This window comes from Stegodyphus dumicola, chromosome 1 (genome assembly GCF_044657685.1).
Source record: "Stegodyphus dumicola isolate Sdum_Otavi_A_Nest chromosome 1, ASM4465768v1".
Lineage (NCBI taxonomy): Eukaryota > Metazoa > Arthropoda > Arachnida > Araneae > Eresidae > Stegodyphus > Stegodyphus dumicola.
The window spans coordinates 36,031,386-36,082,608 of record NC_140768.1 but is presented as its reverse complement, the minus strand read 5'-3'; the positions used below and the strand labels follow the sequence as shown (position 1 = coordinate 36,082,608).

The 51,223-nt window shown below is 33.3% G+C and overlaps 1 protein-coding gene across 3 annotated transcripts; it reads left to right on the top strand.

The window, feature by feature from the left end:
* Positions 1-1,381: 1,381 nt before the first annotated feature.
* LOC118195320 (ammonium transporter Rh type B-like) lies at positions 1,382-50,750 on the top strand. 3 transcript variants are annotated; one of them, XM_085813939.1, is made up of 9 exons: positions 1,382-1,629; positions 7,553-7,736; positions 14,691-14,841; positions 32,212-32,359; positions 37,586-37,749; positions 41,889-42,026; positions 42,152-42,282; positions 42,493-42,779; positions 44,619-44,794. In XM_085813939.1, the coding sequence occupies exons 1-9, from the start codon at positions 1,455-1,457 to the stop codon at positions 44,654-44,656; spliced, it is 1,416 nt and encodes a 471-aa protein (XP_085670065.1). In that variant the 5' UTR covers positions 1,382-1,454; the 3' UTR covers positions 44,657-44,794. The 3 variants fall into 3 exon arrangements, with proteins under 3 accessions (XP_085670065.1, XP_085670072.1, XP_035222509.2); XM_085813946.1 differs by having other exon boundaries at positions 42,493-42,789; positions 44,619-44,757; XM_035366618.2 differs by lacking the exon at positions 42,493-42,779 and adding an exon at positions 50,425-50,750 and having other exon boundaries at positions 1,386-1,629; positions 44,619-44,800.
* Positions 50,751-51,223: the final 473 nt, after the last annotated feature.

Genomic DNA, 51,223 nt, shown 5'->3' with positions numbered 1-51,223 from the left:
CACTCTCTTTAGATGGTATTGATATTCTAGGTTCGCCTTTGCTGTGTGCAGCCGATTTAGCAGTTTAGGATAACGATGGAGCCAGTCATGTACTCAAGATTACTTTACTTTGATTGCCTACATCTTATTGTTGAGCTATTTGGCCACAATAGGTGACGCATTATGAGCAACGAGCGAGTGCATTTTCTGTTAAGTTCAAATAAAGCGGTTATTTAAACCTTCTTCTGCAGTGAACTGTTTCTTCCAGGACTTAGCGAGAATTCTCTAGTCTTTTCAGCTAGGGTCTACAGTATATGATTCCAAAACATACTAAAAGACTCTACAATCTAATTAATCAACTGCTTCTGTTATTAAAAACTCTTCCACCTGTAATTATTAGAAAGTTTATACAACTTTTTTTTTTAATTCGTTCATTCTTTTCTGAATCTCTAATTATTTGGAGAAGACACATTTTTGTAATTTGGAAAAAAGTTAAGATGCAAAGTAATTTTAATATATTTCCCGATAAATTAAACAGTTAATAAATTAGTAGACTTTATGGTTATTGAAAATCAATACGTTTTTAAGATTAGTTTTACGGCGGTGATTGGTATCGTTTGGAGACTTTATTAATAAATGACTTTTTAGAAGGTCAATTGGCCAATTGGTGCATTTTTACCCTTTAAATTTCATTCATTTGAAGCAGCAGAATTAGTTTCTTAATGATTATAAAACCATGCTCGTTAAGAACGAAGAGTGAAAAAAAAAAAGGATTTTTATATATATCAGCTAAACAATACATTGTCGTCATCATAGTCTTTTTCATTTTTGAATAAAAATTCTATGCAGGGCCCGAAAAAAAATTAAACAATTCACATTTTGTATATTCTTCATGCCTGACTTTTGTACCTACTCTAATGTATAATATTTCACAATTTTCATAATCAAAACGTTCTTCACATGCTGCACGTAAGTTTATTAATATCAATGTGTAAGAATATACTACTTTTAAAATAAACATGTCAGTTGTTTCAGAAAAAATTAAATAACATGAAAACTGCGATATTTATTATGCTTTTTCCTAATTTCAAGAGACTATATAAAAAAGGAGGAGTAATAATATCCTTTATTAATTAGAAGATAATTACGTTATTCTTTACAATCAAAACAAACATTCTATTACTTGAAAACGTATCCATTGTTCATTTTTGTAACTGTGGTAAACTTTTGCCTTGTCATACAGCATGATTAAGAAGATCTTAGAAAAGATTGTAAATTACAAAAAAATAAACAAATGAAAGAATACCCAAAGCTGCAACTGACTCTGATGAGTATTTATGAAGAGTAATTACCCCATTATCTTTTGGATCCATATATAAATGCCACATTTGTTCATTTTCTTTTTTCTTTCTCAAGTAGCAGGATCTTGATGACTTAACTCCTTCCTATTCTGTCATTACGGATTTTCGAAGAAGATGAGAGGAAAATTTGGAATTGCTGTCACACTAATCCAAGTTATTTTCATACTTATCTATGCTTTCATCGTTGAATATGGTGACGATCTGGATGCTGGTAACCCCATCCATAACAAAGACCCCCAAAAAGGGGGTCAAGATCCAAAAGAAAACAGCCTTCCGAGGTATTATCCAAGTAAGTTATTTAAGTTCTTAACTTGATTATAGTCCATGACATTGCGAATTCCACAGTTTTGATCAGATTCTAGCTAAATGTTATGCTTTGTTTGAATTCTTGCATTCTTACGAAGTATTGTGTTTAGACTGAAATCTTGCTCAATAAACCTCGCAGTATTATTTTGGCTGAGGAATCATTCAGTAAACTTAGCAGATAATCTGTACTATAGAGTTAATTTGATATTATTGGCGTTAGCTGAAAGTATTTAGAAATTGCGTTTGATTTGAGTGTTAAATGATAATACAGGGTGTTTATAAAGTCCCAGACCCATTTTGATGTTTAATAACTCATAAAATAATGAAGATATAAACGAATTTATGTCATTTATTGATAGAATAACTTATATATTTTCCTTTTCAGGTTTGAATATCTTTACTTTTGTAAATATCGTCTGCGCGTGTGGTTAATTTCGGATAATTTCATTTTCCAGTCTAAATATCTGTACTTTTCTAAATATCGTCTGCTTATTAATTGTATTTTTCTCTCTTTTGTTTTTGGCAACTATTGAAATGTTTATGTTTACTTTTGATGTGTTTGTTCTAGTACTTTTGTATGTGATGTTTTATTTGACCGGATATAAAGGAGATTGCATACACCACAACACATGCTTGCCGGTACCTGGCGTGAAATTGAATATCGACTTGATATTATCCGTGCGACGAAGGGGACACACGTGGAAGTTCATTGACAAGGGTCATGAAACATTTTGAGTCTATCTAACCATTTAACCATTTATGTTATTAATTTTAATCTATGTTTATTATTTTATGAGTTATTAAACATCAAAATGGGTCCGGGACTTTATAAACACCCTGTACTTTAATTAAAATATTACTTTTTAATCCACGATTATTTTGTGATCTTTGAAATATGTTACGAATTATACCTGGACTTGAAATATGAAGTTTTTTTATACCAAATTTATATACTTTATGATGTAATATTTAAGTTTCAAACCATTTTAATTAAAGTTGCCTTTTTGACTCCTTGAATGGAGTTAACAAATTTAAAGTTTTTTTTCCTTCTCGGACAAGTAATAGATTAAGGACATTTAAGCTGTCTCTTAGTCAACTAATATTTACAATGAATAATTGTACAATTTGATATAATCAGATAGAGACTTTTTGGTTCGTTGGAATGCTCATTATCATTGCTTTGGATCTATGAAGTAGCATCTTAATTAGTTTGGATTATTTTGCTAAGCACACGAAGTCTAACTTCTTAAGTTCTATTAAAATTTTGGCCAAGAGATTTGAGGGAAATGGAATCCGACAGTTTAAGAGCTCTCTTCATTTACAATCAGAAGACTGAAATGTACCAGGAACGCTAATTTTCATCACACTAACTTGAAGTGAAATCCAAGCATTTTCCAAGCAATGTTTATTTTTAAACTTAACATTGCTCATACCATTCTTTTACCGAATACACTCGGAGATTACTTTCCAAAAGTTTGTAAACATGCTAATAACTTTAAAAATAATATTGAAATATTAAACATGCTTTTAACTCAAAGTATAATTAGTAGCTCTTTGAAAACAATTGCTATATTATTGCACTAATTTCTAACATGAAATTCTTAATCTGTAAAGGCCACAATTCCTTTAATCCTTTCCAGCATGCTAACTTTTAAAGTCAGAGTTTTGATCATAAAAATAAAGGTAGGCAGTCTAATTAGACCTAGAGGAGTACACAAGTAAAATTTTGTGAAGATAGCACTTATCGTTTTAATTCTGTGGGTGTGCCCAAAGTGGCACACTGATTGAATAGAGCTTCGAAAAGAATGCTGAAACGAGCATTGTTGTCAATGAACTCACCAATGAGATGCGGAGAAACAAAGAATACAGATTCTCAGTTGTTCTAGGTTATCGGTGAACCCGGTCTGGGTACACCTATTGTTCGCCGTTTGATTTTAGGCAAAATTTCAAGGTAAAAATTTAAAACTAATATAGAATAAGGAGATTAGTATACAGTCAAAAAAAACATAGAAATTTCTTTTCAAACAATTTCTTTTATACCCTAAAAAACATCTAGAAGATTTCTTTGAAAAATGAGGGTCTTAAAAACCTAAACATGGCTAAAATATATGGACTGGTTTGTCTTGAGGGCCATCTTCTATAAATAAAGAAGGTTCAGAGTAACCTATAAATCCTTTTTCATTCCATTTTTCGGTGCGTACAGAAGGAAATTTTTAGGTGTGTCCAGTACTTCGTCCACGTACGTCTCACTTGATTTAGGACGATAATGTTCAGTTTAATTTGATCAAAGGTTACCATCATAAATATATTACAATTATATACTATGGTCATACATATCATATCTATATTACATAGGTTATTAGTAGAAGACAAGATTTATATTTTTTTCATAACTATAATAACTATACAGTAGAATTCAGCATTAAATACTTAATGACGTCTATGATTATAATCTTAGTCGTTAATAATCCTACTTTTATTTATAATTTAAAATTACATAATTTTATTAAAAAATATTCTACTTGTTATTTAATGACAATGATAGGTTTATTTTTTTCCAATGGCAGGCAGGCACTTGCCTATTACAGCAAGTCAACAATAGGTTTGTAGAAATTTCTTTCTTGCTATGTGAAGCCCACTTCCATTTTTGTTGTTTAATCCTTGAGAGTATTTTATAAGGTTGAATCAGTAAGTTTGCTTCGGCATCCCTGTTCGGTAATCTGTAAAACAGACAATGTTGTTTCAATTAATGGATATACTGCAAAACATAAGAGCATTTTCCTTACCTGTGAAAGTCAGTTTTACAAATCAGATTCATATTTTATCATTACTAGAGGCTGGTCGAGCATTTTTAGACGCTTTTCATTGTAATTACAGAAATATTTTACCTAAAGTTTTAGTCCAAAGGGATTTGAGTCCCGAAGGACTATTACGTTCGTTTTGGCATTTTGCGTCGGACTCCTATAAATGTCGGTTCACTTTTCAAACTGTTGCCACAAAATGTTAGAGCCCTGCATTATATTTGAAAAAATTAAATACTGAAAAATCTGCGTAAATGTATGTTTATTTCTCGCATTGTCATAAAACAACGGTATCTAGAACCATAATAATTTTGAATGACGTATAATCCTACTGCGAATATGGGCATCTGAAATCCCAAATTTGAAATTTGGAACTTGTTTTATTATCGATTTCATTTTCATATTTTGTAAAACTTGAACGAATTTTTGAGTAAAACTCAACAATTTCAAAGCGAGCAATGGCAACACTCTACGGGGGAAAGAACCTTCTTATCTCCAGCGCGTCGAACTGTGGATCGGAAATTCTAAAGATATGCTCATTTTAAAATTATTTTGCGACATTGCTATTGAACTAAATTTTATGGTTTAAGTGCAAAGAACATGATATTTAATAAATAAAGGTAAAACTCAAAACGTTAAAAAAAGGCCCCTTTAGATGTAATTTAAAATCTGAAACATTTCAGATTTTCTTTCTTTTTTTTCTTTTTTTTTTTTTTTTATCTTTTAAATGTATTTGATAACCCTTTTCCTTCAATATCTTTATACACACTAAATTCCAAGACAATAAAGCCTTTTGTAGTATCAGAAGAGGTATTTTATCCCATTGCTCTCGAAATGCTTTCCAAAGTCTTAGAAAAAGTTTCTTTAGATTCCTTGAACCACATTTTAATACTTTTTACTCATCTTTGATGATAAAAAATGGATATTGCGGTCATTTAAGTATACTCAAGATTCATCTGTTGTGATAACAGTTTTCCATTTTTGTCCTGATATTCTGCAGCGCGTTCTGCATTCGGCTATATATCGTAGAGAAAGACGATACACATTATGTTTTTTTCGCATTTTTAAGATTCAAATCAGCATTAATCACTTTGTTTTCAGTTGACACTGAGCATTTAAATGATTATTTCAACTGTCCTTTGAATTGGCGGATTTTCTTTTTAACATTAAAGATCTTACTTTTCCAACATTCGAAACGTTCCGTTTTTTCCTTAGGTAACGGCGTATTTGGAAGAATTTTTCCATTTGAAGCTAAATTTTGACGTTCGAAAAAAATGGTTTTCACAACGTTTTATGATAACTAGATACGAATAATTATCTTCTGAAAGAACACAAACATAGCCTTTCGTCCATTGCTTCTTTAAAAGCGAAATTTTGCATGAAAACAAAACTGGCAATTAGCGCACGATAATTTATACTTTCAAACATATAGTTGCAGTTAAACAAAAATTCCACACAGAACATTGTTTTTTTACAGCAAAGCAAAATCGTATAAAAAATGTGCGAAGAGCCTCTTGTAAACAGGCTGTTGTAGACATGTTCAGATACGGTAGCAAAATTATTGTTTTCCAGCAATTCGGATAATAAAATGAAAGGGAGGGGGACGGAAACAAGAGCTGTTACTGGACCAAGGTATTATTACAGAATTTACAGAATTATGGTTTCAATTTCCTTCGGTTCTCCCGCTTCGTAATCTGTGATTAGATTTGTTTATTGTATTATTGAATTATATCTAGTCTGATGTTTATCTTTTATAACTTTTTATTTCATTCGCTGATTAACTTTTAAACTAAATTAGAGTTTTGATTGAAAATAGTTAATATTTGAAGCAGTAACTGCAAAATAATACTCATTTGTCAGCTAACTTGTATGATTATTATCCCTCCTTACTGCGTGCCTTCGTGATGTAATTAGAAAGCACGTCCGAATAACATCAGGAGTTATCCGAACATTGTTTGGATTAGATTGTGAATTTGAATACGGGAGAAGGCATAATGAATTTCTTCGGTTTCTTCGAAAAATTCTAAATGATTGTATAGTACCGCCGGAACTAAAAATATAGTTGGCAATTAATTGTCACCACCGGGATTTAACGACCCTGTCCCCTCCTTCAAAGTCACTCTTTAAAGTGGGAGAGAATATACAATCGGTATCACATTTACAACCTACACTCAGCAGCGCTTCGAAAGAAACATGTCCCAGAAATTTGGCCTTTGGATTATTTGTTTGGCTGACTTACGCGAAAAACCAGTTCTTTGAGGCAGCGGTGGCAGAACTTGCAGTGTTGGCTGGAGTCACAATTTCATCACGGCTCGAGGAACGTTGCCGGAATGTTGTTGGTTGTCTAGTTAGTGTGTGGGGCTAATACCTACTTACCTAGGGTAAATATTATGTGGCCCTTTCACTTCAACATAACATATACAAGAGGCATATTTAAGGAAGACATCTTCATATTCCGGCGAGACATATTTCGGCTAGGAACTCTCCAACGGTAGTAGAAGGAGAAGCTCGTTTCTCGAAAAAGTTTCTTTTAGCCTCACAAGTTGTTAGATATGATAACCCCATGGTTTTCTCTCTCATTACTGAGTGTTTTCGTAATGTAATTGGGAAGCACGTCCGGCTAGCAACGGAAGGTCCCGAGTTCGAGGTCTCGGTGAGTGTATTGCACATTTTTAACGTCTTTTGCTTCCAGATGAAATGCATATTGACTCCGAAAGCTGATCAGAAATGAAAGAATTAAGTAAAGTTAGAGCTAACTTTATATATATTTTTTTACTGATTACTTGCTGCGCCCTGAGGCAGTGCACAGAAAGGAAAGAATGCCCCGTGGAGGTCTTTTTAAGGGAAACTGGCTCGTATCAACGATATACATAGGGGAAAATACGAAAACGCCCATGCAACCAGCCCGTTCACCGAAACTCGAACTCCGGACCGAACTACCAGTATTCAGCGGCTTTTACCGCTCGGCCTCTTGTAGGCCTAAATTTATAATTAAAATTAAAATAAAATTAATGCAAAGCAAGGGACTAACATATTGTAATACCTTAATTATCATAGATATTACCACAACATTATGATGATTACTGGATGAAATTTTAATTTCAGTGTTCCAAGATATCAATGCAATGATCTTCATCGGCGTTGGACTGCTGTATGCATTTTTGAGAAAATATGGCTACATGGGAATGGGTATGAACTTACTCATAGCAGCTATTTCTATGGAATGGTCGATTATAACCAAAAACATATGGAATATGAATGATGGAAAAATAAAAATAGATATTTACAGGTTAGTTTTTATATTGTTATTTGTATCATTATTATTATTATGAATGATATCAATAATATCGAATATATCTTTGAAAATAAAATACCAATTTTGTGATAGTAAGTATTATCATTTTTGATGGAGTTGTTCAAAGAAGTTTTCCTAGGTTCCTGTTCTAGCACTATAAGTAACAATTATTTATAACCATTACTATTGCTATGACTTTTAAAAAGATTTCTTAGATCAGTTATCAGTGTTATATTACTAAGCTTCATATTCTGAAATCTAAATGTTCTGAGGTTAGAAATCTAAGGCTGTGTAATTATTATTAAAATAAAATTAATTGGGAGTATGTATAAGAAGCAATGAGTAATAATTATGGTTTAAGATTTGAATCATTAACACATCTGTTTCCAAACTAAAACAAGACTGAATTTTCTGAGGCATTAAATTTTCCTGGATGAACACCAAGGTTAGTTTGATTTTGTAATAGTTTATCTAATTTTAATTATTAAATTGCAGAGTACTTTAAAGGGGGGGGAGGAACTATTCTGTCCTGAGGTATGTAATATATAGCATTAGACACATTTTTATTAACTCTAATAATGCTCTTATTAACTACTATAGTAACTATGATAATTAATAAAGATAATTAATTTGTCATATTATAAAATTATATCATATAAGTACATTATAAATTATATCAATTAGCTATAATATTTAAAAAGTAAAATAAAAATTTTAATTTGTAAGAAGTGTATTTATAGCACTTTAAACACTCAGCCTCTCAAGATCTGAAAGACTAATATATATGTCGAATGTCAGAAACTGGCTCTTTGTTAAAGCACGCAGAAGATAACCTGAAAATTTGAATGCAAAGGCAGCACTTGCCTTTGTATAAGCCTCGTCTCGTTTGCACTTGCCTCGCTTTGATGATAAATGCCTTGAAGGCGCAACGTAAAATGACATAGCTTAACTTAAGGTAAATGTAATATAATGTGACAAAGAACTTGAAAAGACTATGCTACAAACATTAACATGTTAAAATGCCTTGTTAAATCGTCTCAGGTAATTTTATATACATACCGTAGTATTTCTTTAATTTTCCTTATGGATGATCAGATATTTTAATTTCAGCCAAACTCAAACATCTGTCGATCTGATCTGTTGCTGATATACAACAGATCAGAGGAGTGCCATGTCTTTTAAAACATTTCTAAATGGAAAAAGAGAACTGATGCCACTTTAGAGAGTAAAATAGTAAAATAGGTTTTAACCAGTTTATATGATGCATATTTCACATGTTTTTTGCTCCTTTTTACTTCCTTGTACGCAGAATTGTACTCGCAAAAAATTTCAGGTATCATATTTCAACGAAAACATCCATTTCGACCGTTCTCTAATCCATTTAGACGATGTTTTTGTTGACAATAGTACGCACTGACATACTAAAGGACTCTTTTCTCCAAAACGGTTTGTAAAATGGATTTAAAAGGGTTTTTTTTTACGTCTGTATACACGTACGTACGTATGTATGTATCTATTATAAAGCAAAAACGGTTAGCTGTTGAACATTCCAATTTTCTATATGGGACTGTTATAACATCTAACAGTTCCCTTTTTTTATTGCAATACATACATGTATACTCAGCCTTTCACTCGGCTCGGTGAGCTGTTAGTAAATTGTCCATTTTTTGCTTTAGAAGTGGTTGAATTATGTTGTTCTTATGTTCCAGTTAAAGATTTTGTGAATTTAGTTAATCTGCATGCAATAGTTGTAGAATTATCAACAATTTAAAAGCGTAAGTTGTGCTAAGCCTATTGTGGCAGCTATTTGTTTACATTTGAAATTCTTAGTAGTATAGTGAATTAAGTCAGTTGGTGCACGAACTTCAATATCTTTTTGCCTAGTTGGACTAAAAGTGTACTTTAAATTTTTGCGCACTGAATATTAGCTTTACGCCCGTTGGATGCATTGCTTGTTTTGGCGTAGAAACTGAAATTTACGGCAAAACATTTTTGGAGGTTTTTCTGAATTTGACTATTTTTAATGATTTTTTGAGTTTTTATGTATTTTTGCCATGACGCGGAGTCAGAATTGAATTGATTGAATGATTTGAGGAAAACAATGTGTAAAATTTAATATGCCGTACAAGGAAGTCTGGTGTCCTCATGAGATTTTTTACGGGAATGATCGCTACTGCGAAAGTATTGTTCTCCAGTCATCACTGTAGCAGCATACAAGCATTATATAGCTCGAAACATGTGCAATAAAAATATTTTCTGATATTAATATTTTGCTTTAAATGCCAAACAAAAAATAATTACAACGGAATCCCGTTTACCGGAACTAATAGGAATGAAGTCATTTCGGGTAACACATTATTTTGGATAACTTATGATAACTACTCTCGGCAATTAAAGATGTGAATAAATAGATAATAAAACAAATTTAATTTTTTTTCCAGATGCCCATATTCGAGTGGAGAACTACTTTATTCAAAATTCTCTAGGTACCTTTTTTTTTTTTTTTTTTTTCACAATGCGAAAACAGTTTGAAAAGTGAAACGTCCCAAATGCCGTTTTGAGACTAATAGCCCTTTGGATCTAACGCCCTTTGAACACAGATTTTGATTTTATCTGAATACACATTTACAGTTTCAGAAATTATTTTTTTAAGTACCGTCAGTTTTAGTGATTGACCTCCAAACGCTCACTTGGGATGTTCACAAAATGTTGAATAGTTTGTTCGAATCTTTGATATTTCCATTTTTTGTAGTCAGCAACTTCCAGGCAATTCTTTTTTTATAACTTGAATGATAGAAGGTACAATTCATCAATGAAGTTATTGCTTGAACAGCGATATTTTCAGGATATTACGTCAAGATATTAGTTGTACGAAGATCAGGCTACGTGGTACGCATCAGGATAAATGGAATGAAAATAAATGTGAGATCAGCATATTTACATGCAAAATCGCTCATTATTTTTCAAATAATAAATATCCTGTGATCTCTTGTTTTCATTGTAAAACATGTATTTCCTGTTAAAAAAGTAAACGAACGAGGAAATTTGATTTTAAAATGCTAGAGATGACTGTTCATTCGCGGACGCAACGTTATTTTTCTTCACTTGCTTCTTTCAGTCGGATTTCAGCTACGCTACGCTAGGTTAAACGTATTTTACTGCAGTGACACAACTTACGAAAATGTTTGAATATTTAGCGTTATTTATATCCTGACAAATATATTTTTTCCCTTCAGATAAGGCATTCTGTCAAATATCCTTTGCCCATGAGATTAACTTTATTTATAACTTTGTTTATTTGCAAAACATTGCACTCAGTTCTTTCATTGACTGTGATGGTTGGCGGTAATGAATCAGAATAATATAGTGGTGTCGAGGCAAATAAAACGTACAATTATAACTAATATGACATAGACCTATCCCCGCATGTGTTGAAAAGGAAGTCATTGCGAATGACTCAATAAAAAAAAAAAAAAAAAAAAAAAATGGAGGGAAGAAATAAGTGTCGTAATTTGCTCTGGGTGTATTGCTGTCCGGATGTCTTGTGGAAGGATTAATGACCGGAAATTATACTTAATTTCTAGCTACGAAGAGTTCGACGAATGCAGCAACGATAACGCCATTTAGAAATTTTTATGTAATTCTAAGTAGTGTTAATCAGACGAGCAGAAACAGCAGAGTCGTAGCTAGGGTTTTCAGCGCCCAAGGACAACTGAAGATTTCGCGCCCCCTACTGCTTGCCAAGGATGGAAAACATTTAATTCTAAAATGTCGTAACATCAGTTTGGTGCCCCTTGGATTCTGCGCCCGGGGACAGATGCCCCCCTTGCCCCCCTCTAGCTACGCCCCTGAGAAACAGAATTTGAATCAACATAATAATGATCCTGGCTGAACGAAAGTTCTTTGCTGAGAATGTATGAAATATGAGTAAAAATTCAAAATTAGAACTTCACGAAATAATATACAGGAGTTCTGATAACTTAAGTATTTTTGACTTAACAAGAAAAATAAAGCAAGTAATTCTAATGCAATTACAAATGAAGTTAGTGTAACTAGAAAATCAGAAAAAAAAAAGACTGAAGCAACTCTTTGCACGTAATTCCCTACATGAGGGCAAAGATGCAACGGATTAGTTGGATAAAAAATCAACTGAAGAATAGAAATAGATTAATTCATTATCTTCTTTGAAAATTCATTATAATATTCTAAATAAAGATTTTTGTAACTTTCCCCTCTCTTCTTCTTTGAATTTATTTCATCTATTACATTCTGAAAAGCATTTTAAATTCCCTTTCTCGGCTACGATTTCTCTTCGGTTGAGGACTTAGTCAGGAAGGACATTGAGCAATACAGTTGAGTCGAGTCAGGAAGTTCCTCAACTTCCCGGACAATTAGTCTTAGGACTCGTCATTTGAGGACTTAGTAAGTTGAGGAAGTCAGGAATTAAGGTTAAATATAGATTGTACTGCTTTAGACTGTTATTCTACAGTTTGCAAACGACTAAGATCAGGCACGTTTTGATTCCGCAACCATCAGTTTGTGGACCTGAGTAGTAAACGAAGGTCTTCAGTAAGCGGAAGTGACGTCACAGAAAGGGGGCGTGGCCGTCTTCATTTTGGATCACGTGGTTTTAAGATGATGATGTCACGTGATCAAAGATGGCTGCGCCCTTTTCTGTGAGGTCACTTCCGCCTCCGCTTACTACTAAAGTGCTATCAAAGCAGTTCAGTTGTAAGTAACAAAAAGTAAAATTACTGGGAAAGTTCTATAAAGACACATCTGTAAAGGTATTAAAGGAGTACTACAGACCTGGATCGTTAACTATGTATGCACGCCTTAAGATACAAGTGAAGAACATTTCAAAGTTTTGGCACAGAAATTCAAAATCAGATTAGTATAAAATTATGGGAAAATTCTTAAAGCAGCTTGTAGACTGTGCATTTGTGTTTTAAGTTCCGATATATAGTGAAGTGTGAATATTTTTAAAGAATATTGTAGAGCATGCCGAGTTTTCATATAGAACTAAATCTGGACTATCGTTTTAAATAGCTTGTGTTTTCAAGTATGGTAAAACAAGATTAGTAATGCTATAGTGGAATTTTGTTTTTTCCTTTAAGATCAGAGACATATTTATTTCGAAAACCTACAGATCTGCTGTACACTTATTGGCATCCAAAGCATCCACTGAGGGCTCGATTTCTGCTTTCCATAATTTTTCATGGTTTGACCAGGGTTAGTTCTCAAAAACACGGATTTAAGTTAACAAACTGGGATTATCGCTTAAAATTACTAATTGAACAAAATAACAATGCACTTAGTATTCATTTTAATAGACGGAGGGAGACCTGCATGCACTGGCTTTATAAATGCACATCATTACCCAAGTATGATTTAACGTAAGTAAATTATCACAAAATGAAAACATTTTACTGAAATCAATTATACTGACAGCCAGTGATTAAGAAAAAAACAAGTTTGCGAGAATTAATTGGTGATTGTTTTAAAAATGTATGAATTAAACAGTTTACATTTTGAAGTAAAACTCGTCACAACACGTTACAAACTCATTTGATCGACGAATTCATACGGACAAGCGCAGCGAATTGCACTGCATCTTTTACTTAATTCCACTATGATGGTCAAATTACGTGATTAAGTACAAGTCATCTTGAAGCTGCTGGCTACATAAAGCCCATAACCGTGAGGCAGGCGGTTCTGTCTTCGATCCCTAGAGGGTGCTCAGTAATCGTATAGTATGCCATATATAATAAATGATGATATGCATCATCCCTCGGTATTCGATGTTATCGTAGGTAATACCTAATATCCTCTCTTAGTTAAATTTAATCAAGTATAAGTAACTGAGTTCATGAAGCTGAACTGTCTCTCTGTGATTAATATAAATTTCAATCAACACTAGGCAATAAAATGTATTAATTATATAGCTGCTGTTTTTGAATTAAGAAATATATAACTATAATTAAAATTATCAGCATTACTTTTTATAATTAACTTCAAGACTACGTATGGTAATTATTACCCGTTAAAGCAGTGGTGCCCAAGCTTTGGCCTCTCGCGAGCACATTTCCAAAACATCAACATTTTTGTTAAACATATTTCCAATCTTATGTGATACATCTTAAATATTAATTTCGGCAAATGGGTTTGAGATGAGTAATGACATTGGTTGAACTTTATGGAAATCAGAGAAGCGGAGTTCAAAATAATTTTTGGGTGCATTTAGGTTTTCCGAGTATTTCTCTGTTTCAATTGCCTTGTGGTTATTAATATGGCTCGATAAATTCTGAAAATGGGTGAAATTTGTTTCTTTCATCTTATTTACCCACAAATTTAACTTTGTCTGAAAAGCAGTTAGAGTCCCAGTCAATTGAAAAATGGTTTTTTTTCTTTTCCCTGGAGTACTTCGTTCAGTTTGTTCGGTTTAGCTGTTATATCCGTAGGAAAATACCGATCGGATAAACATTTATTATCGTCCAATTCTTTATAACTTTCGTTTCTGGATTCCTAAAACTGCTTTATTGGCGAAAGAAGTTCCACAAATCGTTCCCTGCTGAGCCATCTAACATCGGAATGAAGCAATAAGATTCCATGTTCGCTAATCAAGCTCATCAGTCAGCAATCACTTATTTTATAACGTCTTGCAAGATATCTCTTATAACTATAAATGCTTACCATATTTTAACAATTATGAAATATAAATGACTGGTTGTTTTTAAAATATTTTTTGTTCATAGTACCTAATCGGGCTAGCGAGCAGAAGGTTGGGCACCGCTACATTAAAGCATAACTATTTACTAAGTTATTATTGAAATTATTCATTATATTATTAATGATTATTCAAAAGCAGATACATTCTGAGATATATAATTTTTTTTCATTCCATAGCTTTTAAATTAAAAAAATACATTTTTTTTTTGCTCTTATTAGTCTCATAAAAGGAGAATTCGCTGCAGCTAGCGCTGTCATAGCACTTGGAGCAATTTTTGGAAAAGTAAGCCCTCTACAGATAGTTATTTTCACACTGACAGAGGTGTTCTTCTACACAACAAGTGAATATTGTACGTCTACGTTCCTTGAGGTAAGAAGCGTTAAATATGTTTATGATTTAAATTATATTGGGATAAAATTTATAAATAACATGAATTTAAAGTAACAGCATTGAATTTTCTGTGTAAAACACAAACCAAATAAAATATATAAATTCTGGTGCTTATTAGTGATGTATGCATGAACATGGATCATTCGAACATCAATTAGCCTATAATTATCTCTTAGAAGGACTCATTAAAACATGTTGAATAGATGTCGGCGAAGTTATTAGGAGAAGACTTAGGGACTGAATACAGATGTAGGAATTCGCAAAATTCTTCCAGGTCCTTCAATGATTTTTCTCATTTTAATTGGAGATTTCAATTCCTGGATCTTTTAAGACTTCCTGTAATTACTATTCCCGAATTCGTCTACTTTATCATACCTACATTTAAATTAGAACACTCCATGCTTTGTGATTGAACGAAATAATTCGGTAGTATAAGAATAATATTCCTAACTGAGGTATTTAAACTCAAAATAATTGTGTTTTTAATTAAAGATTAGTTAAAAGTCATTATTGTCATTATTTTAATGAAGCAAGAGTTACAATGCAAAGAAAAAAATCATTTATTGGGAGTATTTGTTACGGATATTACATTTTGTAGTTATTTGTTTTTGTTATTCGTTTGAAAATATAAATTAGAGACCAAAAAAAAAAAAAAAAAAAAAATTATTTGATGGTCAAAAATAATTTTTGCTTAATTGAAGTTAATATTACAGTATTTAATAACAAATTGCTTACTGATTATTCGAACAAGGAACCTATTGTAGTCTCAATAGATTCGGGCATTCAGAGTTTAACCGTATTATTTACTTTTTGTTTCTAGCAGCATTAAAGAAGTAACAGAAATTATCGTTTGAAAAATAATTGTATGAAGATTACACATTAATTTATTCTTTGAACTTAATTTCTGTTAGTATACTTGCACTAGTACTATAATTTGAACTATAATTTAAGTAACTCCGAAGTGAATGAAAAAAACTATCATCATGTTATTGCGTTTAAAAACGAACACAGCACTTGGATTTTGCTTTCTTATGTTTAAAAGCGGGACTGAAGTTTTCTGTCTTCATATAAAAAGTTAAATACTCAGTTGCAGAGATCATTAAGCATTTTCGGAGCAAGAGATGCGAAAAATGTGCTCACCGGAACTCATGCACCGGAACTTACGATGCTAGCCAGACATGCTCTTCAATTACACCACGAAGGCAGACGAGAATGAGAAAGAAAATACCTTACACAGTGTGTTCGAGAAAGAGGATTACGTATTTTATTTCCTTAAATATTTATCGTATGTTAGCTTATTTTTAATAGATGTTATTCCGGTTCAATTAGAGATAAATTACCGAAGTTACAAATAAAAATAAGGAACACGACAATACATTATTTCCAATGCAAAGATTTTGTATTTACCTTTAATGTCTGGGAATTCACAGACAGCACTGTCTGTGGTGCTGTCTGTGAATTATTCCTTTTTACAAAAGAATTAACTTTTATACGTTCACTCAAAAAGGAAGATTATAAATTTTACCAACACATCTTTCGATATATTGATGATGTAAGAGCCTTCAACAACTTCAACAAGATTGAAAATGCTAATATCTACCCTTCATGCCTAAAACTTAATACTACAAATACCGTGCAACATGTTATAGTCTACCTTGATTTGCATGTTATAGATTACAATTTTTTGAAAGTCTATGATAAACGAAGAGAATTCAACTTTACAACAGTTAAATTAACCAACTGGAATTCCAATATTTCTAAAAGAATCATCCTCAATACAATTTACTCACAGCTGCTTAGAATTAAAAGAATTTGCAATACAACAAAACACGTTCAAGAAGAAGTACTATACTTTGTCACAATATTGAAAAATAACCTAATTCCTCAAAAAGTAATTAAAAATACGTTAAAAAAGCTGGCATTAATCTTATTATTTTTTAGATTTTTTGAGTTAGATAATGAAATTTTATGCTTAAAGCCCTATGGGACGGTGTAAAGTGGATGGCTGATTCTGAAGATCTAATGTATAAATGTACAAATAATTCCTGTCACAACGTCTATTTTTCCTCTTAAAATTTGGCACAATACTTTTAATTCTATTAAAATAGATTTTAAACATTTGCTGGCCAATTCTATTCTGTTATTAACTTATGGGCTGTTTCGTTTCTGGCAGCTTGAACGCCTTCTAGCTTGAAGAATTACGACTTTAATTAACAAATTACTATTTTTCATTTTTCCTGCTGACTTTGGTGGCCATTTTAGGTAATATTTTGTTGAATTAGCCATTTTCTCTTTCACCCAGTCCAATTATCTTCAAACTACCAAGACAAGACGCCATTCTGAACCTTTTTCAACACATTTCACCCCCCTTAGCAATGAGTCAGGTGTTTTTGCCAACGGTCAGTCACTTTACATTGGCTCTTTCCCAGTGACGTTATTTCCTCCCTTTCTACGTCATCCTGCGAGTTGGAAAGCAATAAGCACGCTCGGGGTTTACCTACCCTTTTCGAATTTCATCGTTAACCAAAGAAGACGGCACTGATACAGGTCTGTTTTTTAATAATATTATTTCTCTAAAATTTTTTTTTTCTAGGTCTTGGAAAGACCCTTGATTCAATTAGTCTATTTTATTATCATTTCCGTTTTGAATTAAAAATAATTTTAGGTACTTTTACAAAATATTAACTCTTTAAGCTTGCAGGTCCACCCATAAGATCTTGTATATTTTGACTAATAGCATATCGCTATTTATTTTTATTTTTTTTCTGTACATCGACATTTCCATTCCATTATTTATTTATTATCTTTATTACACCTTAATGTGTTAATTCAAGCGGACGCGTCGGGAAATTGGAACAGAGAATTGAGACTTAAGTTTTTGACATAGTTTACTTAATTAATTGAAAAATGTGTCGCGTACAGTTTCAGTTGTCTGTTTCGGCGAAACGCGTGATGGGGTTAGAGCTTAGTTCGAAGTTCATTAAAAAAAAATATTTCCCCTGACGTGCCATAGTGAACTTCGAATTGGGCTAATCGACCATTTACTGCTTCTTAATTTTATTTTTAACTCGATTAATTAGTTAATACTTTTACTATGTTTTAAATTTACTTAATTGGTTTAGCATATAGCATACTATTATTGTTGATTTTTACTTGTAAATAATCAAATGTTGTATTTTTCTCTTTTAACACATTTCATTGCAACTAATTTTGCTTATGTTAAAGTTTTCACGGAACCACAGTATTTAAGCAGCTTTTTAGCGTGCGTACTAGAATTTATCTTTTAATTTCCTTAATTTTACAGAACAATGCGCAAAGTTTTTGACCACATAGGTCCTTTATCGTTTGTTCTTTCTACTTTACTTTAAATTATATTATATTTAATATTTATTTATATTCCTGAGTATTTATAGTCCGTTACAGTCCTGAAAAAAATCTCGTATTCGACTCATGTGTCTTTGATTATTTATTTGCATAACTTACTCCTCGAATTCCTTCCTTAATGGAAAAATTCACTTACTTTTAATCCTAGTATTTTAAAATGTTTCAGTATCTCAATGAAAAATGTTAGAAATAAGTTTCAGTCTGGAATCATTCCATTTACTTGCTTAATTTTAATTTAGCATTTCAGAGTTAATTTTTTCTAACCTTTTTTTCTTCGAAATGAATGCATCTGTAAGAGCACAGCAGCAAGCCGTGAAAGGCAGAAATGTAAAGATTTCAGTAACTTAAATAGAAAATCAATTGAGTGTCAGAGTACTTGAACAGAAAAAAAAAACTCCAAACACTTCAGAAGAGTAATTGGTAAAAGACTCTGACACTAGGAGAAACTAAAATGAGTAAAAATAAGGATTTAAGTAGCTTAAATGTTATTTGAATTTGCTTATTTTCCGTTAATAAAATCTTCGCGTCTTTAGCCAGTTTTCAATTGATTTGAAAAACTGTCATTGAAGCGATTCACTTAAATATTATAACCTAAATACAGATCAAATTATAAAACAACCTTCTTTTTAAAATAATATGCAGCAACAAGAATAGATTTTTATCACATTGTAATTTCATGTGCCAACATTAGGCGCGACTTGTAATCCAAACCTCACAAGAAATAAACTACATATTTTTTTTAAAGTTACACTATGCTTCTATTTATCATTTTCGGAATAAAATCACTCATTCCAGGCGAATACAAATCAAACTGACTCTGATTCCGTACTGAAGGGCTCGAGTTCGAATCCCGGAGAAGGCATGGATGTTTGTAAATGTATAGTGTCTGCGCGGCATGGCGGCACGATACGGCGAGTCGAAAGTCCTCTCCAGACGTTGATGTTAGGGGAAGAGGAGTGGGAGACTCTTGGACCAGTCCCCCCCCCGGGGTTCTCTCTCTCAAGATTGGGGGGGGGGCGAAACTGAGCTAAAGTCATGCTGTCATCTGTTTGGTGCTCAAGGCTCTTGCCAGCGACAAGTCCATATGACTGCTTGCCACGATGAATATCGTAAGCCATTGTGTCTAACCGCTGTCAAACAAGTAGATTGGTAACAACAGCACAAATCAAACTTGTGGTGATGGAGGACACGGCGTAGGTAAGCTGTCCAGCTGACTTGCTAAAGGTCTACTATTTCGCACGAGTTGGAAAGTTAAAATTTAGACATTAGCAAGATTAATCAGTCGTTGCTCATACTAACTTCCCAGCTAGTGAGATTTAATTTAATCACTGGCAGGTTAGCGTCTGGTGAAAATAATTATCATATCAAAACAGCATATGTCCCTCTCTATAGGGCACACCATTTTTCTCTCAAAATGTAACAAATGGCGTATATTTTGATAGAAACATGTTGATTTTCCGTAGTTAGTGACATATGCTGCTTACTTACAATATTTTTTGTCAATTATGATACGCCCAAAAATTTGAGACGACATTTTCTTTAATCTTTAATAAAAAAATCTGATGTGTACACCACATGACTTCCTTGTACGGAATATTAAATTATACGCATTTTTTCTTGCATTTTATTTAAACTTATTAGATTGAATTAAACCTACTTCGCCGACAGCGCATAAACCACAATAGAATAAATGCATTCTTTAAAATTCACTTTGTTTACCATAGCGACGCTCTAGCGCTAGGTTTACTTAACAGTATTATATTTCATTCATATTATAACTCAGAATGCACAAAATGTATATCATTTAAAGAATTATCGAATCGTTGCCACATATTCTGTACAAAATAATAAAGCTAGAACAATGTATAAAAGAAATTAAGCAAAGAACAAAACAAAAAAGAAACAGTTTTTCACAGACGATTGAGTATTTCTCATTCAATTAATTCAGTTCTCACTTCGCGAGAAGGCAAAAATACATAAAAACTCAAAATATCTATATTAAAAATTACGAAGTAAATCTCAAACTCTTATTTCCTCAAATAAATTCGAGAAAGAGTTAAGCATGATTTAATTGGCAATAATAAATGAATGCGTTATCTTTGTTGTTGCGAAGCTAAGTTTCTCTAGATTGGCAACAAATCCACTAGTCTGCTGTTCCAAATGTAAACAAACAATGGCCGCCATAAAAAAAGCTTAGCGGCACTTAAACAACTTTAAAATTGTTGATAATTCTAAAAATATTGCATGCAGATTTACTAAAGGCATAAAAACCTTAACCGGAAGATAAGAACAACATAATTCAATCATTTTTAAAGCAAAAAATGTACAATTTACAAACATATAAGAGTAAAACTGAGATCACTGAGCCGGGTAACAGAGTGGATATATATATAAATATATTTATATACGTTTGGTGCGGCCGATTGCGACCAAAATACGAGGTGCACATCTACATGCTATAGCAGTCCTATATACAAAATTTCAACGTTCTGAGGCTACTCGTTTTTGAGTTATGCGTTATACGTACGTACGTACATACGTTCGTACAGACGCCACGAAAAATTCTCTTCAGAATTAATTTTAAAGCAGTTTTATAATTTTTTTGAAGAAAAAGAGTCTTTTATTCTGTCCTTACGTACAGATATCACGCAAAAATATCGTTAAATTGCATTCGATAGCGGTCAAAATGGATATTTTCGTTGAAATATGCTGCCTGAAACTTTTCGCGATTACAATACTTTCTTTTTACTTCGTACTAGGAAGTAAAAACGTAAGTAAATTCAAACAAAAGTAGTAGAAATATGTTCAAATAAAAGCTGCAAATAAAATTAAGCGCCGACAATCTACAGCACGTAAACACAGTTAGTAAAGCAATTGGGGAAGATGAAGTGAAATCTGTCTTCTCTTTGCTCTCTTGATAAAAAAAAAATATCAAGTATATCCTTTTGAAATTTACAAATATAGGATCTCCGAGAAGAAATGATGGGATTCCAGGAAGTCTCTGTGAAGAATGGACATGTGAAATAGTAAATTGAAGGCATTTTTATTTAATCACATAAAAAGATTACGGCTAAAATTAATTGATTTCTATATGTGTGTAACGTTCTTATGTTAAAAGAGCTAGTTATTATTATTTTGATCTTTACTTTAACCTCACCAGAATGCAAATTAGTATGTAGGGTACTTAAGCTGTGGGAGGTTTTGGATCGCCAGTAGCGTGTTAAAATTCTGCCAAGCTCTACCTAAATATAATTATACCGGTGTGACAAAACATCAGGTTTATACGAGTATTTGAGAACTTTCTGTTTCTCTTAAAAACGAACAACTGTGTCCGCGGTTACAGCCGAAAACATCGCGGCAAAAACATTGCGGGCGAAAACGTCGCGGAGAAAACAACGCAAGGCGAAAACGTCGTGATACAAAGCATCGTGGGAGAAAACATCGCAGTTCTAATACATCGTGATACAAAATATCGTTGTCCAAAATAAAGCGGTTCAAAAATTTCGCAGTTTAAAAACATAGTCGTCGAAAATATCTTGGTAAAAAATAAAGTATCTACAAATCATCGCATGACGATAACATCGCAGGCATGCTTTTTTCAGGCTTTAATAATTGTAAAGGGATATTTTCATAATGATTTGTGAGCGCAAGATGGAAAGAAGGATAATTTTTACTTTCATATTTTTTATTAACAAATAAATTTTTGCTGAAAAAGTAAGAAGGAAATTTAAGCATAGGAAATTAAGGCAACTTATAGCATTTAATGGAATTTTAAACTGACATAGTTAACTAACAAAGGTCATTAATAAATCATTTTTTATAAAGTTTTTACTGGTAATTTTTCATTAAAAGTATAATCTAAAAATGTTTAGAAAAAGGAAGCTACGTAACTGCATGACCTTATCTATAAAAAATTGCTAATTATGAGATTATTTTCTTCACTTTTGTCAATCTAATACTCTTATAATGAAAAATATTTCTTGTTCTGCTTAAGAATGTTAACTTAAGAATAAACTTGTTAACTTAAGAATAAACTGAAGTTTCCTTCTTAACTTTTTCAGCAAAAATTGATTAGTTAATAAAAAATATGAAAGTAAAAATTATCTTCCTTTCCATCTCACTCTTACAAATCATTATGGGAATATCCATTTAAAATTATTAAAGCCTGAAAGTAGCAGGTCTGCGATGTTATCTTCCTGCAATGATTTGTCGATACTTTATTTTTTACCGCGATATTTTCGACGACGATATTTTTAAACTGCGAAGTTTTTGAACCGCTTTTTTTTCGACGACGATATTTTGTACCACGATGTTTTAGAACTGCGATGTTTCGTCTTTGCGATGTTTTCTCCCACGATGTTTTGTAGCATGACGTTTCCGCCTTGCGTTGTTTTCTCCGCGACGTTTCGCCCGCGATGATTTTGCCGCGATGTTATCGGCGGACACCGTGTCCGCCGCGATGGCCTGAAAGTGATGAAGAAACCCCCCTTGCCAGGACTTCCATTATTAATCTGGTAAAAGAAACGGGAACGTGGCTTTTGTCTGAGAAATGCCGAGGTAGTAAGATGCATCCCGCGTCGGGAAAGCGTCTTTACTCTTCTGTAATAATGATGTAATGTTACTTTTCAATTACCCAAGAAAGCCTACGTTAAGTTTTAAAATAAACATAAGAAAAAGACAATTAGTCTTATTTTATCACGGAAGTTCGGCGATGTTACATCGATCGGCTTTGCAAATCTCTCGCAGCCGAATGCTACTTTGAAACTCACACACCAGTAAAGTTAGGTTGAGCCAGACTAAAGCTTAAGCTATTGTCTCGATGTAGTCCTAGGCTACTTATAAACATTAAAATTTTACTATTTGACAGTTATCGTTTAATTTACCTTGTCACAGTTAAAGGTTATTTGTAGCACAACGTAGTGCTCCTTATGTTTAAAGTCCTATTTAGTACAAAGCTGGTTTAAAACCTTTCCAAGTCTTTGTTGTACTATTTTAAACATAACGATAGTTCGCTACCAATGTAGTTAAGTTTATATATTGACTAGTGATACACACTTTCGGTATATATTCTGGGAAGAATATTTGGTATAATCCTTGCAGTTGCTGCGTAATCTTTCCTTCAGGTGATAAAGATCACCAAATCATTTAATCACTTTCGGTGTAAACATCAGTTTTGAACAAAGCCTCAGGGTAGAGTTTTTTTAGTTTTTCTTGTGACCTAGTTGTTTTAATATTTTTCCTGCGTGACCCAGTAAAAATGTTTATAGTATATTAGTAAATTGAACAAATTTTAATGTTCAAAATGTTAAATATTTTTCCTTCATTAAGAAAGTTAACAAAAATACTGTAGAGTCATTAGGTTATTTTGAAGTAGGAGATGTGAAAAATGTGTTGTGCCTTTGCCGGGACTTGAATCCTAAACCTCTTGAAAACGAGTCGAGTATGCTCCCAATTACACCACGAAGGCATTCGGAAAGAATGGAGAAAATACCTTATATACTCCCCGACTTAAAGAGCGACTGGGGATTAGGGGACCCAGTCGCCAAATCCAGATGATGACGAATTATCGTCCACCACCTTTATTAGTTCAGGGTCCTCGTATATTCTAATTAAGTTTTTTTTTTTTTTTTTTTTTTTTTTTTTTAAGCAGACGTGAAATATGTGCAACGCCCTCGCCGTGACTAGAATTCTGGGCCCCTCGAATACGTTCGACGCGTATTCGAGGGGCTTACTCGACGCCGTCTTACGTCGAGCTTACTCTATATAACCCCCCGGGGGTCGACGCAGAGCGCTCTGTTCAGTACTGGCTAGGATCTGTACCTACGCAGTCTCGGCCACAGGGGTATAAAATTTATGAACTTGGCGGTTCCCGATGGTCCATTGGGTGGGTCCAATACTCGCTCTTCGTGGGTGTAAGTTCGGGAGGTGTAAGTTCTCATCCACCAGGGTATTGGTAGCCAAACAGCAAAATGGACCATTGAGAGTCTGGTCACTGCTGTCCTTGGTATTCCATGTAAAGCATAAGGAGAGGGGCGTGCTGGCAGGTAGCCAAATTGAATGGCCAGTCACCGGCCTACCCCACCGTGGTCTCGATCCGGCCGGGACGGTGGTTCTGACTGGTCCGTGTTTAGCGGAGGGTTTAGCTAAACTTGAGCGTTTAGCAGAGGAGCTTAAAATTGTTGGTGTCCCGGGGATGTGGGACCCCGGGCCCAACAGGTGTGTTTAACGTCATCTTCGTGTGACTTCAACTGGTACTTTGTGCCAGTCCCCGAATGTGATTACGTTCACGGGCGGCGGTATAAATGCAGTTGCAGTTACTCGATATAAGCTTCCAATTTCACCACGAGGGTATGCGGAAAAAAAGGAAGAAAATTCAAAAATAAAAAATAAGAAAGTTTCACTGTCCAGTCATGATATTGTTTGTTAATTAGAATGTCGGGAAAAAGTTGGCAAGTTTATTCTTAAATCTGGTTCTACATCTAATTAGTTTTTTATTTTTAGAAACATGAGTATGAAAAAGCTGTTTCCCACTTGTAAGCTTTAACAAAAGACATTAGTAGCATAATTGCCTTTTGAATTGCTAGAAAGGATATTCTTGACGACGAGACAGCCAAAAATCTAAAAATGGTATTATGTGGAAGCTGTCTTCAAGCGCTGTATCTGAAGACAGTTTCGATTACGGATTCAGTATCTGAGTTCAATAATACTAATTCTAATTCTATATTATTGGTGAAAGTCTTTCTAATCCATCCTTTGTTGCTAGGAGTTGGAGGAAAATGGTTTTTTCAGAACTGTGTGCAATCCTAACTACTATTGTTTTCTTTTTGCACATCAGTTAACTACCTAATAGCTTTGTAATTCCTTGCCTCCACACGAAAGGTCCACGACTGAGATTATTCATTGAGTTTCCATCTCTCCTTGCGCTTCAAATACAATTACATTGTTGTATGTAACGAAAGATTTAATTGATTAAAAAAATGTCACAAAGGTAAGATAATTTCTTCAACCAATTAACATTACAAAATTATCTTTAAATTCAAATATTGCATCTTTAGTTGCTGGGGGGATATTTGTTTACAAATATTAAAACTTCCACATTCATTACCAAAAGTCTCTTCAAAACATTCCGCCTGGATAACAGTAGTACATCTTAATGTATACGAAGATCTCATGTTCACTATCCATTTCTTTCAATATGGTTTTTAACGTAATGCACAGAATAACTTGGACTTCAAGGGATGATGTTTTACACAATTTATATATTTTATATGTTCTTGCATAGTAGTTTGCGAAAGCAATGGCACTTTTTTATGGCTAAGGCTTCTCTGTGTATGTTACCACAGCCTTTATTTTTGGAAAAAGGTCTTCACAGACGCCTGCCGAAAACATCGCGGACGTAAATGACGCGGAGAAAACAACGCAAGAAAACACTGTGGTAAAAAACATCGTGGGGAAAAACATCGCAGTTCTAAAACATCGTGATACAAAATATCGTGGTCAAAAATAAAGCGGTTCAAAAACTTCGTCGTCGAAAGTATCGTGGTAAAAAATAAAGTACCTATAAATCATCGCATGACGATAAAATCGCACACATGTGTTTTCAGGTTTTGAAAGTTGTAAAGGCATGTTCGTACAAAGATCATACAGCGCAAGAAGGAAAGAGAATCCCTCTTTCCTTCTTACGCTGTATGATCTTTTACTTCTATATTTCATATATTTGAACGAACTAATAAATTTTTGCTGAAAAATAAGAAGAAAACTTAAGAATTTAAAAATTGAAAATGAGTAGAAAATTAATGCAACGTAAAAAGCTCAATAGAATTTTAAATTTATATAGTTACTTAACAAAGGTAATTAATAAATTAAGCTTTTTCCTATAAAATTTAACTGATAATTTTTCATGAAAATTACAGTCTAAAAATACTTAGAAAAAGGAAGATATGCAAAGGAAAAAGGAAGAACTGCATGAAGTTACCTCTATAAAAATTGCTTAGTTAATGATCAAATCGTTTTCTTTCACATTTGTTAATATGATAATGTTTAAGTTAAAATTACATTGTTACGGTTTTCGTATTTAATTTGCTATTTTTAGAAAACTGTAATTAAATTGTTTTATATCCTCGTGCGATGCAGCACGAGACTTATTTGAAGAGAAAGCTACGCCCGAAAAGTTAAAATACAGGAGCACGCGCATTTAATAAATAGATATCTCATAATTGTACTCTTTTGCTATCCAGAAAAATCGAGAAAATACGAAAATGTTCTCGTGCATAATAAAAAAGCTTATAAAATCCGGAGGAAAATATCTCAGTTCAGTTGTTTACTTAGTTCTTGTTGTTGATTGTAGCGAATTCGCGGTGAGATCGGATTAGCTTTCTCTGCTTTCAATTGTGTTCTGTTTAACGTTTTAGTAGTTTAAAATGTAACCAATGCAAGCTATTGTGATGTTGTACGAATATTTCTGAGAAAATTTGAGCATTTTGTTTCATTTCTTGGGATAAGAATAAGTTTTATTAACTTTTTATCGACTTGTGCATTCAATCCATTACGAACCCGTACGCACGCAGCAATATTATTTTGTTCCCGTTTATCTTTAAAGTGTCGTTAACATTTTCATGTATGGCGTGCAATTAATTTTTTGGAGGTCGATTTGTTAGTTATGATGAATGTCAGTTACATAATATGTCACTATGCGATTTGAAATACGCATGTATGCGATGTTATCGTCATGCGATGATTTGCAGGTACTTTATTTTTTACCACGATACTTTCGACGATGTTTTTAAACTGCGAAGTTTTTGAACCTCTTAATTTTCAACCACGATATTTTAGAACTGCGATGTTTTCTCTATTGATGTTTCGTACCCCGACGTTTTCTCCTTGCGTTGTTTTCTCCGCGACGTTTTCGTTCGCGTTTTCGGCTGTAACTCAATTCGACTGATGTAAGCATCAATCAAGTTAAAATTTTCTTCTTCTAGTTTTCTCGAATTCAATGTTTTGTAAACAGAAATTGTTCGTTAGATGTATTCTCAAAATTATATTTCACAAAGCACATTAATTTGTCATTGTCCGATATGTCTGTACTTTCGTGGTTTTGAAGAGAAAAAACTTGCAGTGTTTTAAGCGAACTACAACAATTTCCTCACTATTATCTGCTATTTTCAAGATTCTACTCTTCACTGTTTTATTGGAGAGAAACAACATATTTATCTAGTTTCGCTGTTTGTTATTACAGATACGAGATGCCAATGTTTTCATTGCAATAGCTACTAACTTTTCCAGCAACTGTATAGGAATATCCAGTTTCAGCAATTAATTCGGATATTTCATAAGAAGCCATAACTACGTTTGTAGACAAAGCCCCATGAGAAAATTCGAAGGCATAGTCTATTTGGTAGCTATTAATTCTTTCTTCTTGTTCATAAAAAAGTTGATCGCCTTGTTATTGTTGTACGGAAGTTTTAATTTTAAGTGTCGTTTTGAAGACATTAATAATTCGCATTAAATGAGTCTTACGGACGCATTTAATAAGGTTGTATAACAAATAATGCACAATGGATTTCATCAGTATCTTTCATAAAACCAAATTTTGTGCAATCTTCAGAAAACTGTCGAATCCAGGATGTTTTCTTCTTTTACTTTTGCATGAGTAATGGACAACACCACATTTGGTCGTCTGTTATGCTATTATCGAAATTCGTGTACGGCTGAACGACACTTAAGTGTTTATAGTCCCTAACAAAAACTATTCCTGTCTAGACACTATCGATAGTTTTCCAGTTATAGTCGGCAAACTATCGTTTTTCATTTACTCATTAACCATTTATCCATTAATAATTAGATGCAATATAATATTACATTTAGTAGTAAATAAGTACAAAAATTCACTCTGTATCTGAACTAATAAGTAACTACTGATATTGCGAATAAATCTGTATCGCCACCTGTCTATAATAAATCTGTGTTTCAGTTGTGAATGAACTTTAGAACATGTTGAATGCGGTTTATTTTAGATGAATTACAAGGTTCTGTACTTTTGAAACTGAGCATAAAAGAAGTTTAAATTTTAAAAAAATTATACTTTTAAAACCTGCGCACGTCTCTCTGTTTGTTTATTTGTTTGCTTGTGATATCATCTCCTCCGAAACTGCGGGGATTTGGGCTTCAAGAGAGGCACTCCAGGATCCCAAAAATTCGTGGGAAGCCATTTCGACTATTCTTATCTTCCTATGGCTTTAAGCAGCCAAGATATTCATTAAAAACACTAATTTTCGCACTCATTTTTCCGAGTGGCAACAGTCTCCAGCGCTGGAGATGAAAATCTGCTTATTTCCAAAAAGTGTTGCCACAGCTCTCTTTCAGATCGTAGAGTTTGTTAAATAAAAGATTTGTAAGTTTTACAAAATATGAAATAATAAATTTAAAAAAAAATCTGAAAGTTTTCAGCTTTTACACTACGCCCAAAAGGGCGTTTTTTTAACGTTTCTGTGTTACCTTTATTTATTAAATGCCAAGCACTTAAAGTATAAAATTTAATTCAAAAGCAATACCTCAAAATAATTTTAAAATGAGCATATCTTCAGAATTTCCGATGCACAGTCTTGCGCGCTGGAGATAACTTCCCCCCCCCCCGTACAGTGTTGCTATTGCTCGCTCTGAAATCGTTGAGATTGTTCATCAGAAATTCGTTAAAGTGTTACAAAATATGAAATCGATAATAAAACAAATTCCAAATTTCAAATTTGGGCTTTTCAGATGCCCACATTCTCAGCAGGATTACGTCATTCAAAATTGGATGGCTCTAGGTACCGTTGGGCCCACCAGCGGCCGAGCGGTAAAGTCGCTGAACACTGGTAGTTCGGTCTGAGGTTCGAATCCCGCGAACGAGCTGGCTGCATGGGCGTTTTCGTGGTTTTCCCCATGTGTAACGTGTATACGAGCCAGTTTCCCTTAGAAAGTCCTCCACGAAGGCATCCCTCCCCTTACGCAGATAGCCCTCGTGTGCTTTGCCATAATTAAATACACCACACCACATTCCTAGGTACCGTTGTTTTATCACAATGCGAGAAACATACATACATTTATGCAGATTCTTCATTATTTAATTTGTTTAAATGTAATACAGGGCTGTAATATTTAGTGGCAACAGTCTGAAAAGTGAATCAACTCATAAAGTGAATCTACCCAAATTGCCAAAACGAAATTAACAGCCCTTCTGAGCAAACACTCCTTTGGGCAAGATAAGCATTGTGCTTTCTTAAGTCATTTGGTCTAATGTATAGTAAAATGAATTCTTTTATTCCATATAAATACTAGTTATTAGCTACGTATATAAATGTTGACGGGTTAAACAATTAATATAATTTAGACTAATACCTATAGGTTCAATAAAATCGCATTTAATAATCAGTAAAATCGCTTTAAATCGCATTTAATAATCAGCAAAATTGGAATCTTTATTTTTATCATGAAAATTTGCAATTTATTTTTGAAATCATGATGTTTATTTTTCAAAAGCATGTCATTTCAGTCCTGGATTTATTATTAGGTCGTGTTTAATATAATAGACATTTTGTGTCATATATATAGTATATATGTATACACATATATTTTTGTGAATATCTATATGAGCAGAGGAGTAAAAGAGGAAATAAAAACTAGCATTTAATTTTGCCTTTTGCTTCAACAAAAATTAATTTCTAAAAAAAATCTATTTCTGCTTTTTTAATCCATTTTTTTAAAAATTTTTTGTTTTTAATGCAGTTTTTCTTTTATCTTCCTGTTTTTCAATAGATACCGTAAACGTTCATTACAGCTGAAGGGCCTGAACCAGTTTCTTTAAATATAATGGGCGCAGAACATTGGCAGCTGAAGACGGTAGATCACAGCGTCATATCTTAGACTCTTTTAATTTCAAAGAAATACCTTATGAGGAAATTATTTTCTGTTATAAAATTAAATATACCATTCATCTTTAAAATCAGGTACATGTCCCAGTTTAAACATCTTCTTCCTATAAGGTATTTTCTCCCTTTTTCCAGCATGCCTTCGTGGTGTAACAGTAGCACACTTGGCGTGTATTCGAGAGTTCTAAGTTCGAATCCTGGGGAAAATATTGCGGTTTCTTCAGTTTCCTGCCAAAAAATAATAATAATAATAATGTCTCTACAACTGGCGCCCGAACTAAAAGGTGATGAAAAATAATTCGTCACCACCCAGATTTGGCGATTGGTTCCCCTAATCCCCAGTCGCCTTTTAAAAGGGGGGTATATATGGTATTTTCTCCCTCCTTCCAACATGCCTTCGTGGTGTAGTGGTAGCACACTCGGCGTATATTCGAGAGATCCACGTTCGAATCCGGTCGAGGGCATTGCATATTTTTCACGTCTCCTATTTAAAAATAATCTAATGTGTCTACAACTCATTTTCCTTAACAATGTCAAGACAACATTGCTTAAATTTTGCATGTTATGTATGTTATGTTTGCATGTTATATACTGATTCATTATTTGTTCCCCAATTATTATAAAATAGCTAAAATGTTTTTTGCAATTAACGTGCTTACTTGAGCACCACAGAAGTGTGATTGTGCATATTACACACTAGAGATGATTAACTCAAATTTATCTAAAACATTCCTGCCATACACTTCACATCTGCAACAAAACGCTTATACAGAGTTTTTAAAACTTTTTACACATTCTTTACATCTGCAATGAAACATTAAAACACGACTTTTAACCCCCCCCTTGCAAATTATTTCAGCGTCTTGCCCCTAGAGCCGAAAAAAGTTTAAATACTCATTTTCTACACACTGCACTTGAATGTCATATTTTTATTTATTTTTTTAATCAATTTCTAGACGCAAAACTGGAAACAATTTTAAAAAAATCGTTACTTATCGCAAAATAAGTTTGTTTCCACTTCGTTCTAGAAGGCTCGTGAGAGTGTTACTTAAAGAAAGCCGTATTGTGACACGTCAGCAGTGCATTTGTAACGGTAGAAAAGCAATTGGAGCGCTTGGAATCAGTTTTGAAGTGAAAAAGAAAGAAAAATGGACAAGAAACGGGAGGAGAGAAGGTGTCGATTAATGAGAAAAAGAAAGACTAGCGGAAATTTAGAACGTCAGAATGGGGAATAGCAGCAGGAGGTCTCGCTTTTTCTTGAGTGAAATTCTCGAACTCATTTAGCTGTATTGGCAACACTCTTAATGATACTAAAGGCGCTAAGCACGTTCGATTATGGTAGATGGGATAGAAGTCCTAAAATAAGAAGAAAAAAAAAAAAAAAAAGAGTACCTGCAGGCATTCCTTAAATAGCGAAATTTTTTTGAAAATTTAAAACTCAAGTTGAACTAATTTTAATGCACAAATAGTCTCTAATGATTGCACAACAAAAGATATTTCTTTATATAAATACTTAACACCGTGATATTCTTTCTTTCCATCACTGAAGGGAAGAAAAATGGTGGCAAGAAAAGCCAATAAACCATTGCCAACAGCGCAACATCTTAAATACAGCTCTACGTACTCTACACCTTGATGGCTCTACGTACCGTTGTTTTTTCGCAGTGAGTGAAATATACATACATTCATGCAGATTCTTCATTATTTAATTTCTTTAAATATAATGCAGGACGATAATATTTGGTGGCAACGCTTTGAAAAGTGATTCAGACTTTTAGAGTGATTCAACGCAAAATGCCGTTTCGAAAGTAATAGCCATTCCGTGCTAACGCTCCTATGGGCTAATAGTTAATAATAATAATATAATAATTAAACAGAAATAGAAAAATATAAATCTTTGTAAAGATTTTATGTAGAACTATTTCTTTCAATGTGGTATACCTGAGGCCTACTAGTCATTTGTGTTATCTGAAGATTTTGCTCAAAGTTTCTTAAGAAAGAATCTTTTTCTATTTGGTTCCATGGAATATGAATCAAGCTGTTTTTTTCTTTTTAATAGGTTACTGATATTGGAGGTTCAGTTTCTCTGCATTTGTTCGCTGCTGTCTTCGGTTGCATAACGGCTTATGTACTTGACAGGAATGTGAAAGTACAAGAAAATTCTAATGAAGGTTCCAGTTACAATTCAAACTTACTTTGCTTGATAGGTGAGTAGATTATAACAAGAGTGCATTACAATAATTTAAATTTCCCTGCATTACGTTTATGTTTTAAATTTAAATATGAAATATTCTAGATTGCAAAAAACTGGGTTTTTTTTCCAAGAGAAATAGTAGATATTATGGTAAATTTATTTATCAATTGACTTGGATATATGATTTTTTTTTCATTATTATTCAGTTAGCTAAAATTTTCCTTATAGATAAAAATCAAAAAACTATTAGATGTTTTAACATATTTTTCTATCTACCTAATGGCATCTGCCTAATATTCAACATGTTTTTGGCGTTTACCAAAAGTACTAACGTTAAGGAAACCTCATTAAACACTGGACAGGCAGTGAAGTGGAGTTGCTTGGAATGAACTAGTTTCTAAACCTAGGTTTCCTATAAAGAGTGAATGTAAAATATCTCGTATCGCACGAAACGAATATGAAAAACTGTAGGCCAATTTTCTCAAAAATGCATTCTCGTTATTGAAAAACTCCGGAAAACTTCAGCATTAAAGAGGTAGAAATATACCCATTTCGGAACGGGAATGCTTGACCATCTACTTCTGCTAACTAAAACCCCAGTCAGCAGAAGTCTTTCATGGACCTTATAAGAAATAGACTAACCCAAACAGGTTTTCTCCCTCGTCTGAGGCATTGCCGGCTGTCACCTTGATCACATCCGGAGGAGTAGGGACAACTTGCAGAAATTTAACATTGGTTGCCTATTGCAGCATGTATAATTGTCAAGAAAAAGCTCTAAATTATAATTTCTACATAGTTTTATTTTTGAAATTGAGATTGATTTTTAAAATTTTAGCATATTTATCAAGCATAATTAACATTTCAAATAATTATAAAGCTATTGCATGCTTTCAGGACTAGATATTTTTTTAGCTTATCCTATGCTGTAAGGAAATTTGTAACTACTCCTTTTAGAAAATAATATTTTAAATCTGAACTAATAGAAAATTTCAAACAAGCAATTTTCATGCTTTTTATTGGTGTAAATAAGTAAAAAATACTAAAATATTTAAAAAAGAATTTTTGAAAGTTTTGTTTAAAATTCTAAATTGTGCTGCTTTTTTAAAATTATAGATGAGTATTATAGCACAATTTCTATAAAGGTATATACTGATAAACACTTTTGACTCCTTAAAAATGTTTATACATTTAATTCTAATATTAAAATTGTATTTAACCGTAATAATTCATTTTGGTTGTATTTTATAGTGATTATTTTTTTAAATTTATTTTTAGTTTTGCATAAGATTTTTTTTTATTTACTGTTAATTTAATTTATTAGCCTAAATCGGCGGTAGCCTAGAAAGGCTGTTAGTTTCGAAGCGGCATTTTGCGCTGTTTTACTATAAAGGTCCGTGTCTCCTTGCAAATTGTTGTTACCAAATATTATCGCCCTGTATTATACGTAAAGAAATTAAATAAAGAAGAATCTGCATAAATACATGTATGTTTCTCGCACTGTGACAAAAACGACAGTATCTAGAGCCATCAAATTTTGAATAATGTAATCCTTCACCCGAACATGGGCATCTGGACGGCCGAATTTCGAATTCGTTTTAATTTATTTCATATTTTGTAAAACTTTAACAAATTTTTGATTAACAAACTCAACGAGTTCAGAGCGAGCACTGTACGAAAAATAACAGTTTTATCTCCAATGCGGAAAATCTAAAGATATGCTGTTTTCAAATAAATGTATGTGGTTTACGGGTGAAGAACATGATATTCAATAAATATAGGTAACACACAAACTATAAAAAAAGGTTCCTTTTGGGTGTAATATAAAATCTGAGTGCTTCTAGATTTTATTTTATCTTTTTTTTTTTTTTCCTTTCATTACGCTCAGAAATTTTATGCTCCGAATTTTATGAATAATTAAAATAACTTTAATGTTAATAATTTAATGATCATATAATCAAATAAATATGATCGTTTTGTAGTGTTTGGAAAATCACTGCCTGAAAATTTTCATTTAATTAAAAAAAATTATCAGATCTTATTCAACTTTACCTTATTTATTTCAAAGCATCACGTACTATCAATCTTATTTAATTTTATGTTATTTGTAGGCAAAATTAAGTTTATAAATTTTATGCTTAGAGTTTTTACCGTTTTACCAAAATAAAGATGTTTGTACAAGAATTACGCGTGAAAAAATGCGCGAAATGCAGTAAAAAGTGCTTTAATGAGATATATTCAATCTTATTTGGAAAAAACTGTGGCTTTCATAATCTCATCACTATACAACGTATCACATTTAATAATTAAAAAGAGTTATGTTATACAAACGCCATATATTTCAGTGTTAAAGTAAACCAGATCGTCCCTACTCTTTCTTCCCGACATGTCGGTGACGCGCGCCCCGCCCACTGGGTTGGTCTATCTCTTATAAGGTCCATGAAGTCTTTGATATGGGGTCACGAAGACAGAAGAGAGAGGAAAAATCATACTGTGGCGAAGTGCCGATGAAGGGGATGCAGTTTGCCTTCAGTATATTTTACTTAAAAACTTAAATGATATCATTTTTGAAGATATAATTATTTAATAAAATATGTCATCTCCTACAGCAACAAAAATGAACATTTCATAGGCCTTCTCCATAGTTTGTTTAAAACGGCATTTAAGTTCTGAAGGATCAAAGGCCCTTTTTCTAACACGGCAGATATGAATCCTGGAGGCTGAAAAGAAGCAGCTGGTCGCGACACAACTTTTCAACCTAAAACATTTCACATAAACATAAAATAGTATTGAGTATAGGTGAATGTGGCGACAAGTTCATTTAAGCAATATCCTCAATTTAAAAGTATACGATACCAACCATCAGATGATCTTCCTCTAAATGACGATTTTTAGACATAATTAGAGAAGTCTGATCCTTTTCAAATTTTGCATTTAACTAGGAAATACGCTGGACGCTGAAATATTTCCCTTTATAATCTGTATATTCTTGCATATTCTGGGCTCAAAACCTTTGCAGGAATATTTTTTAAGTCAGTAGCATATAATTTCTTCAAACATTTGCATTGAATGGAACTTTAATCAGACTTGTACAATTAACATCACATTGTAGAGACATTAGGTATTTTTGAAGCAGGAGAAATGAAAAATGAGCAAAGCCTTCGCCGGGAATCGAACCACGGACCTCTGGAATTCGCGCCCAGCATGCAGACCACCACACCACGAAAGCACGCTGAGAAAAGGGGAGAAATACCTTATATATTCCTATTTTTAAAAAGCGACTGGGAATTTTAGGGAAACCAATCGCCAAAAGCTGGGCGTGGAGAATCATCATCCGCCACCGTTTTTTATTTCGGGCGCCACTGTAGAGACATTAGGTATTTTTGAAGCAGGAGAAATGAAAAATTATCAGGATTGGTGTTCCTCCTTACTTTCTTTGGAAACGTTAACTGTCCTGACTCGGAACAGGGAGCTTACTAAAGCTATGTTCAATAAATTGTGAAGTAGACAATACACATAGGAAGGGTATACGAAACCCTTTATTTTTCTATCTTTACAATGATTTTCGGAATACAGAGACAACCACTTGAGGTCTGAACGTAAGAATATAGAAATATTAACTAAAACTAACTAAACTAACTTTGGATTAATAAACAAGTGCCTAACTCCAAGATTGGCCGTATATTAACAAAAAGCCGTATGTAGTACAGAGAACTGCTAACACTGCGATACGTTTAAAAATTATCACGAGGATTAAACCTCTGGCCTTGAAGGCAACCAGCAAACGAGTAAAACTACTATGGCAAGCGGCCTGCTTCTAATAACTCCTTCCTCTCTCTTGCTTGGCAAAAAGCCAAAACTTAAGTACTTGGCGTTAGCAAGACAAATTTGCATAAATAAGTTAAAGCTTTTAATTCTGGCCGGAAGTAGAAAATAAGAAGTGATAGCAAAGATTTAAAATAAAATAAACGTTAGTAAAACTTAGGATCCTTACAAAATGAGCAAAGCCTTCGCCGGGAATCGAGCTACAGACCTTTGGAATATGCACCCAGCGTGCAGACCACCACACCAGGAAGGCACGCTAAAAAGGCGGGAGAAGAATCTTATAATATTTGCAAATATCCTTTAGTTTCGAACACCACTGTGTATTAGCCATGCTTAATGTGCATAAATGGGAACTTTTTTTGCTTTATCCTCAGTGACTAAAATACGCCGCGCTGTTTATCAACCTTTATATTTGCAACAACACGATATGATACAGAATACCAGTTTGGCAGGTTGAAAATAAGGCAGTATTTATGGCTTAATTTAGAAATAATATCGTTCTATCTTTTCGGTTTTACAGTTTCTGACATCTGTATGAGCAAGGTAAACTGACTCTTTTGATCTCAGTTAATAAATATGTTATCAAAACGTCTTAAACCCTTTTATCTCATTTTTACCAATACAAGAAAGGCGTTTATTACTTTTGGGAAGATGATGGATAGTTAAAATGTATTTAGTGTTATTAAATTAATTAAATTAAAACGTCATCAGTAAATTACAGTCAGATGGACTAAACTGGTAAGTAAGAGGCAGGTAAGTGACTGGTGCTTATATTTTTTGTAGCGTGTAGTGTTGGAAGAATTAAGTAGCTTTCCACATCCTGGGAAGAAGTCGCAATGCTCCATTACTGCATTCTATGAGCATTCTATGTTTAATGTCGCTTTGTTTTGTCAACTACTGGTAGAATTTAGTAGATATTTTCAATAAGCAATAAACGGGTGCTATCTATACTTGTATTACTTTGTCTGTTATTCATTAGCAAAGTTGTTCATCGATAAATCTCCAGATAATGTATATTTTACATATTGGGCAGTTATAGCTTTAGATGAAAAACTAGGACAGTAAGTTAGAAGTTAAAACATTACGAACTTCGTAATAAAGACATTATCATAAGGACTATACATACTGGTTCCCTTTCAAACAAACTTAAAAACATTTACGCTTATTTTCATGCAATTATTAACTTTTTCGAGTTATTTTTTTATTTTATTTTATTTTTTTTTTTTGTAGTATTTCATCAAAAATTTGAGAAGTGGACCAGCATTTAAAGAAATACATCATTTACATAAATATCTAAATTATCTTACGTTCTCAAAAGTAAATTTTAGGCCAGTTGCATATCTTTAGAAACAGAAGCTATTTATTAAAGATGAAAGGACATTAGAAGTTCATCTTCTTTTTCACCTCTTTCTTACAGGAACAGTCCTATTGTGGGCTTTCTGGCCAAGTTTCAACTCGGCTGAAGCAACTGGCGATCGTCAACACAGAACTGTAATAAATACCCATCTTGCTTTTCTTGGAAGCTGTTTGACAGCTTTCGCTACGTCATCATATCTTAATAAGGATAATAGATTTAGTACGGTAAGTAATTCATCTATGCGTTTTAAATTAATGTGACACTTAACACTTGCCGCCCAACCTGGATAGTGCTTAGCGACCCTGACTTCCGTACCCGAAGGCCCAGTAGGGAAAGAGGGGCGGGAGACACTCACAGCCGTCCCCCCTCCCAGGGATACTTTCCCTCAAACCATGGAGGTAGGAAGTAAGTACTTTCCTACCTCCATGCCTCAAACGGGGGGACGGAACTCGGACTGTCACATGGAGGACCTCCATGGACTGTCGCATATAGGGTGCTCAAGGTTCGTGCCACCGACAGGTGCATTTGATTCCTTGCCATGCTGAATGTCAGAGGCTTGTGCTGACTTTTGGCAGACAAATGAGATTGGTAACAACTTAGCATTCCCATAAGCTCATTTCACCGTAAGGCAAGAGTATCTAAATTACAGTACTATTATGACGCTGTTACGAATTCAATAAATGTAACAGAAATAAATGTTTGATGCATTTGAAAGAATCTGGCACAAGTAACTTAACTAACTCCCGTAATGAAGAGTAAACTTATGTCTCTTCACTAAGAGTAATGTGATGAAGACAGATGTGTAAAAATGTAATTAACGATTTCACTAAAATTGATTTCAATCGAAAATTGAGTTTTGTCTAATCGTAAAGTATCAGCAAAAATCTGAAACCGTTGTTGCCCAACGGATGGATAAGAATTTTTTTTTTAATTTTTTCCTCAACAGATTAGAAGCAAATATTGAACTTCGCAGTTCTATGTACTTTACAGCAGTTCAGTTTAATCAAATAAACTAATACAATAAATACATAATAAAATATATTAAAACCAATATAATAAATAACGTAACAATAAATATATAATAAATAACATAATATACGTATATAAACTAATATAATAAATATATAATATAATAAATAACGTATTTTATAGCAGCTCAATTTTACGAAGTAAAATGCAATATTTAAATACGTTTGAAAGGAACGAAATCCAAGGAAGCAATAGAACACTGGTAGTAAAATGCATCAAAAATATGTTACACATTTAATTCATACTTGAATAAAAAAATGAACTGGAAAAGGAAGAAAATTAGCATAAAAAATTCATTTAATTTTGTTTCATTTCATGTACAGATCTGGTTAGATGCTTAGCAAATTATGGAACGAAAATTATTTGGTTCGAGAGCAACGCAGCGAATAAATTAATCGTTACCTAGTTTGCATATGAAATTATACAAAAAGAAAAAAAATCAAATCGACATATGAACACGTAATTCTACGCTGAATAATCAGCAGATAGTCTTAAGCCTCTAGTTCATAATCTGTCCATAATCAGAAGCTGTCTGTGTCTTTTACCTAAAAACGTTACTCAACTTTTCTCAATTTGTCACATGCAGCACCTTTTAGGAGTACACTACAAAACTCTGTGGAGAAAGTCATAAGAATATTCTCAACATTGTATTAATGTTTCAGTAAACTGTTGAGACTTTTAAATAATTTCAAAAATATGTCCTGGGTTGGACCCGCCTCAAACATAGGGTAAACCTATTAGGATCTTTGTATAGTCTTAATCCGACCCTGTATGCACTTCTATACATATCACAAAAAATATAATGAAGAAAGTTATTTTCATTGTATGACCTCTACAGAAACCTATCTTCCTCTTAAAAATCTAGGCTATAAATTTTAAAATTCTATTTATTGATATAAAAATTTACTTTGTATTTTTTCTTCATCTATTTCATAATTATTATCAAGTTTTTAATAAGGCGCATGAGGTACAATGAGGTAGTGTTTAAATGCATAGGGAGATAAGTGAAAGTAAGAGATTATGTGTATTAAATTGCCTTGGAATCTAATTTTTTTGAATTTTTGACAATCTTCATATTTCCGTTGTAAATAAGTACTCTTCGTGTTTCATGGAATAATTTATTACATTATTACATTCAGTATAGAAAATAATTTTAGAAATTTTATTATTTTATCCAGAAAACAATCTTTTTTTTTTTTTTTCCCAGTTTTTTTTTCCCCCTAGTTATTTACCATTTGAAGGATTTCAGAAAATTTATATTACGTTTGCCATCATTTTTTGATGATTAAAGAATTATTTAATAATTTATACCTGCACATAATTTCGGTTAAGTTTTAATTAAAACTACTTTCCTGTCTTTTCTGATTTCAGCTTACAATTTCCTGCCAGAACGTGTTTTCAGAATCACGGTTAAATTCAAATGAAGGAAGAGGAAGTATTTAAAGTCGAAGTTCCCTTGACTTCGTTAGACAGCCAGAGATTCTGACCAGCGCGCGTTCCGCCTTTTGGCTATACTCTCTCTAAGCTATTTCTATGCTCGACCGTATTTCAGGCCCTTGATAGCTTCGCGCTTTTAGTTAGCGTTAAGGGGCCAACTAATGTATAATTCGGCTATAGCTTTTTAGTTAAGATTTATCTCATAATATTCTTGAGTTCAAGCCCAAGTAGAGGCTTTTCTGCACGTCCTGAGAATGGACCGTCTGTTAACTTTATTTTGAGCAATAAAGGGTAATTAACCCTTCTTGAGTACCTGTCCTCTGTCTATTGAACTAAAGCGATTATTCGCTTACCAGTTCTCAAGGCTCCACACATTTAGGTGTCAATTCTAGGTTGGAACATTACAAATTGAAAAAGTGTTTTGATAGTATTAATTTTTTTTTAATTTACTTAAAAACTGTTCTTATTAGCATGTTTAAAACAGTCAAAAACGATCAGCAATCTAACTGACATGCAAATAGTAATCTGACTGAGATGAAGAAAAGAGCAGGGCAGGAAAACTTATTAGCGAAGAGGCTTCAACCAGTCCTATACAAAGGTTGCGCGCAGCTGCTGTAATTTCTCTTTACCTTTTCAGGGTTCAACCGCAGGTTGGGCCCCACCAGTGGCCAAGTAGTTAAGATTGCTGAATATTGGTAGCTCAACCTGGTTTGGACACAATGTCAGGCAAACGGGCTGGCTGCATGGTTGGTATTCGTGATTTTTCCATGTGTAACGTGAATGCATGCCAGTTACTCTCAGAAAGTCCTCTGTGAAGGCATCCCTCATATCAGGCTGATAGCTCTCGTGGCTTTGCCATATTCAAATAACCTAACTTGATCGAGGTGAATGGATTGGCTGCATGGTTGGTTTTCGTGGTTTTCTCCATATGTAAACGAGAATACGGGTCAGTTTCCTTGAGGAAATCCTTTACGAAGTCATCGTTCTTCTTAGGCAGATAGTTCTCTAGTGATTTGATATATTCAAATAAGCTAACTTAGCCTCGGGTTATTATTTGTGCTCCATAGGCACTCATGGGTATTATTGCCATCACTATCATGGTAACTTGAGGCACTTATCGGAGTGTAAAAGACTTTTAAATACCGGTGTGTATACTTTTGCCCGTTTGCTGAGCTTTTCATTGTCAATACAGTTTTAAGTAAGAAGTTCATTTCTACAAATTATTTTCAGCAAACTTTAATTCAGTTCACTTTACATATATAAGAATTCTCAAAATATATTTTATTAAAAAAAATTCATTAGGCATTTCGATCTCAAAAGCCTTTTAATTCGGAGAAAAGCTAGTACTCCCTGACGGTGAGATCGCAGCTGTAGGCCAATGACCTAAGCCTCAGGCATTTGCACAACCACCGAGGCAGCTTTTTTGTGGATGTGGCGTCATGTGGTAAAATGTTGTAGCGAGAAATGATGAATTCTGTGGTGGAAAGCGCTTTTTTTATACCGAAGAATTCCAAAATCGGTAACAGATTTTCTAAACACATAAATGACAGAAGTCTATGATGGCTGCATACAAAATCTTACACCGATATGATAAACGACACATGCCATGAATGTATATATAGCTCAACAGACCGAAATATGTACTTTCAAAGTAATTTTTTTTTCTCTAAAATTCCATTGTTATTCTTTTTATTACCAAACTGGTACCTGGTACTCCTATACAGGTATCGGATTTGCTGCATACTTTGAAATAACTTTATCGTAAATCTCTTCACAGTAAGACTGAATTAAAGTGAAGTCCTTTATCTTTAAATAAGTCGTTAGTTCAATGCTCGATAAATCAGTTTTTGTCTTTAATAATAAATAACCTAATTAATTTCAAATTTTCATGTCCTAGAGTCACATACAGAATGCCGTTCTTGCCGGAGGCGTGGCTGTGGGAGCTGTAGCAGATCTTATGATTCAACCATACGAAGCCTTATTAATAGGTGCTATAGGAGGAGTTATATCTGTTTTAGGATTCAAATACTTTACGGTGAGAATTTTTTTTTCAGTTTGCATGTGCTGATTCAATTGATTATATATAAGTATTAATAAATTATTAATTGCTTAAATTTTACTATAAAAGTAAAATATTTAATTTAAAGCTTTATATTCTAGCCCTTTTTATCAAAGATTAATATTTACGATCCATGTGGCATCAACAGTTTGCATGGAATTCCGGGACTGTTTTCGGGACTCTGCAGTGTTGCCGTCGTCTTAATGGCAAATGAGGAAACTTACGGTTTTAAGTAAGAAGTTCATTTCTACAAATTATTTTCAGCAAACTTTAATTCAGTTCACTTGACATATATAAGAATTCTCAAAATATATTTTACTAAAAAAAAAAAATTTATTAGGCATACCCCACGCTATTTAGCATATTAACAATCATGTAGTAAATTTAAAGATTCGGCGACTGATGCATACCAGATCATATATATATATATATCTCTTTTTAGTCATGATGAAGAAAAACTGCTGCGTAGATGGCTGGAAGGATTGGGATTATTCAATTATGGCAAAGCACACGAGGGCTGTCTGCCCAAAGGGAGGGATGCCTTCGTGGAGGACTTTCTAACGGAAACTAGCTCGTATACACGTTACACATGGGGAAAACCACGAAAACGCCTCTGCAGCCAGCCCGTTCCGGGATTCGAACCTCGGACCGAACTACCAGTGTTCAGCGTCTTTACCGCTCGGCCGCTGATGGCTGGAGGAAAAATCACAACTGGCTTACATTATACAAGTATATAGAAGTAATAGTTATAAACCAAATAAGAATATGTTTAATGAATCTTATCTGTGGGCTGCCAGGCATATTCAATAGACAAGCCTATATTGAATGAATGTAACATATATCTTTATTACACTATTATTAAAAACAATGACGTTTATTCTCACGTATTTATGAATAATGGCGAACAATACTACTCTCTGGTTAAAAATCTATTCTTAATTTTATTGAGTAGCTTGATATTGTTACAATGACAGATAACTCCTCTACCAGTACTACATTTCTGTAGAAATATTAACATAATTAATCTATCTGTTTCTTTTTTTAACATTTTATTTATGGGCAAGTTATTCCATACACTAATTTTGTTATGGAAAATATTGTTCAGATAAACGTTTTGATTCCATGCAGAAACTGACAATTTATTTCGTTTTTTTTTTTTTCCATCAAATTTTAAGAGAATTATTACAGCATTTTCTATTTTCAGCATTCATTTTCTTGAACGTTCATATTACATTTTACGGATATCTTACCTGCCTAAAAAATACAGTTGACCGTAACTATAACGATGCTGCACACTTTTTGAGACAGTAATGTAATGAAATGGTTGCTGCGGTATCTATCTTTATAAGGAACTTAAATATTTTGAACAGCTCTCTTCATTGTATATGCGTTAGAAAAACAGTTATATTTTTACGCCAATAGATTCAGCTGTAACGGAAGATTTCCCGCTATGTAGGTAAAATGAGTGCCAATTCGAAATTTTAATTTAGACAAAATTCAATCTTAGACTGACTATTGATATTGTAGTAGAAAAACTTCCCGCATTTTACAGGTGCTTGGTCTACACCATCTCTGATATTGAAAAAGATATTACTTTTTATTTGTTAAATGTATTTCATTAAGGATAATCTGCCTCAATCTAAGACTCAGTATTAAATTAGGCAAGATAACAACCTTATTTTGGAGTAGATTTTAAGTAAAATTCTATCCATTTCGAGGGAAATCAGATACAGATCCCTCTTCCTCTGGAGCAAAAATAGTCTAAAAAAATCAGAGCAGCAACAATCGTATTTATATTAAAAACAATGGGTGAAGCAAAGTGATCACAATCATAGCGCCGTCTTTCGAGGAAAATAGTAATGAAATGTGAAGAGCTAACATACTAGACTTCTAAAAGCATTAGGAAGGACTGGATTGGAAATAACATCATTAACTAACGAAGATAAATTTTTCTGAATGTGAAAAGCGTTTCAAAGAAATCCAGTTCACCAAGTAAAAAAACTCTATGATTAAGTTTCGCAGAACCAAATGAAACGCAGAAATTTCGTAGAAACAAATTTATTAGCCATCAAAGATCTGTTTATTTTTCCTTTTTGGTCACAAGATTCGTGCTTCTTTCGATATAAATACGGTCGTCGCTCCTTCCACTTTGCAGAACTTTCCTAATCCTGAAGAAAAGTAATCTGTATCTGATCGTCCTCGAAATTTATGAGTTGTATTCAAATTTCATGCCCTTCCTCCCCGCCCCCCAAAAAGAAAGTGTTAGTTGGCAAGAAAGTGTTAGTTGAAAACAACAGCGATAGGAAAGTCGCTTAAAACATAAAATAAAGTTAAGTAAGTTAAATAAATCCCCACAACTATAATATTTTCATTTCCTCTCTTTGCTACATATATTTCTCTCCTCCCTTTTCCGTTATTTATCTATATACAAAAATGAATTACGTGGAATTTTTATAATTAAATGTATGATATATTAATATATGTCATAGTTATTATGTATGATATAGATATTAACAGATATAATTATATGTATGATAAGATTTTATAGAAAAATATTTTTTTTTCTAGCTTATACAAATTATATCCAGCTATATCTCCTCAAGTGAATACAACTGCTTATTGGGAGATAAAGGGAAACTTATCAGACTTAGCTCCTGGTATCGGACGATCTCGTGAAATGCAAGCTTCGTACCAATCGATATATATCCTAATAACTATTGCTTTTGCACTTCTAACTGGCTCAATAACAGGTAAGACCTCTTTAATTAAAGAAATATTCGAAGATGAAGTTTCCACTTTCAAGGTTCTGAAAGCATTTTAAGTATTAACTTTTCAGAAATGAAGTTTCTATTTTAAAATTGTTTGCAGTTTTTGTCTATGAAATATTCAGTACAGTTCTTCGCCCATTCTTTTGTTCATCAGTCCGGGTCTATGAAGTTTCTGTCAAAGAAAATGCAACTACCTTACTGAAACCTCTAGAATTATTGCTTCACTTTCTAAAACATAAAAATCTACGCACTAAAATAATCCAATTGCAATTAACCCTTTCCGGCACGCTACCTTTTAAAGTTGGAGTTTTGATAAAGAAAAAAAAAAAAAAAAGTAGCAGTCTAATTAGGCCTAGAGTACATAAGTAAAATTTTGTGAAGATAGCACTTATCGTTTTGATTCTGTGGGTGTGCCCAAAGTGGGCACACCCACAGAATCAGTGTGCCCAAAGTGGGCACACTGAATAGAGCTTCGAAAAGAGCATTGTTGTCAATGAACTGACCGATGAGATGTGGAGAAACAAAGAATACAGACTCTCAGTTGTCCTAGATTATCGGTGAACCCTAGGTGTGCCCAGACCGACAATCTAGGTGTCCTAGATTATCGGTCTGGGCACACCTAGGGTTCGCCGTTTGATTTTAGGCAAGATTTCAAGGTAAAAATTTAAAACTAATATAGAATAAAGAGATTAGCATACAGCCAAAAAAATAACATAGAATTTCTTTTCAAACAATTCCTTTTGTACCCTAAAAAAATCTGGAAGATTTCTTTGAAAAATGAGGATCTTAAAAAACTAAACATGGCTAAAATATATGGACTGGTTTGTGTTGAGCTGCCATCTACTATAAATAAAGAAGGTTCAGAGTAACCTATAAATCCTTTTTCATTCAATTTTTCTGTACGTACAGAAGGAAATTTTTAGGTGCGTCCAGACCGGACACACTGTGCCGCAAAGGGTTAAACATTGTAGTCGATCTAACATGCAAACGTTTAAAATTTAGAGCCCAAGGAATTAATAGCCAAAAGTCCAGCGCATCGGATTTGAAAATGTATTAATGAGCAAAACTCGATTTCAAGGACAAAACTTCCATAGATTTTGACTGTGGCTATCCGCCTGAGCTGTAGCGATTCCTCTCAAACAGGTTCGTACTCATTACAAAGAATCTTCCGATATTCGGGTCGAAGCGTTTTGATGATTGGATGATACTGGCAGGGGTAGGTGAAGAATGGCAGATTTCAGCGTCAAGGAAAGCAACGATCGACCTAAAGTTATGAGAAAAGAGAGTTAAGCCAGAGCACTTACTTCATCTGTGTCTATGCTCCGATATATGAGCCACACAGAAATGACCGTCAGGACCACTTATATGCATATCAGAGAGTGGAATCTAGGGATTAATCCTCGTCAGCAAATGTGACTGAGTGGAGATGAATTGTCCTGTGTAAAGAGTCCTGTGTCTAGCTACATCTTGGAGATCAGCGAAGACAGGTCTGAAGAAGCACAGGGCAATGTTTAGATCCTATTTTTACTAACCGTTTATGGTAATTGCGTTATGGTCCTTACTAGCCGTTGCGGAACGCTTCATCAGGCGCTATGGCCATTTCTTTTGATAGCCAGGGCTGTCTGTAGTCAGTCAAAGAGGCATACTTCCAGCAAAGTGGTAGGCTGATTAAAATTTTACAAAGCAGCACCTCGCCAGAAAACGTGACTGAGTGGAGATGAATTGTCCTGTGTGAAGAATCTAGTGCCTAGCTACGTCTTGGCGATCAGCGAAGACAGGTCTTAAGAAGCCCAGGGCAATGTTTAGATCCTATCTTTACTAGCCGTTTATGGTAATTTCGTTAAGGTCCTTACTAGCCGTTACGGAACGCTTCATCAGCCGCTATGGCCATTTCTTTTGATAGCCAGAGCTGCCTGTAGTCAGTCAAAGAGGCATACTTCCACCAAAGTGGTATGCTGATTGAAATTTTACAAAGCACTATGTTGCCACAAATATTTATGATATGTCATAATTAATTTAATGGAAAATAAAGCCCCATAAAATATTTTATTTTAACATGAAAAATGCACATTGCATTCATTTATCAGGTAAATCAGAAAGTGAAGATGCACAAAATTTTATGCTCAAAAGTGTCCACGTCTATTAATGTAAAGCATAAGATATTTTTTTTAATTAACACTTCAACTGATGGATCTCTGACAAGATTTTGAAAGTTCTTTTACAATTTTACGCTTAATAAGTCTTATTTTAGGCTTAATAGGTCTTACAATTTTACGCTTAATAATAAAGCATAGGCTATTTTTTAATAACTTTTCAATTGATGGATCTCTGACAAAGTCCTTCTTACAGTTTTACGCACAATAAGTCTGCATAAATCGCTAATCCAACCTAAATTATTGAAAGTTAATAATTAATAAGCTTTAATAATTTGAAAGATCTATGAATGTCAGTAATGAGATGTCTGTCAAAATTTTATAAAATTCAGCTTTTGTTAATATTTGGCATCGATTTCTGCATCTCTGGTCAAGAAAAGAATTTCTTTTGAAGATTCAAGCAATAGTTTCCCATTATCAGTTTCAAATACTTAAAAGTCATATTCTTATGGAATTGTAGTTAAGAATTTTTTACTTAGACATCAGAAAATAGACTTTATATCATGTCTGTTCATTTGTAAACGACACTAACCCTTATTTTTATGTTTCTACTTTTACATGTGCGAAACAAACACTCCGTCTGGCTGACGAAATCTGTCCGATTGTCTGCAGAATAAGCTAGAATAAGCTATTGAACACACAGTAAAACTAGTACCACGCTGAAAGAGAAGTCTTGATGTCGAAAAATAGCTAAGACGTATAGCTTCGCTGTGTATTATTTTATTTTGCCAATGTAATACATTTTTCACAAATAAATTAATTACTGTTTTTTATTTGTACTTCCTCGTTAGTAATATATTCTGCAATATAGTCGTACCTCAATTCAGCGGTTCAGAGCGACAGAAAGGGGAAAAAATGTCATAAGATGCAAGTTTTATATAAGTTTCATAAGATATAAACTTTGAAGTGCACTCAAAATAGCAACAATGCGTACCTTTGCTGGAATAGAATGGTTCAAACAGGCTCAATATTGTTTTCCTATGCAACTTCAGAACTGTTTGGGGCCAATGTAACTAAAATACAAAGAACGAAAATTTTCACTACAGAACCCTGTTTGCACACTCAGACTACACGAAAACCCTTGATAAATATGTTGATAAGCAACATTGACTATTCAGTAGTCAAAGAATTTTTAACTTGTTCCTTACCTATACTTCTCTTAAGCCTTTTCCCATTCTTGCTTGTAGTATTCACCTTATTATTGTTTCTAGCAATGTTGTCCCAATTGTCTTGCTTTCTGATTTCCATTTATCACAGTAAATACCTCAAATTGTAAGATTAGTCGTGTTATAAGTGCTTGGAAATTACTAGTGTGATATTAAAGTTAGAAAAATGAATGAGTCCTTATCTTCTGAAACAGTACATGTGATGTACTGCATTTTTTCAGTACTTATTTATCTTTTGCGAATAAAGTTACAATATAAAAATTCCTCGATTTCATAGATACGTCAAACACCATACTTTGCAGACAGCATTTAGTTGTCCAAAACCAGAAACAAGAAAAATAAAGAGTGACCTCTCCAAGATTCAAATCATGGATCTTTCATTTGACAGCTGAACATGATGGCCACGAGAGTACACATGAGAGAAAGCGATAATTTCTTACAATTCTAGTATACAATATATTTAACACTGCTTAATTTAATTGTAGAACATACATTACTGTGTATTTAGTAGCAGAATTGTGCTACGGAATATTTTATTACAGTATTATTTAACGTTCATAATGTCCAAATTAAATAATTTATCAGTTAAACGTAACTGTACTTAGGTTCGAGTTATAGCAATAAAGTTCGGTTAATGTGTTCATAAACCAAAGATTCTTACCTAAATCAAGAAAAACGTTTTATATTATTTCGAAGTAATGGTCCATCTTTTGCAATAAACTTTCGATTATGACTGGTAACAGATTTTGAAAACTACTGGAAAAGTGCTGTTTCCGAACAGCATGGAGAACCTCGTCACATGCTTTTGAATGTCTTAATATTCAGAAATCGGTTTCTTTTAAGGCTCCTTTTTGGTGCGGGAACAGAAAGAAGTCTGCTGGAGCAAGATCAGTTTCATGTACGATGAATGATTGAGGGCTACTTTTCAATAGGCCATAATCTTTCAAAGCGCGGACCAAATGTGGTCATGCACTATCATGTGGAAGGAACCAAAAGTTCGCCTTAAAGTATTATGGACAGATCTTTTACAGTAAATTTCCTTGAACATCCTTAAAAGTGTTAGCATTCATCGCTGTTCTTTCTGAATAACACCTTCTCTTATTTCAATCCTTTTCTCACTATATGACATCACACGCCTTCTACATCGAGCAGTGATTTCATTGGAATCTCATTCATCACCGAAAATGTTTCAACCATTCATAAACACACTTTAGAAATACGGCTCCATCGCTGTAAACTTTAGCTTGTCATGACTTCCTTTCACAGACTCACCAAGCTTGAAATAGAACTTTAAATTTGTTCGGTTCCATTTTACAGCCACTGTTGCACACTAGAGTGTGACTAACAAAAACTGATAATGTCTTTTCCGAGTTTCGTCTTTTGTTCACGGCCGCATGTATGCATCCTATCCCTGAACATTGTCATACCTCTTGTGTATTACACAATTATCCAGTTTTATACAGTTTTCATTGTTATTCGCGGTCAGGGTCAGAATAAGACTTTCAGAGGCTCTAAGAACTTGAAACATTTTGGTGCTTCCATACATCTTTATTTCAGTTAATGGTTAATCAAGCTCTGTCCGCGGTAACTGTTACCCCCCCCAGATGTGGTGGTACTGCTGTATTAGAATCTTAGCCAACCTCTACAACATTTTTAGAGGATAATGGAGAAAACGCTCTCAGCGGCATTGCTTCCAAAATCCAGGAATGGGGCTGCTAGCAAGATTCTTGCGTGGTCCTATTCTCTGGAACTTAACATTCAATTCTGTACTTGAAGCTTATTGTCCAGAACATACCAGCTTGCTTGCTTATGCTAACGATGCGACTGTTCCTGTCAAATGTTGGACAAGTTGGTAGTAAACTTCGGCACAGCAGTCAGTGCAAAATTAGCTTCATTGCTTTTTTTTCATAGTCTTAACTAATTCTTTTAGATTAATTTTAATATTAAAATTATTATTTAATTAATTAAATTTATTAATATAATTAATATTACTTTATATATTATGCTTGATAACTTCTGTAAGACGAAACTGTTCATTATGTCCTGGGAAACAAAAAAAAATCTGTAATGTTTCACTTATGTACTCTCAGCCGTTGCCTGGCCAACTCAAAATTATTTTTACTGCAATAAACTCCTGATAGGAGGGCGGAGATAATTCCTACTAAACTCTGGTAGCCGCGAAGACTCTCCGCCACTTGTACTAGTATCTTTAAAAATATCTGTGTAAATATTGTGACATGGTGTGCAGAACGCTCTAATTCTTAATTAAATGTATTTTCTTTTACAGGTTTGCTTTTACGTTTAAAGATTTTTGATCCTTTAGAAGATAAACATATGTACTTGGATGACGTCTTTTGGGAAGTTCCAGAAGTAAAAGAAAAGTAGTTCAAAGTGGCAAGCAGTAAATAAATAACCATATCACCCATCTCCCTAGTTTCAATACATTCACGTAAAATATTTCATAAATTTTCATATTCTGTTAATATTAGACAACATAACAATTTCGTGAAATATGAAAATGTTTTGTTAAAAGGATATGCAATGAAGTGTGAATATCTGCATACCGCTGTATAAATCAAAATATTTAAAATAAAGATCATATTTACTTTTGTATGTATATATAGTTTTTATTATGAATATAATATTACATCAAACTTTTTTAAAGAGACTAAGCAATATTGTTATTTAAATATTAAGAACGAATGAATAAAAAAATTGCTACCGTTTCGTATCGGGGATACAAGATAGAAATGTGTTTTGAGAAAAATTCAGTTTAAATTGAAAATCTGTTATAACTGGAAATAAATGAATCAATTTAATTTCAGCGCAAATGAAAGCAACATCCTAAAAGTAGATGTTTGATTTTTTAAAAATTATACTCATTTCATATACATCAAAAGCGATTAGTTAACACTAATTCTTCTTCTAAAATATTAAATAAAAATAATTCTAATGTTGTTACCTCAAAAAAACAAAATCTTTATTGCAACTAGATAAAACTGAAAACTGAATTTAAATGAAATTACAGTCAAAAGCAAGATAATTTAATTAAAAAAGCGAAATTATCAAACACACCGCTGGCCACC

What these genes read in the sequence shown, in the direction of transcription:
- LOC118195320 (XM_085813939.1), top strand. Translation starts at nt 1,455, where the DNA reads ATGAGAGGAAAATTTGGAATTGCTGTCACACTAATCCAAGTTATTTTC. An exon ending in ATAAAAATAGATATTTACAG is followed by an intron (nt 7,737 to 14,690) that starts GTTAGTTTTTAT and finishes TGCTCTTATTAG; the next exon opens with TCTCATAAAAGGAGAATTCG. An exon ending in AACTGGCTTACATTATACAA is followed by an intron (nt 42,780 to 44,618) that starts GTATATAGAAGT and finishes TTTTTTTTCTAG; the next exon opens with CTTATACAAATTATATCCAG.